The sequence below is a fragment of the Xenopus laevis genome, chromosome 5L (genome assembly GCF_017654675.1).
Source record: "Xenopus laevis strain J_2021 chromosome 5L, Xenopus_laevis_v10.1, whole genome shotgun sequence".
NCBI lineage: Eukaryota > Metazoa > Chordata > Amphibia > Anura > Pipidae > Xenopus > Xenopus laevis.
The window spans coordinates 67,814,941-67,887,029 of NC_054379.1; the positions used below are offsets into that span (position 1 = coordinate 67,814,941).

The following is a 72,089-nucleotide window of genomic DNA, read 5'->3' on the forward strand; positions in this document are numbered from 1 at the left end:
ATGTGTCATTTTCCTCAGCCAGGATTGAACAAGGTAAAGCATAGTTCACCTTCACATAGCTAATAACTAACAGACACTTGCTATATATTACTTTATTGATCTCTGTCCATTCTATTAATGTATTTTTCTTCTATACAATGACGCACGCACACGTTGCCCTTAATTAATAAAAATATGCATACTCAGAGAGTATTGTTTTATTTCTTTATCTCTTTTAGAATCATATGCATCTCACATATACAATATCATGTAGATATAAACACCTAAGAATTGAATGAACGGATCAGTATCATTAGTGCTGCTCACTTCCATAAAATACTCATGAACATGAACAATGTAAACTGCAAGGCAGAGAAGAGATTGCATAGGATGCTACTCCCTCTGGTGGCACAGCTTTCATAGTAAACTAAATATAAAAAATGTTTCCAGTGATTTTTAATAGCTTTTAGTCAGCTGAAAACTGCACTGACCTTGGGTAATTCTGTGTGGTCACCACAGAGTAATCCTCTTCTTCTCTTCTTTCTTCTGTTGCTGGGGCAGACACATGGATGATCAGGGTCACTGCGCCAATTAGGCAAGTTGTGAAACTCGCCTCTGGCGGATGTGCCCCACTGGTTACCAGGGGCTGCAAAAATACCGCTCCTGGTAACTTTAAGAGACGAATTTCCAGTTTTCAAATAGGAACTTCAGCTCTTCTAGGGCAAAGAGCGCTGTTATAAAATCAGGGTCGGACTGGCCCAGATCCGCATCCTGCTATTCTACCTGCAGCGACCGACTGCTCTTCTACCTCCCGCAACCGGCAAAAACACAGTGCTCGCATGCACATCGGTAGGAGGGGGGCCCAGAGACGACGGCCCTAGTGGGCCCCGGGCCTCCCAGTCCGACACTGTATATAATGGCTAATTCTTAGCAACTTTTTTTTATTTGTCTTCTTCTTCTGACTCTTTCTAGCTGACCCCATCTAAAAACAAATGCTCTGTAAGGCTACAAATGTATTGATATTGCTACTTTTTATTACTCATCATTTTATTCAGGGCCTCTCCTATTCATATTCCAGTCCTATGCATGGTTGGTAGGGTATTTTGGACCCTAGCAACCGGATTGCTGAAATTGCAAACCTGAGAGCTGCTGAATAAAAAGCTAAATAATTCAAAAACCATAAATAATAGAAATGAAAACCATTTACAAAATGTTGCGGAATATCACTCCCTACATCATACTACAAGTTGCTTTGAAGGTCATCAACCCCTTTAAAGTTCGGCACTTCACCCTACCGAGCATGAATAAAGAAGATGCAGAAGAAGATTGTGCTCGCCAGCTCCTAAGTGAATATAATCACTGGGAGTGCCTAACATTTGTTACCCCACCTCTTCATGATTAGAACTATCCTTGTCCTTTTAAACTGGCTGCATCCTGAAAACATACTGTATGTTTGATTAGTAATATAGACAGTTGCATATAAATCAATTCAACCTTCATCTGCACTGATAACTAATGAGCCAGACAGCATATCTATCAAATTCAGCTCAGTCAGTGGGTCATAGCAGATTCATGGCTCACCATCTGTTAGAAATGCTACGAATAGTGAGGCATAATATTTTTCACCAGGCATATATTTGCAAAACAATTCAGCAAAAAAAAAAAATGCAATTTGTACTGAAAGAAGAAACACCCATTGACTCCAAGGCATTTCAATGGAAAAACAAACACCCACTCACTCGAGAAATAACAAAAGGGGTGTTGGATCTGCCACAATTGCCCCCAGTGCAACTGCGCCCCCTAAAATTACAGCTGGTCAGGAGGTTCCTCTGGTGTCATTAAGCACAGCAAGGCCTGATTCGGAACTGATGACAGCAAGGAATCAGCTGCAACGACTGCAGCTATGTGAAGAGTGCATTTTGACACATATAACTTTAATAATAATGGTTACAGGTAGACGGGCTAGGAGTACACCAAAATCACAATACCTCTGCTGGTATACTTTAAGCCTGTAATGTAATAAGTACACTGCACATCTGGAATCTACTCACTCTGCAGTAGTGGTGTGGTCCCCCATTGACCCGGCAAGGTCCCTTAGCAACAGCAACTTTTTGTTCACAGATCCGCACACACACACACATTTCTGCAGTGGGGAAAGTGCCCCTTGTTTATTGATTTATATCATCACCAACATCAATGTTTCAGGGGGTTCCTGATGAAGGGAGGTTGTACCCCCTGAAACGCTGACAAATTGTAATAATACCTGGAAGGTTGCGGGTAGGCTCACTGCCTCACCTGTGGGTGATACCTTCTCTGCTGGCACGGGCCTCTGTTTTATTTTACACGCTGTGTCTGACATCGTCAAGCTTGGAGCGGAATTTAAAAATCTAAAGGCCCGCAGCCAATTATATCACCCTCTGTCTGACCTTTGACTAGAGTAGAGGCTTTGGGGTTTGTTCTGGGTTTTGGGACACCATATGCCTCCTCCAGCATCTTGGGGAACAAGAATCCAAAGATTCTCCAGAGATTGTCTTCAAGGTTAGCACATTATTCAGCAGGAACCGGTTGCTCCCACTCCAGCTCCAGTCTTGACAAGTAGGCCGCTACAAGCACCCCCATTTAGTACCGTGGTGGAAGCAAGGTCCCATTCCCTGAAAGGTGCTATGGGGACCGTAGCAAGTTTTTTGTTTTCTGGGATGCCTGCAAGTTACATTTTGGGTTCCTACTCCATTCATTCCTAACTGAGGAGTCCCAGATAAATGTTGTCACCCTGCTTCAGGGGGTTCCTCATAAGCCCAGGGGTCTGGTGGCCCCCTCTAAAGGGGGGGGGGGTAATGTAATAATACCTGGGAGGAGGAGGGGGTGCCAGCTGCCTCGCCTGCGTGGATGAGCGCCACCTCGCCCGTGCGGACACCTCCTCTTCTGCGCGCATTATCCGGAATTGACATTCTGCGTCTCATATCATTGCACTTGGCACGAAATTAAAGGGATACTGTCATGGGAAAAAATTTTTTTTTTTAAAAATGAATCAGTTAATAGTGCTGCTCCAGCAGAATTCTGAACTGAAATCAATTTCTCAAAAGAGCAAACAGATTTTTTTATATTCACATGACCAGGGGCAGCTGGGAAATTGACAAAATGTCTAGCCCCATGTCAGATTTCAAAATTGAATATAAAAAAATCTGTTTGCTCTTTTGAGAAATGGACTACAGTGCAGTGGAGTAGCACTATTAACTGATGCGTTTTGAAAAAAACATGTTTTCCGATGACAGGATCCCTTTAAAATATTTGTTCACGCGCCCAATTGTTCCTTGCCCAACATAGGTCTATTTCCTGATAGTTCTTGGGTGTGATTCATGTTTGATTATCTGTTCCTTGACCCTTGCCTGTCTCCACAGCTTTATTACACTGTTTTATGGCGAATTTCGTTTTACACAGCATAATGAATATGACCCCTAGAGTGACTATAACAAAACTGCCCTTGCACTTCTCTCATTATCACCTAGGAGAATCCTGACAGCATTCTAAGGGGCCTACTCTCCCCAACTGTTATTAGGATTCAAACCTAGTTCACTAATAACCTTGCTGGGGAAAATTAACAACTAGGAAACTAGACCTAAAGGTTTACAAAACCTTTACCCTTCCATAACTATTATAATATAATATAATGCAGTTTCTTAAATTCTATTTTGGTGTTTTCATTTTCACAGGAAATCTAATTAACGATTCATGAATACTGTTGTTGATTGGATTAGTAAAATATTAACTCAAAATGTTGGCTACTGTTTGTTCCTGCTATAGCTTAGTACACTGGCATAAGCAAAAGGTGGCAACCCTACTTAAATACACGCTTTATATTCATAGGGGGAAATTAACTAACATTAGCGTAAAAGTTTTTGTTGCAATTCACACAAAAAATTTGCCAAAATATGCAATCATGACTTTTTCTACAATCAAGATTTTTTTACCATGATTTGTTGAGGTTTTGAAAAAAATATGCAAAAAAATAATGAAAATTATGCCACCTACATTTGACCATAGAAATCAAAGACTTTGACTGACTTTGTTCCCTGTGATTTTCCTCCAGTTGGAATTTATCCTTTTGCTTGTAAATAATTGGGAAAATGTGCAATTTTTTGTCCTGACAATGCAATACAAGTGCACATTTGCAGAAAAATAACACCCTCACTGGCAAAGTCATGATCAAGCTTAGTTGAGATTATGCTCAATTTCTTTTCAGTGATTTTCTTAATTTTTGCTAAATATACCTCGTATTTATTCTTGTCCTGATGTGGAGTATTTTTACTAGGTAAGACAACTATAGCTGTATAAACAAGGGAAACCCTTCCATGGCATGAAAAGTTATTCAAACCTCCTGCCAGGTAGTATACAATACACTTCACAGATACAGTTGTGTAAGTCACAAGACAAAACACAGAAAGTGGCACATTTTTTATTTAATTAAAAAATAATTTAGCAAATAAACAGTATTAATAAGATTATCTAGATTCCACACATATGTAGACAGATGCTAAATATCTATCGCTGTTATTGAATTTGAATTTAAAATGTGATTCCATTATAAAGCACAACATGATCTGTTGTTACTAATGCTTATAAAATTAATATTACTGTATTTAATATGGGTGTTTATGTCCAGCAGATGGCACTAAAGGAACATTGTGGCCATTGCCAGTTTTTGTCATTATAATTAAGCCATTCAGGGTTGTGCTGTTGTGATCATTCATAACACAAGGGATAAAGTATTACAAAACTATTCCCTGCTGTGTGTAACACGAATATTAGTCAGTGAGGAGAGTTACATGTATAAAGCCATGGGAAATGTCTTTAATCAGAATCCAGACAAACTGTAATTCTTACTGTGCACAGTAGGGAATATTGTATCTGTTCCAGTAAATCAAATAATATTTTAACATTGATGTGTTATCTTCTCATCAGACGCATTTACATGAAGGATCCATAAATGCCTTTTGCTTTGCTCAGGTCTATGGGGTGGATTTCATGATTTTTTTTCTGATCAGTAACATTAACCATGGAAAATGTCAGTAAGTGCTAGAAAAGCCCAACATACAACACGGATACACACACTCACACAGACAGATACACACTTAACTTAACTTTTAGTACAGGCATGGGATCTGTTATCTGGAAACCCGTTATCCAGAAAGCTCCTAAATAAGGAACAGACTACATTTTATCCAATTTTTTTCTTTATAATAATAAAACAGTACCTTGTTTGATTCAAACTAAGATATAATCAATCCTTTTTGGAAGTAGAGTCTATTGGGTTTATTCAGTGTTTACATGATTTTCTAGTAGATCCTAATTATGGAATCCGTTATCTGGAAAGCTCCAGGTGCCAAGCATTCTGGATAACAGATCCCATGCCTGTATGTTATAGAATGGGCAATTGTAAGCAACTTTTTAAATGGTCTTCATTATTTTTTATTTTATAGTTTTTGAATTATTTGCCTTCTTCTGACACTTTCCAGCATTTAAATGGGGGTTACTGACCCATGTAAAAAAAAATGCTGTGTTGTTATTGCTATTTTTTATTACTCATCTTTCTAGTCAGGCCCTCTCCTATCCATATTTCAGTCTCTTATTTAAATCAATGCATGGTTGCTATGGTAATTTGGGCCCTAGCAACCAGATAGCTGAAATTGCATACTGAGAGATAAATAAAAAGCTAAATAACTCAAAACCACAAATAATAAAAAATGAAATCCAATCACAAATTGTCTCCGAATACCACTCTCTACTTCACACTAAGGAGGAGATTTATTAAGTGGTGTAAAAAATGGCGGAATAATTCGTCACCCATTGCCAAGCATCATCATGTAAAAAATGGTGCAAAAACAATGTAATTTTTTATACAATTTTTCTTTGAGCAACTCCTGCTGCAATTTACTTACAAAGGTCTGAAGCAGTGTAAAATAACGATGGAAAATCTAGGATTCACATGGCATAAAATATCATACACCTGCTTAGTTCACCATTTATTTTACACAGCTTTTTATACCATTTTCCTTGCAAATTTAATTTTACACAACATAATAAATAAGCAACAAAAAGTTAACTCAAAGGTGAACAACCCCTTTAAAGCAATTTTTTTCTGTTGATTTTGTCTACAGGAGCCATCTAATTGGCAAAGATCCAGAGCCCGGCCAGGTTGCCTAGGGCGTGGCACTGACTGGGAACGCGCATGCACACAAGCGCGAATCACTGAGGAGAGAGGGGACTAGAGGTAGAGGGCAGATAAGGTGCCTGGCGCCCCACAGCTTTGCGCCCTATGTACGTGCCTACTCTGCCTACCCCTAGTTCCGGCACCTAGCAGCACTTACTTGCCAAACATGCCAATCCCTGCTGTGTCACGGGGGAGGGCAGTTTGAAGATGCAGTAAGGTGGGGAAGCTGCACATTTTGGTGGCCGTTACCTACAGGGAAGAAAGTTAGTCCAGCACCCACTGTTTCATGAATAAAACGGCCTTTATTGGACCAAGGGCATTACAGCAACGTTTCAGACCAACTGGTCTTTTATCAAGCTTGATAAAAGACCAGTTGGTCTGAAACGTTGCTGTAATGCCCTTGGTCCAATAAAGGCCGTTTTATTCATGAAACAGTGGGTGCTGGACTAACTTTCTTCGCTAATATTGCCAGTGGAAAGTGGCCACTGGAGGACGTGCACCCAGCCAAAGAAGTGAGTTGCAGTTGTGCTGACTACTAATCTGCTATTGGCCGTTACCTACAGGGACAGAGACTGACAGTAGTATTTTAAATTAAGAAAAAAAAGATGGATACCTTGAGTTAAACACTTAAGGAGGTTATAAGGATAAAAACATTTTTTTGTATACTATTATGCTGAGGTCACTGAGAGTGCACCCATATGATACATGCTCTTAACCTAATCCTATCTATATACATCACCAGTTAGGGCTTCCCTGGATGACCTGCTTGCCTAGGCCTGTAGCAAACTTTGTCCCTTTCATAACATATTTTGGGGGTTATTAATTAAACCTCAAATTTATTAGGCTTTTTGGTGTAAAAACCAACATTTTTCAAGATTTATTAGATGCTGCAAAAAGCCCAAATCCAACAGTTCGCATCTCAGACATGTCAAGGTCATGTGTAAGTCAATGGAAGAGGCACCTATGTTAAGTTTAAGTTTTTGTGGTCTGCGTTGGGTTTAGCCTGAAAATCCGATTTTTTCTGGGGTTTTGGGCAAAAACTTGAAAACATTGAGCATTTTGAGAAAAAAGCCCGAAAAATTCTAGCAATTCGGGGTTTCCCTCGATTTTATCGAGTTTTTCCACAATCCGATTAATTCAGGGTTTTTTAATAAATAAGGTCATATCGAGCATGGGAGTTTGGTGTTTTTTTTTAAAATAAAATATGAGATAAATTTAGACTTTAGTAAATAACCCCCTTTATTGTTAAAACTATATGTACATTAGCCAGGTCTGGACTGAGATTCAAAATAGGCCCTGGCAGTTCAGGTACACAGAGGCCCAAACATCTCATACAGAGCCCCCCCCCCACCAGCTCACTAATTAATGACTGTCTATGGCACCTTACAGCAGCCACTCTGGCATTTGCCAGAACCCACAGATTGCCAGTCCGGGCCTACATAACTTTAAAATACTGCATTGCTATAGAACTGATACTAATCTAATACCAGGTCTATGTTCCCTAACCTGCCAAAAAATATCATTACGCTTTTTATACATTTTGGGTTTTAGGAAATACCACACTAGCCATACAGTTTCATACAATAGTTGATAGTAATGAGCGTTTCCTGCAACCCCAGTGTAACTTTGTTCCATTATAACATTATTTATTTTAGAGAATGATCAATTTAATTTTTGTAATATAAAGCTTAGAAGCTTTAGCTAGGGTTTCCCAAGGCAGTACAGCTCCAACATATGCAAAAGCAGTGCTCATGACACATAGGAAATTATGCTACATTACATGACGGTTTGATACTTGCTGTTCATGTCAGTGTGTAACCTGAGAATTTCCCAAGCCTAGACGTTGTGTAAACACGGAAGTGTTCTCCGTGAGTCTGAAGCAAAGCAGACTTATAGGACAGGGACACAACACAGCTTTTACTGAAGCACTGCTGGTTACTTACAGCAAGAACATGGGAGCTCTTTGTGTCTGGTTGCTTCTTGTCACCCCACTGATTATTTCAGCCATGCCCCTGAATCTAGAAGGCAATCCCAAACAGGAAGGAGCCACAGGTAGGGAGGCTACGAGAGCCAAGTCTGTATACTTCACAGCCTAACAAATGTAAGGGCAAAACATTACATTAAATCAAAGAGGATGAAAGAAACTGGAATTTTAAGGAACATTTTGGTATAAATGAATTAGAAATTCTCAGTGGGTTTGAAGTTATTTGTATTGAAAGCTCACTGTTTATTGTCTGCATGCCTAGCTTAGTAGTTGAAACCAGCTGATTCACAGAACAGAAAGGGATAAAGAAATACTGCTTTCAAATGTAATAACATTAACAAATACTGTAACTTAAATGTTTAACTAATGGATATTGGAAACATTGCATTGTTCTTAGAAGTTAACAGGAAAATATGTTTATGTATGAAACGTTTACAGACATTTTTATATATCTATATATATGCCCAGTAATTGCTTTCAAATTAAAAACAAACACAAAAGGAGTTATTAGCTCAACATTTAGGCCCCCCTACTGGAACATTCATCAGGAGAATATCATTCCACATCCCCAATCAGTGTTCTTTTTCAGCTAAGAATGGTGCCAATACTGGTAACAGTAAGGTGTCTCTGTGTAACACTGTGGAATATGTTGGCATTTTATAAATACATGTTAATAATAATATCACTATGATGAAAAATGATTGCTCCATAAGGCTACTATTTTATTGTTTTTGCTACTTTTCATTAGTTATGTTTGTTTTTGGCCCCACTCCAACTCACATTCCAGCCTCTCATTCAAAACACTGCTTGGTTGCTACATTAATTTTGAACCTAGCAACCAGATACCTGCTGGGGAGCTGTTAAACAAAAAGTTTAATAATTAAAAAACTACTGAACATAAAAATTGAAGACTAATTGCAGTACAGTATATCAATCAGTACATCATGCTAAAGTTAATTTGAAGGTAAACAACCCCATTTATAAAAAAATTATTGCAACAAGTAATTTTCAACCTGGTTTCTTTTAGTTGTTTATACAACTAATACTATACTGTATTATACTGTACTATATGCTGTTCTGTGTGGCATATTGCTGATTAACACTCTGAACATGCACCAACGTTCATATTGAGTACTGAAAGTAGGATTAGTGTGACAGATCTTCACTGTGAATGAACTACTTATAAGATTTGTCTTGCAAGCCATTTACCAATTTGTTCAATCAAATTGGGTTGAGTGTATAACTTTAAATGGTTAGCTGGATAAAATAGTTGATATATATAAAATATGTAGATTTCTACTGGAAATCATAGTGTTTGGATGCAAACAAAGGGCTATTTTGCTTCCATCTTTTTCAGTGTATACCTTTCAGATAAAGGGTAACAAAGTGCAATTGCTATTAAGGACTTTACTTTTTTTTACTCACCTTTTTGCTCCATTCTTCTGTGCATTGCTTTGGAAAATGCAAAAACAAAACAAAACAAAAACAAATTGTGCCCTAAAGGACATTGTCTCTGAATTGTTTTGTATACAGGGCAGTTCTGGCACATTTCTGACCTACATTTGGACTTTTCTTATCACATCACTGAAGATCATAGGAACGTTTGCTTATCTTCAAAGGGTGCCAAAGCTTCAAGTCCTGGAATATTTGGAGATTTCTTGTGTGACTCCCCGTATCAACTAATTTTATCTGCAATTCAGTACATAAAAGATTCTCATCAAAAAGTGGATTTTATGATATGGACTGGGTAAGTCCTTCAGTGACATTGTTTAAACCAGCCTCACAAATACTGACTTCTACATTTTTATACAAGGTTTCCAGGTCTAAATTCATACATTACTTCAAACGGATCACTACACAAGGGTACACCGCTCAGGCAGCTATTGAATACCAATTCTTAACAAAATAGCAAACAAATGGCTATTGACCCAAATGGTTCCCTTTCTTTTAGTACTTAGTAACTTGAAAACATACTTAAACTGTCCCACATTGGGCATATTTACTACTAGCAAATACAGTATATAACATGGCACAACCATTCCCATTAAATGTGCAGGTTATGGCACCATTTTCTTGGCATGAATGGCATAATTTATAGTACACCAATACATATGGTACAAAAATGACTTCAGCATGGCCTTTATTAGATAATGAGTTAGGTTGTATGGGAACCCTGGAAGTATGACCTTCTAAAGACAATTCCAGGACTTCTTGTGTTCATGCAGAGCATGCTGAACTGGCATAGCAACGAGTGTGTACAGATGAACGTACATTTGTAAATAGTGTTTAAATCCCCAACATTTTGTGCTTTGGACTCTACCCCTACATTTTAAAACTGACCCTGTTTCCAATAACCTCCGCACAGTTAATAAATCTTGCACAAATAATTGGTCTGTGCTTCACAAAATAAATTTTTTGAGTGCTATGGATTCCTTTCTAAACATGACTAATGAAGATATTTTTAATGGTTTACTATTTGATTTTTTCTCTTGAGGACTAGAAATATTTGTATATTTTTTCCAGTGACAGCCCGCCTCATCTTCGAGTGAATGAACTGTCCACAAAAATTGTGATAGATGTAATTCGCAACATGACTTCCACCATTCGCAGCCTTTTACCTGATCTTCTTGTATTTCCTGCTCTTGGAAACCATGACTACTGGCCCCAGGTATTTTGTTAAAGCACCTTTTTACATTGTGATAAAACTTGATTGTTACAGAGTCATGTGGTAACCAGTTGTAGTCAGGATGAGGAAATCGCTTTTGGCACAGGCTTCCTCCTTTTTCTTGTGAGAAACCCAAACAAAGGGGGGAGGGGGCTGATGGTTTTGGAGGTGGGGCAGTGATCAGGGCAGAATATGTCAGGGTGGGCAATAAGGTTAGATGGAGTTATGATGCCAGGGTTATTGCATCACTTAGATGCAACTGGTTGGATTTTTGTCCAGTTTCTCAATCTTTTGAACCAGACAGTCCTTGGCTGGTTCAAAACTGGACAGGTAGCAACCATAGCTGTGTTTATTTTCTGCCTAATGAGTAAGCCCAATACTTTAATTAAAAGTATGGGATCTATTATATAGAAACAAGTTATCACAATTAATATTTTAAAACAATCAACTGTTGGGGCAATTTTGTCAGAAAATTTTATCGGATTGTGTTCATTCGGGCATTCGCACAATGAAATGTGCCCATGCATGACCACCTTTAAAGTAATTCAATTAGAGTAATAAATCTTATAAAGAAGGGAAGCAGAGGTACTGGGGCTTATTCACAAACCTGTACACAAGAGACCTCTGTGGGTTTAATTAGGTGCCAGGACTTGCAACCCATATTTTTACCCACTACCCTATCCAACATTTACTTACTGTATGTGTAACCTGCCCAATCCCAACATTATTTGCAGGTATACATCTTCTCTAGGATACATGCTATGCAAAAAACCTTACACATTACGCTAATTTACTGAGTGTGGCTACATAGTGAGGAACAGCCTGAAAATGCATGTTTTTCGGACGATCTCCACACCATGTAGCTGCAATCAGGACAGGCTGAAAATGTGCCTGTCAGTCCTGCTATACACAGAAGCATATAGAAGCAGATCCGGTTCTCTTCATCTGCCTACAAAACGCAGGAGGAGAGAAGCAGGCTGTAATCCCAGTGTGCCTTCACCCTAAAGCTACAGTAAGATATGACTTACACTTGTGTAAATAAAGACAAATTGCGGTGGCAGATTTATCAAGGGTCGAAGTGAATTCGAGGGAATTTTCGAAGTAAAAAAATTCGAAATTCAAAGTAATTTTTTGGATACTTCGACCATCGAATAGGATACTACTACTTCGAATTCAATTTGAAGTAAAATAGTTTGAATATTCGACCATTCGATAATCTAAGTACTGTCTCTTAAAATAAACTTCAATTTCAATACTTCACCAAATTAAACCTGCCGAAGTGCTATGTTAGCTTATGGGGACCTTCAAGAGCATTTTTCTAAATTTTTTGAAGTCGAAGAAAAATCATTCAATCGATGGATGAAATCCTTCGAATCGTTTGAATCAAACGATTTTACTTTGACCGCAAATGGCCAAATTCAATGTAAAAAAACTCGAAGTATTCCAATTTGATGATCGAATCTCTAAGCTTTTTCTACTTCAAAATTCGACCCTTGATAAATCTGCCCCTGCGTGTGTCGATGGCCCAGTCAGCTGTAGGCTGTTGCAGGCTTTCTATGATCCCAGTTTATATTTAGAGCTCTGGGAGGTATTTTGGCACTTTTTTGGTATTGGTCAGTGATAAGTGGATCACTTTATAAAAAAAATGTAAATAATTCTAAACCTAGTATGTAACAGGGTTGGATTGACAGGGAGGATGATGGAAAGGGTAGACCCCCCCCCCCAAAGTTGTTCATTGTGGTGATAAACAAGAGATTACACAGCATAAATTGGTGAGTACAGGTATGGGACCTGTTATCCAGAATGCTGAGGACCTGAGGTTTTCCAGATAAGGGATCTTTCCGTAATTTGGATCTTAAGTCTATTAGAAAATCATATAAACTTTAAATAAAGCCAATATGCTGGTTTGCTTCCAATAAAGATTAATTATATGTTAGTTGGGATCCAGTATAAGATACTGTTTTATTATTACAGAAAAAAAAGGAAATGATATTTTAAAATCTGAAATATTTAGATATAATGGAGTCTATGGGAGATAGTGTTTCCGTAATTCTGAGCTTTCTGGATAATGGGTTTCCGGATAACGGATCCCATACCTGTACTATGATTTTCTTCAAAGTTTTTCGCATCACTGTGACATGGCCAAACATCTAAGAAGTAAGCACAACCAAAGAGTATTTGCACATGGAAGATAGCTCATAGTACAAGTTGATCCAGGGACTAGTCCAATTGCCATTTTGAATTTTTCCCCAACATATATATTTTAAATTATACTGACTGTAAGAAAATAGCCTTAAATTGCTAATTTAACATAACACACATACTTTGACCAACACAAAGAAAATGGATTTTCCCATGTAATCGTATAGTTTGTGAAATACTGGTTTCCCCATACTTTGGCTTACTGTTCACACATGAAGGTAAATTATGCTTATTCTTAGAAAGGAATTTACAGCCAGTGGTGAAAATATGTAAATTCCTGTATCTGACAGATGCTTTGTGGACAAGCTATTGCTTGAGAAAATTTGAGGAAGCAGTTTGACATTTTGTATAACAGAAAATAAACAGGATATAACTATGTATTAGAGCAATTGCTGTCTTTGTTGTTTTTAATGCTGTTTTCTCCAGTAAAATTACCACACCTGACATCTACTTTTTACAACCTCATAAAAATATTGGTTTGGGCAATTTTTAGGTGACAGCTGAAAAGTGAGATTTCAGGCAAAAATTGCATTGGCTCTGACAAATGAGTTGTCAGAGTAATGTCCATGTGTGCTCCCATTCAAATGAATAAATATTTAGTGACACTGACTATACTGTATGTTATGCTGAAAATGTATAGAAAATATAAGTAAAACCCTCTTATAGATGGTATATTTTCAGATATTTCTATTATCAGTGTAAAAGAGACTATCTCACTGATGCACCTACTGAAATGCAACAGAGATACAGTATATATACAGGTGTATAATAGCATAGCATGCTTAACATGACTGCTTCTGCTCTGATTGCAATTGTTGATATAGTCACTTCCATCAGATACCCCCTGATTTGGAAGCACCCAGACCATACCACTGTATACAGCGGATTCACACAGACTGGGTGCGATTGTATTATCCTACTTCATTAATCTAAGACAGCTATAAGACAGTGAACCTTGACCCGAATGGCTGGTTTTGCACCTGTTGTACACAGAGCAGCTGGTGTTTAGTCTGTTATAGACACACTGTATTAATCATGACCATATGTATGGGTCAACATGTAATTAATGTAGTAGGTCAACTCTACCAGAATAAATCCTCTATTCTTCTCATTTAATTATTGGAGAACTTTAATTATGGGTTACTATATGTGACTGAGAGGCTCTTGGTCAAATCCCATCTTAAATACTTGTAATCCTGTACAGTCACATAGTAAATGCTAATTAATAAATTAATATGAAAGTAGTGAGTGCTATTTATTAAAATTATAAAACAGAATGGCTCTGTTAATGGAGTGCAATTCACCATAGTTACACACAATGCAACAAGAGTTCCAGTGTTCCAGTATAATTGCAATTGCTACTGTCAGACATAAAATTTAAGCAGGAGATATTGCAGTTGCAAATATTTGCACTGGTTAGTAAACGGCACTCAGATGGGTGCATGCATCTTTGAGCAGAACGAGTGTACATATTAATATACAAATATATATACGAAACGTCGGGCATTGATACGATGTAACAATAAAACAATTGATTCTTAAAATAGGGAGTGCTGATCTGAGAATAATTGGAGTATACATAATTACCGTGCACCCCTCCATTTGCTGAAGTTATTTGCCTTGGAGTGCGGATACTCATTTGGAAGTGTATATATATATATATATATATATATATATATATATATATATATATATATATATATATATATATATATATATATATAAAATGCACTGTTGAAGTGGTGCAACTTCCTGAAAAAAAGTCAGTTACTAGATTTGTAGTTGGTACATGCCTAATTATTCCACAAACCAGTTGTGCATTAAAAAGGATTTTCCCAGGGAATATTTATTGCTACAGCTTTGTGTGAAAATAGAGAACTGAATTCCAGATCTACTATGCACGACATGTTTATTTCTTATATTTATTGCAGTGCAAATTGTATATTAAAGGGAAGCTAACCCCCCAAATGAATTGATGTAAATTTAGAGTGCTTCTCTAGATTCATTTTATATTTTTAGCAGGTTTTTGGGTAAAAACCTTTGTGTGTAACTCAGATCCTAGGGTTTTTACCCTTCAGCCTGGTTTTAGCAATCTAAAACTGTTTTGAACTGCTAGTATTGCAGAAACCACTACTAGGAAATTGCTGCGAGCACCACTCTGAGCTACTTGTTTAAGCATTGGAGCAGAAACTGGAAATTAATTTGGGCAAGAACATTTTAAGGATAAATGCTTGCTAGGACTTCCCTGGAAATTAGGGACAGTTGCCAACTTTGTACAGTATAATGCACATCGTGCACTCAAAAAAGGAAAAATTTATCTGACTTTACATTGAAAAAATATTTTCTTTAGCTGAAAGAATGCAGGAAATGTTGTTGTAGAATATAGCTGTGATTTTGTTCTTAGTTGCTTAGTAATAACTTTGCCAGCAGAATAACAAAAAGTTATCATGCTGGTTTAGTGGAAACATAATTACATATAAATCAGAGACTGAAATGTGGCAATTAAATAGGATGCATAAAAAACACATTTAATTTATATGTTGAAAACAGCAAAATGTTGCTTCTTGTATGTGTGCCATATACAGTAACTCCACATTTGCATTCTGGTCTAATAGCCCTAGGTCATCATTGTTGTTGTGGCCTGTAGGATGACATGTAACTCCTGCCTGGTCTTATCTCATAAAATGAATGAACTGAAATTATTTTAATCCCCCTCAACATATTCTGCATCCACTGAGTTTAATTCATATGAGATTTGTGTTACAGTAGTGCCAGGCTACTCTTATGCTTTTGTGGTCTTTTGACCTAAAGCTCGCCATACATAAAATACATACATACTGGATCCCACCAGACTGAGCTGGCAGCTTATCAGTACGTATATGCAGTGGTGTACCTACAAGCATCAGCCTATATTATTGGCAACTGTGCTTATCACATTGCATCTGTGGGCAGCAAATTTCCCTGCAGTCATTTGCACTAAAATACCGCTCACTGGTAAATTGTGTCAGCGTGCACTCATTGCTCTTCTGCATAGTTGTGCTAACTTTCTCCTGCTGCCTGTTCTGAATTGAGCGCACTTGTGCCTATTGATGCCGGCAGCTGTGGGAACCTATCACCATTCACCATCATTACCAGCAGCAAATTTGTGCTAAAAGGGTTGGGCACACACATCACTCACTAAAATGATGCAACCCAAACTTTGGGTTTTTTCAACACAAAGTGGGGCTCATTTAGAAAAAATGGGCACATTTGCACCTGAGCAGTAACCCATAGCAACCAATAAAAAGGTTTGCTTTCATTGTTCAACATGCAGGTGGCTGTAAAAGCCAGTCAGTAATTGGTACTATGTGTTACTACCCAGGTGCAAATTTACCCAGTGTTTATAAATGAACCCCAGTCTGCAATTGCCTCATGCACAGCTTCCTCTGGAGACCACCATTACACTGAAATAATAGGGAAAAATATCCCACTGTGGGTAAAAACATGTTGAACAAGTTGGAATTTTGCAGTTTGCATATTGCAGTGCAGGTATAAATAACCGTTTAAATGAGAACTAAATCCTAAAAATGAATATGGCTAAAAATCCCATATTTTATATACTGAAAGTATTGCACCAGTGTAAAATGTCTGTTTCTCAATAGCAGCAATAATCCAGAACTTCAAACTTGTCACAGGGGGTCACCATCTAAGAAAGTGTCTGTGACACTCGCAGTAAATTATCACGGGTGACAAATCTCCCCGCCGGACATTACCCATAGTGTTGCTTTTGTATTTCCAGTTACACACAGCCGTTCATTGTTTGTGCCTGTAAAACATTAATTGCACATTGCTTTAATGGTTTGATTGCTATTTTGGTGATTTTATTGCATTCTGCATTGTTCACTTTTGTTTGTTTATGTCTGAAAAACATGTATGCAATGTTTGGAGTCATTACATGATGCATAGTTATGTAAGCCTATATATATATAGGGTATCAAACCATTCAGACCCCTGGAACTCACATTTACCCATATACATTTTTTTGTTGTGTTGATGTTTTATTCTTGTCCCTATGTACAGGTGGGAAATAATAGGTTGTAAAGAGCAAACCTTTAGCAGATATTCACAAATGTTATAAAAAGCAATACTGCAGTTTAGCTTTGCAGTTTGTTAGTTTAAATACAAAGGCATGTTTACCAATTATTTACCTATTTTAAATATGTCAGAATGAGGTGTGCTTTCTAACAATATATGATTTACTGTAATAGCCCTACAATGTTCACACCTGGATTCCCATGTATTGTTCATTCCTTTAATACCCTGTATTGTTCACACATGAAAGAGCCTGCATCGTTCACACCTCAGACTGCCAGTGCCCACATTGTTCACCTGTTCACAGCTCAATCAGGCTGTAGGAGCAGCACTAGTACTGTTAATCTTAGAGTGGCCATGATAGGTTTCCCTGTCTCCTATCCTGCTCTGCCTGTGCCTGCTTTTCCCTACCTGTGTATGCCTTACTCTGCCTGTCCAACTCTGACTGTGTGTCATACTCTGCCTGCTCTGGTTTTTACCAGCTTAGTTGCCCTTCTCTGGAGCCTCTGTAATTTAATAATATCCTGTCTGAGAACTGAAGACCAAAACTGTACGGCATATTCTAGATGGGGCCTTACCAATGCTCTGTACAGTGGAAGAATAACCCATTCCTATGCCCCTTTTAATACAGCTCCAAGACCTTGTTTGCCCTTGAAGCTGCTGACTAGCAACAAGGTTCTTATCTACAAGGACTTCAGGTTCCTTTTCCATTATGGATTTGCCTACTGCGGTCCCATTAAGGGTAAAAGTGACTTATTTTTACATCCCAGGTGCATGACTTTACATTTATCAACATTGAATCGCATCTGCCAGTTAGCCGCTCAGATTGCCAGTTTGTCAAGATCCTGCTGCAAAAATGCCGCATCCTGGATGGAATTAATTGGGCTGCATAGTTTTGTGTCATCTACAAACACTGATACATCCAGGGCCAGAACTAGAGATAGGCAGAAGAGGCACTTGCCTAGGGCAAACTGAAAGGGGGGCACTGGGCAGGTACCTGTGTTCTGCCTACCCCTAGTCCATGTTCGCTGCTTTCCCTTCCCCTCCCTTCCGACGCTCTCTCCCCTCTCCTCCGACGCTTCCTCCCTTCCAGTGCTCTGCACATGTGCGTGCAGTCAGTCAAGGGGGAGCGTGGTGGCCGGCCGGGTCGCCTAGGGTACCACACTAAGAACCTTACTCCAAGTAGAGAATGTACCATTAATAACCACCCTCTGTACCCGATCCTGTAGACAGTTTCCTATCCATGTGCAAATGTGCAAACGACTTCATTAAGCCCAACAGACCTTAGTTTAGAAAGTGGTAATTTGTCGGACACTGTATCAAATGCTTTGGCAAAATCCAAATACTGTAGATCACATCCACTGCTCCCTCACTGTCCAGCATCTTTCTTCCTAATTCATCATAAAAAGCAATCACATTTGTCTGACATGACCTATTCTTCATAAAGCCATGCTGATTGCTGCTCATAATGCCAGGACAAATATTTGAATGTGATCCTTTAAAGGGGAAGGAAACCTAGTTTTCGCATGCCCTCCCCCCCTCCCGTGTGTTGCCCACCCTCCCTCCTCCCCCCAGCCTACCCGTCCCGCTGGGCAAATGCCCCTAACTTGTTACTTACCCTTCTGGGCAGGTCCAGTCCAGGGAGTTCACATCTTCTTCCACGCGATCATCTTCCTGCTTTGAACGGCGTTTTGGCGCATGCGCAGTAGGAGCATTTCGCCGGTACGGATCGAATGCGCATGCACCAAAAGTCACGAAGTACTTTTGGCGCATGCGCAGTAGATCGTACCGGCGAAATGCTCCTACTGCACATGCGCCGGTCATAGCAGGAAGAAGATCGCGAGGATGAACATGTCGTTTGTGAACTCCCTGGACTGGACCTGCGCAGAAGGGTAAGTAACAAGTTAGGGGCATTTGCCCAGCGGGACGGGTAGGCCAGGGGGGAGGGTGGGCAACACACGGAAGGGGGGGAGGGTTTTTGCGCCAACTAGGTTTCCTTCCCCTTTAACAAGCCTTCAAGTAATTCACCCACAACGGATAGCAAAATTACTGGCCTATAATTACCAGGTTGAAATTGTGATCTCTTTTTAAATATAGGAATGACATCATCTTTCCTGTAATCCATAGGTACTAGATGAAAGCAAGTCTGAGAAAATCAGAAATCGAGGCTGGTCTAAAACTGAACTAAGCTCTCTTAGAACCCGAGGGTGTATTTAATCTGGCTCTGGTGCCTTGTGCACATTAATTTTTAGTTAAGCTTTATAAACCATATATTAAGTAAACCACTGACTAGATTGAGCTAAGCCAACTGTCCTGCTATAAGGTGGGTCTGGGAACTCTGACTCCTCTATTGTATATACTATAGAAAAGAACTGATTTAACACATTTGCCTTTTCTGTATCTGTTACAAACGTACTGGTAGCAAAAATTAAAGGAGCTACACTCCCAACATGCAACTTTTTACTATAAATATACTTAAACAACTTTTGGGGGCTAGTCCTAGCCTCTGCCAACATGCAGTCCTCATTTCCAATCTTTGCCTTCCAGATTGCTGTTTTACAACATTTATTATAGTATACCTTAAATGCAGCTTCTGTCCCCACAGTTTTTAAATGCCTTTCTCTTCATTCCAATTAACTTCTTTACTTCTGAATTAAGTAACATAGGGTTTTTCTTGGTTCTTCTACATTTACTTCTTAAAGGATTAAATTGAGAACAGTAACAAACTAATATAATTTTAAATGGCAACCATTGCTGGTCTGCTTTCTTAGCAGAAATCATGATCTATGCTCTTAACGGCAGCCCTTAAAGGACCAGTAACATAAAAAAAATTAAAAAGAAATTGTTTCTTTTTAACAAAAAAAAAACACTTAACACAGTTTAAACGTTTACCGTATATACTCGCGTATAAGCCGAGTTTTTCAGCACCCAAAATGTGCTGAAAAACTCGACCTCGGCTTATACGCGGGTCATACGCCAATCCCTCACCGGATCCCTCACCTCCCTCTCCCATATATACTCCGTATATACGCCAATCCCTCACCGGATCCCTCACCTCCCTCTCCCATAGCGCATCAGGACTCTGTGACTGACTGTCACGATCGCCGCCCGGAGCAGGTCCAGGAGCTCCGGGCGGCGCGTCCTTCCCTGCCGGCGTCGCTCCCAAAATGGCGGCGCCCATGGCCGCCACGTGGGTAGCGGCGCCGGCGCCTCTACCCACGTGGCGGCCATGGGCGCCGCCATTTTGGAAGGACGCCGGCAGGGAAGGACGCGCCGCCCGGAGCTCCTGGACCTGCTCCGGGCGGCGATCGTGACAGTCAGTCACAGAGTCCTGATGCGCTATGGGAGAGGGAGGTGAGGGATCCGGTGAGGGATTGGCGTATATACGGAGTATATACGGTATTTGAAAGAAAATAACCCCTACTTTCAGCACCTGGGTGTGTCATTAGTAACTCCTCACTTCATTGATATTCATAGGCTCACAAAATGGGGTGTGGGGACCAGGGCCCTTTTGTATAAAGTGTTGTGTTATTTCCCAGCACCCACTGCTAGCCCTGTATTCTATATGGATTATATTCTCCCTACAGGAACCAGCATGGCAGCACCAACTGCTAAACAGGGGCTTATTTATAATAATGGGATTATTGGACCCCCTTCCCCCATCCAGGCCATATTCTCCTAGAAGAGTTTGTGACCAAAATAAGCAGAGGAATTTCAAAGCTCTTGCTGCGGACTGTAAACATTTACATGTGTCCTGCACACTGTTGGGGCCGCAGAAGGAGCCTCGTATGTAGTTGCTGCATCTTTCCATCTCTCTGCCCCTGGTTGAGTTATAAGTTATTTTACTGTGACTGGTGTGCTTACAATTTTTTTTTTTTTAAACTGTGGGCAGGCCTACCTTTCATTGTTATTCAGTGGGTGCAGGTACAGATTGATTTTCAATCAGCCCCTAGGCTTATACACGAGTCAATAAATTTTTCCAGTTTTCTTAGGTAAATTAGGTACCTCGGCTTATACACGAGTATATACGGTAATTCGCAAACCTTTTATTGAGAAATTACTTACAGATTCTTTGCATGCGCTCCTCTTCAGAAACGGCGACAGGGCAACGATCCATCGTGTGGTGCTCGATTTCTCCTCCCTGCCTTCTACAGGAGATAGCCAGGGAGGAAAAATCAAGCAGTGGGATGGCACATGTAGCGCTTCATTTTCTGAAGTTGCCCGAAGTTGCCTCATGAGGAAACTTTAGACGATATCGGAAACCGAATGGCTACGTTTGGCATCCCGCAGGTGATTCTCATTCTTGCCGGTGGAAAGGCATTGTGGGGAGATTAGTCCCCCGAAGAAGAGGAGATTTGTTGTTGGGTCGACTAATCTCCCCCCGAAACGTACCGTGGGCCACAAGCCTTAGAGCCTGCAGTTAATATTGCAAGATAAAAAACCCACGTGCACCTCTCACACATAAATAATGCATGGAACTGCTGCTCCAATACCCCATACATGTGACAATGCATTATCCAGTAACTACAGCACTCTGATAATTATTCCATGTTATAATTTTATTGGCTCATTAGCTCATGTAGACAAAAAATGGCAAAGTTTTGCGCCTCGCAGGGCCCTTTATCAAGCCTTGATAAAGGGCCCTGTGAGGCCCGAAACATTGACATTTTTTGTCTACATGAACTAATGAGCCAATAAAATTATAACATGGAATAATCATCATAATTATCAGAGTGCTGCAGTTACTGGATAATGCATAGTATTCCCTTGACCCGAGGCAGGTTGGGCTAATCACTGCTGAGCACCTGATCCAAAAGAATTGTGCACAAGGTTTGAGCACTCAATTTCTGTGTGGAATTACTGATCCATACATGTGGCAAGACACACACTGAGTGATACCAGCAAACCCACTAGCACTTATATTTACACTGGGTACTTACAGTCTCGCAAGTGCAATACCTCAAAAACGCCTTGTTAGTTTTCAATGCCTTTAGGTTTTTAAGGCTGCTAAATACTTAATTTACATGCAACAGTTTCTTAGCAGCTCCCACACTCGCTGTGCAGTCACAAATTTATTGAGGTAAATATGACAAACTTTTTAACTGATGAGTGATATCCCTACAGTGAGCACCAACCATTTGGTTTTTTTGGTGTGCTACCACCATATGGGTGTCATCTGAACAAGGGTGTGATTTAAAAAAGGGAGTGGTAAACACTGGATTCCATCATTGGCCCTCCACTATGTAGACCAGAAAAATCTGGCCCTCGGTTCCACAGAAGTTGAAAAGTACTGCTGTAAAGTCCGTGTTGTTTTTCTTGTCATTGGTTTCTTTCAGGACGTATGTCCTTTAAATTTATGTATTAGAGCCTGGAGTCCTTCCAGATTTAACAGAGGAGTCGATGGAGCACATTCAAAATAACTTGTTGGATTTAAAATGGCATAACCCTGTTGCTATAGCACGATATAAAGATCTCTTACTATCCTAACACCATTTTATAGGATCAGCTTCCTGTGAAGGAGAATGAGGTTTACACAGCAGTAGCAGAATTCTGGAAACCATGGTTAACAGAAGAAGCTCTTAGCACTTTCCGTAAAGGTACGTCAGAGATTTATGGGGCAGCTCTTAAACTTTTAACATTTCATATGCTAGTTTTCTATTACACCTGTGCTTCTCCCATGAATACAGCAATGCCTCCATTACGCGACCTATAGCTTGCATGCAATCTAGGGAGTGCCAAAGACTGCAAGATGTATCGGGGTCCTTTACTTACGACCTGCCTATGTCAGGCATTAAGTGATGCATATTGCAGGCACAGTTTTGTGCTCCTTAGTGCTGCGTCTGGGTCCTTGCTAGAAAACCAAATTACTAATAAAGACACTTTTACAGGAATTTGGACTTTGCACTTTGGACTTAGTTTTCGCTGCTCTGATCTATGAAAAATAAATGAACAAGAACATGTTCTATCACAACAATAACTCTATGAAAGCAAACTTGCACAGAAAACATGGCCTGTGCACACAGACCTGTCCTTAAAGAGTTGAATGAGAATCACTGTCTGATATTTTTATAAAACAAGCTTTAATAGAGCTTCTGTAACATAATAGATGTAGTTTTCATACAAATATATTTTACAGTATATATTAATCTTTTCAAACACTGATTAACTGAGATGTATTCTTTTAATTTCAATTGCAGGGTCACTTTATAAGATATTTAAAAAAAATGTATTCATATGGGTGGAAGAATATCAAATAATACACAAGAGCTTTAAATATGCTGTAAATTATATTCTTATAATTGTGCTTAGTGATGTCATCAGTTATAATTTGTACTTGTTTTGTGATTGTCAATTATAATTTGGGTCACAGGACACAGCACAAGATATTAGAGGTGACCTGAGACAGTGGCGGAACTACCAGGGCCCCCCGGGAAGCTCGCACACTGCCGATTTCCGGCCGCAGTGGCCGATTTCGGGAAAAATAATCTTGTACGGAGGGGGGCGGGAGGCCCGGCTGCACATCCCGCACCAGGACCCCCCCTCCAGTTACGTTACTGACCTGAGAACTTTATGACCTGCAGAAAAGGACTTGGCTTTCAGCCTTGTGCAACTCCTCTTTGCTTACTGTATACCCTTATATTTTACAATAGTTTGTACATTATTTGATACAAAAGGTCTCTGAACAAATTTTTGTTATATTCACAGGGGGTTATTATTCCCAGATTTTCAAATCAAACAGATCTACTTACACTCTACGGATTGTCAGTTTAAATACCAATCTTTATTATAGCCCTAACAAGGTGACAGTGAACATGACAGACCCAGCAAACCAATTTGAATGGCTGGAGGACACTTTAAAAATCTCTCGCCAAAACAATGAAAAGGTATGTATGTACAGAGTATTCAGATATATACAGTATATACACCAAAGTGATATATTTTCATTTTGAATAAAAAAAAACATCTGTTTGCAAGATCCTAAATATTTAGAATGAAAGAGCATGTATTCAGTAATAGATGGTGGGATAATTTCTTTATAAGGGCTTTTATACACAGGCGTTCTTATTTGTGTTCCCTGGGGTGGATTGCTTATGCATTCCACTGTAGGGGAGACTTGTATGGTGTTGCGCATCAAAAAAATGACGTGCGTCAGAAAAAAAAGTGGCGCTTGTAAAAAAAATTTTGATGTCCATAAACTTTAATGCCCGTCAGCGTCATTCTGCCGGCGCCAAAATTTTGCGGAACAAAACGGGTCAAATTCACCCAAGCCTATTTATAAATCGTGCAACATTACTGATTAGTTCCCTGATCCAGAGGGAGGGGCTGTTGCAAATTCATTTTAAGGTGGAAGCATGGACACATAGGAGCAACTGCTGATCACTTCTGTTCTTTTCAAATATTCAATGAGCCATCACGTTGGTATGTCCCTTCCTTTAAACAGTCTTTACTAAATGCATCAGTGACCTGTGCTTGCAATAAATCTTTCTCCATCTCCCAGTGTTGTGTTGTGTTGTCTACAATCTCAATAGCCTGTTCATAGACCACTATCTCTCAGATTCAGAGGGAACCTTGATGTGAAAGATTTATTGGGAACACAGGACTCCTGCACAGGGCACTGATCCTGCAGAAAATGATCAGCCTTGCCAGAGCTGTAATGAAACTGGAGCAGTTATCACAAGTTCACAAAGCAAAGTTATGCACAAGCCTGGGGGAGCGTGATTTTTGCATGTAACGTATTAGAAGCAGTGAATTACAAGCGTTTTTATATTTTGGCACCATACATGTTTTCTGGCAATATATATTGATTTTTAAACAGTATTTAACATTTATTCATTGGAATATTTTTTACCTTTACATAAAAATAAACAACATTGTGCTCATGGGGGACTGAACAAAAATGTATTTAAAAATTCTGCTTTATAAGGTGATGAAGTACAATTACGAAATTTCTTTGCCTTCTTTTAGCCTTAAGTTTGCCTTTACTAGGACTCTAGGCCTAGCCCAAACCATGGAAAACAGAACCAGACAATTAATTATTTTCTGCCAAATTTTACATCTAGCATTTCGCATTGTTAACTATGTATTGATATTTATGCCATATAGTGTATGTCCCAACACTAAGGGGCACATTTACTATTGGTCGAATATTGAGGGTTAATTAACCCTCGATATTCGACCCTCGAAGTTAAATCCTTCGACTTCAAATATCGAAGTTGAAGGATTTAGTGCAATTCGTTTGATTGAACGATCGAATGAAAAATCGTTATATCGAATTGCCTAGAAAGCCTTCCCCATAGGCTAACATTGGTGCTCGGTAGGTTTTAGGTGGCGAAGTAGGTGGTCAAAGTTTTTTTTAAAGAGACAGTACTTCTACTATCAAATGGTCGAATAGTCGAACGATTTTTAGTTCGAATCATTCGATTCGAAGGTCGAAGTAGCCAATTCGGTGGTCGAAGTAGCCAAAAAAACTTCGAAATTTGAAGTATTTTTTATTCTAATCCTTCACTCGAGCTAAGTAAATGTGCCCCTAATTGTTATTTAACTTTAGATATATCTTTGGTTTATTTTTATTGCTGAAGCACATGAAAGCAAATGTACTGTATATACACCAGAATACACATGTAAATGGCTAACTTATGTAGTAATTAACCATTTAGCCTGCATACCCATTAGTTGATAACTTTTCAGTTTGTCTGTATACAATTCACTTTAGCCTCCCCAAATAAAAAAAACACCATCCACCTATTAAGGCAAGGGCTCAGCTGCTCTCAGACTTCCACAAAGTACAAGGAGTGACGGTTTGCCCAAAAATGCAACCTAGAGAGCAGGTCCACAAGGAGAATAGCAGGGAGTAGCCTCCCAAAGGCTTTTAAGGTGCCTTTAGTGTAGGGAACTCAGTGATAGGGAATTCAGTTTAGCAGAGCACTGCCTGACCCCTACTTGATCGATCCTGTTTCACTTTGGTCGCTGGTCTTTGGGAGTGAGATATTCTTCCTACTGTTTGACTTGAGGAGTGACATCTGTACATGCTGCATCATCATCAATGCTATCCTTTCTCCTCTGTGATATGCTAACTCCTACTACAGCTCCTGCATGAGTAAACCTGTGGTCAATTGCCTTTGCATATTGTTGTGCTAATAAACCATCTCACTTGTTTTCACTATCTAAGAACCTCCTGGCGTCCATTATTCTATTTTAACACTAATTAGCCTGGTGGGGTGTAGTTTTACACCATCTTAAAGGGGAAGCTTCCATTTAGCGAAGGCTCTGCCCTGAGTGTAGTTTCACAGTGTAACCCATGCTCATACACTAGCTGGACATCCTTAACCCCTAATTGGCGGGATAGGCCAAGAAAGCGTTACACATTCAAAAAGAAGACACATTATTTCTGGTTTATTTTTTGAAAGCAATTGGCCAGAAAACAGTCAGCAATTTTATATAGTAAAACATTCAAAAAGAAAAAACATTATTTTTGGTTTATTTTTTGAAAGCAATTGGCCAGAAAAGAGCAAGCAATTTTATATAGTGTGATTACTATACTGATTCTGTTCTTAAAGGAATTTAACCGTTTAACAAAAAAAACCCTCCCCCACCCCACATAGACCCCCCCTCCCTCCTCCTCCCCCAGCCTAGCTGCCCCCTGGGGAAATGCCCCCAACTTTTTACTTACCCCTCGGTGCAGATTCAGGCATCGCAGTTCACCGCAGCCATCTTCCGGGTCTTCATTAAGCAGAGACGGAGACCGGCGAAGCACTGCATGCACATTTGGAGCAATTTACCGGTTTGCGACAACTGCGCATGCGCCGGAATGGACTGAAATTGCCAAGAAGACCCGGAAGATGGCTGCAGTGAACTGCGATGCCTGAATCTGTGCCGAGGGATAAGTAAAAAGATAGGGGCTTTTCCGGTAAAGGGTTGAAGTCTCCTTTAAGACTTCTCATTTGGATGGGAGATATTGTGCTTCCATGTATATATTAGTTTTTACTGTTTGTGTTCTGTCTTCCCTACGTATTACCCTGGGGCAGTGTGTAGTTCGACATGCAGCTCAACCTCCCCACAACCCAATATAGAGACTGTGTGGAGTCTGTACATTTTACTGGATAGGCAAGTGGAATATGCATATGCAGGTATATAGCAGGTATATAACTTCAACACAAAAACACTAGCTGGCACGAAATGAATATGCAGCAATGTCTCTGAGGGTGCTGGCAGCTGTAAAGGTGGCTTAATGTAGATTGAAGTCTATTTCCTTACCAGCGATGCTACCATAAAGGGAGAATGCAAAACTGTATGCTTCTTCTAGCATGGACTGTAAAATGGAGTCTTAGCTCCCAGAAGGCACTATGTTGGTCACATGATGGGAGTATGGTAGCCTGATTAGTTCAAATGCACTCCTGTTGTTAACCTTATGGAGGTGCTGGATAGAGCCCTGAAATGGCTCACCACAAGCGAGCAATGAAATCTGGCAGCATGATGACAGCTTGTGCTGGAGACATGACAATTTGAAAGCTAACTTTAGATTGTTTGCTTTCGTTTTACTAAGCCTGGAGCAACTTTAGCACCCAAAGACTCCTTAGGGGAAAAACATGGATGAATATACAAAGAGCATTGCCCCAGTTATATATCTTCAGTTTTTACATTAGGAATATCAAGACTGCAACCATTTTGCTGCTGTTGCACCTCGTCTACCAGCCTTCGGCTGTTGTGGGAAGGCGTTACAAAAAAGTAATTACACTTCCAAAACACGATGAACTATAGGATGAATACAATGTTAACAATGACAGTATTTCTGTAACAGCAGATTAATGATAAATGTTTTAGTATACTTAGAGATGGGGTTATTGTAATCTGGTGAGAAGGATGTTAGTTCATAAACTTGTGTTTTTGTGCTAATATTACTTTTTTTTTTTACTTTACTGTGTGTGCACAGAGAAAAATGAGCAACGACTTTGCACGATACCTTTGAATTAAATAGAAAAGATGACACTAATATGTATAATTAATAATGTAATACTAATTCTGAAGTGTGAGTGCTACCATTATTGTGTTCTACTCTATATAGTTGCATAATGTAGTGTCATAGCAAGAACCGAATGGATGCTGTGGTGAGGTCACTACTAGGATACCTGTTAAAGTCCAGGACGGAGCTTATTTATGCCCCAGGTTCCTAACAGAGTGGTTCCGGGACTGCTAATTCAGCCTGGTTGTTTTGAGTTGTATTGAGGTATTTCAGGTGGTTAATTAAAGAGGCAGCTCAAGCCAGAGTGGAGAGTTCCCAGCTGGGGAAAAGACACAGGAAAGCTGCCTGTGTGAGAGGGATTGAAATCACCAAAAGAGACAATAAACTGCCAAAAAGAGACTATACTCTCATGAGTTGTGCTTGTGCCGTGGGCTGTGTTACCCCAGGAAAACTGATCCCAGCTACCCAAACTCTTACAATGCTTAAAGAGAAAATGTAAAATCCCTTTTTAACATGTGCTTATTCTTAATTTTTTATGTTTTTCTTTTCATTATTTAGCTTTTTTTGTTCAGAAGCTCTCCAGCTACTGTATGTGGTTGCTGGGTCCAATTTACCCTAGCAACCAGGTTGTGGTTTGAATGAGAGACTGGAATATGAAAAAGAGAGATACTACCTAAAAAATAAGCAGTACCAAATAACAATAAAAATAATCTTGCAGCCTGACAGGCAAATAGTTTTTTTTTTTGCTGTTGGGGTCAGTGATCATCATTTGAAAAGTAAATAGTTAAAAAATATAAGATGTAAGAGATAAAAAGTGAAGATGCTAAGAATAGGCCATTCTATAAAATACTTAAAGGTGAACCACCCCTTTAAAAAACAGTTACAGCTACATTATGAACTTGTGATGATATATATGTATCTTGTCTCCTGTAGGTATACATAATTGCACATGTTCCAGTAGGATATCTGCCTTTTGCAAGACTCACCCCTGCTATGAGGGAAACATTTAATCTAAGGCTGGTAAAAATATTCCGTAATTATAGTGATGTGATAACTGCACAATTTTATGGCCACACACACCGTGACAGCATCATGGTACTTTTAGATGAAAAAGGTAAATTATTTTTCTTAATTATTCAACAGAAATAGAGATTTTCAGTACGTGATGTAATGAAATAAGTTAAAGGTTGAATACTACAGTATTCTGTATTGTTTACAACTGCTGAACAAATACTGTCATATTGTTTTTGTAACTGATAATGACTTCATTACCAATAATGGGCAATTGGCTCCTTCATATCATTTAGTTTAGTTTTATTTAGCTATACTCCTCTGAATACAGGACAATATCTTGCTGCCCTCTGCTGTTACTGCATTGTTATTGCATGCTGAACTAAGTATACAATACTATCTAAAAGTACTCATGTACTCATTTCCTTTTTCATGAATTTCCTATTTTATTCACAGTTCAAAATGTATACATTCCAAGTGCATAACCCAAGGAAACATTTTATATTATTTCAGTTGTTCAGTTATTTTTCATTGGCAAGCACGCATACACGATATAGTTGTTTCCATTTTAAGCTACAGTTAGCTTGCAACTTGACTGGATATTTCAAACAACTGATATTAGAGACTTAAGAGGATCCATGACACTAAACAAGATTTTGTGTTGTGGTACAGCTTTACTCTCTAGCAGTCTGAGCTGTCTTCTCTGTCTAAGGCTAGTGCCGCATAGGGACTGAATTGGCTAGCAGGCCGAAAATCAGCCTTTACTCCTGCCTGCAACTGGAACTGTTGTGTTGGCTCGGGTGCTGGCACACGTGGCTGATTATAGAGCACAAATGAAAATGGGAAATACCAAGAAAGCAAAGCTTTTGCCAAGATAAGTGTTAGTCTAGTCTGGTAGATTACTTTCCATTTGCTGGATGGTATGCACATAATGCTAGCTACATCACTGACCAGCTGCATTAGCAGGGAGTTTAGTGACCGAGTGCAATACAAATTAACAAGGTTCAGTTAGTTTCCCACCTGATGATCAGCAGTGGTCATTGGCCCATTTAAAATTTCTCAAGCTTTTAGGCACGACTAATCTGTAATGAAATCCTTCGTACGTTTCAAGTTCTAAAAGTCTGTTCAGGGAAAATTAAGAAGATTGCTGAGTTTTTTCGGCACAAAACCTCATGCAGGGTTTCATACAGCAGCATTACAGGGCACTACAGTAACTTTCACATGGCCCTTAAAGGAAACCTATACAGAATAAATTCCTAACAATCAGATAATTTATATTATATTATAAATTGTGACCTATTATAGAATCTTACATACTGCTGGTACATACTGCCTTTTACATGTTACCCTAGACAACCTGGCCGGCCACATCGATCATTAGGGATGTAGCGAACCGCCGAGTATGTGTTCGCGAACACCGGCAAAAAATGCGAACAGTTCGCGAACTGTTCGCGAACTTCGAACATCCGAAAATCGTTCGATTCGAACGATCGTAGGATTTTTAATCGTTCGATCGAACGATTTTCGTTCGAATCGAACGAAAATCGTTCGATTTTAGCGATCGAATGGTCGAATGGTCGAACGATTTTGACGCGAACGCCTATTGGCGAACGTCGCGCGACGTTCGCGAACTTGCGGCGGACGCGAACAGCCGATGTTCGCGCGAACAAGTTCGCCGCAGAACAGTTCGCTACATCCCTATCGATCATCTCCATGAAGGAGCGTGAACATGTGCGCTCATGCACATGTGGAGGGGGGACTCACAGAAAAAAACATGATTGCTGAAAAGAATTGTGATTGCAGTAAAAAAAAAAACTATATTATTATTTTGTTTAAAAGCTAAAGTTACACTACTTGTTGACTTCTATGGCATCTTGTCAGGGTTTAGGCAGTGAGATTTTTATTGGTTGCAAATTTATACCCCATACATAATAAAAAGGCACTAAGTTTGTCCAGATGCAGAAATCCATGGCAACCAGTAAGCTATCTTTTTTACACAGCTGACCGCTTCACTGCATGCAGGCAAGCTATGTGCCTTTTATTACATAACCCCACTGATTTGATCAAGGTAAAAATTGCAATCACAGGATTAAAATCACGATTACAAAAATTGCAAATATTACTAAATCTGCCCTTACATGTTAGCTTTGCTGGTGTCCATGAGAGCCAATGTACAAATCTGTGTTTAGCAACACACGTTTTCACATCTCAAATTATTCATTTATTGTTCTTTTTGTTTACCAAAATCCAAATTGTCTTACAGAAAACCCAGTTGGATCTGTGTTTGTTACACCAGCCGTTACACCAATTAGGTCTGTATTGGAGACAGATTCCAATAATCCAGGATTTCGGTTATATCAGTATGATACCATGAACCACCACTTACTTGTAAGTAGTTATCAACATTCTTTTGCGGATGTATGCCTATGAAATATGAAAACAGAAATATACATTGCTTGCTAGATAACCTCCTATGAATGTCAGCCAAAGCTGTGTAAATTGCAACATGTAGTCATTTTAAAGCTGTGACATGAATTTCAGAATATGTTTTTTTGCATAAAGGAGGTATGAGGAAAAAAGATGTGTAGAAACAGCATTACTCATCACTGCTTTTTACACAACTTTTTGCAACACTTTTAATGCCATCATTTTTTTTTGTCCTGAACTTATCTCACGGGTTACACTTGGTCAGAAGTGGTTTAAAGTTTGGGGTTCTTTAGCAGAAAATAAAATACAAATTATGATTCATATTTTTTTTATTATACAGGTATTTTAGTATACAGGCCTGTTATCCAGAATGCTTGGGACCTGGGGGTTTGCAGATAAATGGTCTTTCCGTAATTTGGATCTCGATACTTTAAGTAAACTACAAAAATTTATAAAACCCTATATTTTTTATATATATATTTTTTGTCACAAATAAGGATTAATTATAACTTAGCTTGAATCAATCACATTGTATTATCTTCCTATTACAGGAAAAAAATGGAATATATTTTAAAAAATTTAATTATTTGATTAAAATGGAATCTATGGGAGATGGTCTTCCGGTAATTTGGAGCTTTCTGGATAAAGGATCCCCTACCTTATGCTGCTTTGTGATTTGTACTATCTGTATTTTTTTAGGATCTCTGGCATTATTACTTAAATCTAACTGAAGCAAACTTAAAGAATGAGTCTTCATGGGATCTGGAATATATTATGACTAAAACATACCAAATAAAGGATCTGCAACCAGAAAGTTTGGGAGACCTTGTAAAAAGATTCCAGCAGCCAGGAAGCATCGAATTTCTAAATTATTACAAGAACTACTTGGTGAGCTTTGACTCTAGAGTTGGCTGTGATCCCCTGTGCAAGATACAGCAAATATGTGCCATTCAGTATTTGGATAAGGACTCCTATACAAAATGCATCACTGGGAGTAAGGGAGTCAAATAGATATAGTAATAGAAAAGTACATGTTGCTCTTGTAAGTATCTCATTATTTTTCTGTCTGCCCCAAATCGATGATTAAATAATGCATTAATTAAGGAATCATAAACAGGGTCACCCTAGTCCTAACTTCTTTACTATGACTACTCCCAAAAACCCCTGGAATGAAAACCCTCTTAAAGGGATACTGTCATGGGAAAAAAATTTTTTTCCAAAATGCATCAGTTAATAGTGCTGCTCCAGCAGAATTCTGCACTGAAATCCATTTCTCAAAAGAGCAAACAGATTTTTTTATATTCAATTTCGAAATCTGACATGGGGCTAGACATATTGTCAATTTCCCAGCTGCCCCAAGTCATGTGACTTGTGCTCTGATAAACTTCAATCACTCTTTACTGCTGTACTGCAAGTTAGAGTGATATCACCCCCCTCCCTTTTTCCCCCCAGCAGCCAAACAAAAGAACAATGGGAAGGTAACCAGATAGCAGTTCCCTAACACAAGATAACAGCTGCCTGGTAGATCTAAGAACAGCACTCAAAGTAAAAACCCATGTCCCACTGAGACACATTCAATTACATTGAGAAGGAAAAACAGCAGCCTGCCAGAAAGCATTTCTCTCCTGAAGTGCAGGCACACGTCACATGACTTGGGGCAGCTGGGAAATTGACAAAATGTCTAGCCCCATGTCAGATTTTAAAATTAAATATAAAAAAATCTGTTTGCTCTTTTGAGAAATGGATTTCAGCACAGAATTCTGCTGGAACAGCACTATTAACTGATTCATTTTGAAAAAATTTTTTCTTCCCATGACAGTATCCCTTTAATTTCACCAATTCTTATCCTTTCAAAATGAATGTGTATGCACAGATATTAATTAGGAATGAGTTACCTTTCCATTAAGTAGTTCCCTGCTCCACAATCAAACAATTTAGTGTGGTGACATTGTACTTAAATTGGCTTCACTGGCAGATATAGAACTGAGGCTGAGATAAAGGCAGGTAGCCAGTGACAGAAATCCCATGTGGCACAATCTGCCAACACTAGCAAATGGCTGTCCTAGGTCCAGGCCATTCTGTTCTTTCTACCAATCTGGGTCTGATTACAAGAATTGGGAATTTGCAGATTAATACTGTATAGTGTATTGTTACAATGTTTTGATGACAATTTTTTTAAACATTTTACCTTAGATAATGTTAATTCCAGTCTATTTTATGGAGTGTATAAAGTATAAATCCTGCTGTGCACTGCTTATAAATATAATATGTTTTATAATTAAAACTCATGCATATCACTTCAAAGCTGGTCTTTGTGTAAACTATCTGATTATTCTTATTAAATAAATAATTACTAAGTTTTCTTGTGTTGGTGAAGGGTGTAAATTTATATGGGTGTACGTAATTATAAACAATACAAAAGTTGCTGTGTCTGCAGTATTCATTGACTCGAATTAAGGTTATAGGTTTGGAGGCCAGTGGAAAGGAAATACATATTGATGGTGACAAATTGGGGATGTTCATGCTGGAGAAGAGGTGCTTAAGGGGTGATATGATGACTATGTATAAATATATAAGGGGATCATATAATAATCTCTCTAATGCTTTATTTACCAGTAGGTCTTTCCATCTGACACGAGGTCACCCATTCTGATTAGAAGAAAAGAGGTTCCACCAAAATATTCGGAAGGGGTTTTTTACAGTAAGATCTGTAAAGATGTGGAATTCTCTCCCTGAATCAGTTGTACAGGCTGATACTGTATATTAGATAGCTTTAAGAAGGGGTTGGATAGCTTTTTAGCAAGTAAGGGAATACAGGGTTATGGGAAATAGCTCATAGTCCAAGTTGATTTGCCATTTTGGAGTCAGGAAGGAATTTTTCCCCCTCTAAGGCAAATTGGAGAGGCTTCAGATGGTTTTTTTGAGTTCCTCTGGATCAACTGGCAGATAGGTAGTTAATAAAAAAAAAAAAAAAGATTGAACTCGATGGACATGTCTTTTTTCAACCTTACTTACTATGTTACTATGTTACTATGTAATACTTCTATTTTTTAATCTCTCTTGCATGCTGGGGAGGGAAGTATGCCAAATATATTGTATTTCATTCACGGTAAGTATTCAGGGTAAGTACAAGGAATAGAAAACCATGATTACTGTACTGGTATATATGTAAATATATATATATATCCATAAAAAGAAGCCAGCAACTACAGGGTATTGTTCAAAAAATCAAAAAAGTGTATTAAAGAAAAGCATGTACAGCTGGAATCAGTTGGCTATTGAGAATTTTGAACAAAAATAGAATAAATAATAGAAAAAAATAAATACAATGTCTAGTGTGCTTAGTGTAGTTTTTCCTAACTTTTTATAGAAAGAGCCCAACATTAAAGGCAGATTTTTTTTTTTTTTTAAAAAAAAGATCAAACTGGAGAATCCAGCAGTTCAATCTTAGTTCCTATTTAACTACACAGACATTTATGAAATTTGTCCTAGCATTCAAAACTTTTTACAATTTGTTAAAGCAGATAATGTAGATGTGTATCTATTAAAAACAATTGGGGTCTCCATACTTGAAACAATGTAGCAGAAGTCAAATTTCCAGGTGTAGGATGCGAGTGATGCTGACCTGCATTCAACCACTGTCACCTAATCCGTATCTGACCTGCCCCTGACTTGTGCCTGCTCAATCCCCTCCAGTGAACTTAGAGGTAGAGTGGGGATATAAATCAGTGATGGCAAATGGGTGTAAGTGTACTTGTGTGTGCTGACTTTGTGGCCAGATAAAAAACCCTACTCTCTACTCTAATATCCAAAGACATTATGTCATGTACGGCTCCCTAAATTCAGAAATAAGTACTAATCTCCCTGGTCACGACTTAATCTTCTGCCTGTAGCAGCCGCCTTGGGAGGAGCCGGGGGTCTAGTGGGTCCCCACTGGCCCACTAGACCTCCAGGTTGAGCATTCGTTACACATACTTACAAATTTAAGCAAAGCTGAGTACACTTAAAATTCTTTCATACTCTTATTGATATGTGTGTATGTTGGGTGGACCATCCCGGTCAATATCTTTGTACCATGGATATCTGTCACAACTGTGTGCTGATTGGGTAGATTTTGAAATTTCTATAAGGATGGCATACAGGAGCTGCAATATCCCACAGAAATTTCTCCTGAGAAAGCATAAAATTTTTGTGTCCCCCTGGCAGGATAAGTTTTTATTATGTACTATATCATTGATATGTTATATTGATATATTTATGTGTTATTGTACTGGATATTCCCCCCAGGTTCAGGTTGTATAGTTTAAAAGTTGTTTATTTTTTATTTTCTTTTATTACCGTTTTTGTTTTAATTCTTAGTTTAATGTTAGACATCTACATTGTTACAGCTCTGTTTAAACAAAAGTGACTTGTACGTAAGCCCTCTGTGACACATTGGGGGTTATTTATCAAAGGTCAAATTTTGTAATCTCACAACTCGAATGGTTTCTTATTTTAAAAAAAAACTTGAATCAGCGAGTTCAGGGTTAACAACTGAAAACTTTAATCAACTGATTTTTGATGAAAAAACCTTCAAATCGATCGAGTTTTTGAGTGAAACCCACCAAAAAAAAACTTGAACATCATGAAGGCTATTAACATCTTCATATGGTTCACTGGATCTCTGCTATTGACTGCTACATGACCTCAACAGGTTTTAGATGGTGTATTTTTGGATTTGCGTTATTACCAGGGTCGGGGTATAATAAATCTGAAATTCATAGTATTTTTCCTTCTAATCCTTCACTTGAGCTAAGTAAATGTGCCCCTAAATGTTGATTAAATATTAATTTTGGTGGTAAAGTTTTCCTTTAATGTCTGTGATCTTTATTAATAAAGAGCCATTACTATCTACTTTCTATCTTTAGGTGTAAGATACATTTGAATGATAAATTTGCTAACCAAGTATTGTGTGAACATTATTTCACATTATTAAAAAAAAGGTGTTAAATTCGGAGTAAATGAGTGGATATATATTGCATCTATAAATAGAATATGTACAGCTGATGCCTGCTGGGAATGTAATATAAAATTGAACCTTTTGTGTTTGATCCACAGATCAGTTAATTTTCAGAGAAGTAATAGCATAATAAAAAAAAAAGAGAGAAGTGGTGTTTGCATGAAAATGTGTTGCTTAGCAACTACTGCATAATAATGCCCACTCTGAAAGCAGCAACTGTCACTATGAACATTATATTTCTATACTCACAACATGTTTTTTATAGATTGGTGTTCAGTGTCCTGAACACAGGAACATACATTTATTTATTCAATGAGTGAAACAAGCAATACTTTATATGTTGAAAGACAGTTTTACTGATAACATAAATGTCATAGTACTGCTTAAAGCGATACTGACACGTTCCTATAAAAATCATAGGATTGTGTCAGTATCAAGTAGTTGCTGCACCTGTTATGTTTTGGTAGCCGAGGATGAGTTGAGTATAACAGGCACAGCGCTTTATTGGCAGGCTCATGCAGCCATTACACAACAGTAAGCAACTCTAACAGCACAAGCTGTATATAAAGTATGTACAGTATAAGTCTTGAGCACAGTGACATCTACAGGCCATTTGTATAAACACCACAGCACCCGGAATATTTTTCGTGTAGTCTCACCATAAGCTATAAAGAGCTCCCAGCCACTATTTTGTTACAAATAAGAGAGAGCATTCAGAACAAAGTGCCACTGCTATTTGCAGCCAATAAGAAAGATTTAGAGCTCCTACACCATGCAGAGAGACCAACCTACTGCCTTTCAAGCCTACATAAATGTGTATTTGTTAAAGGGGTTGTTCACCTATGATCTACAGAGTGATCTTCTGAGACAATTTGCAATTGTTTTTTTGTTATTTATTGTTTATTAGTTATTAAGCTTTTTAGCTTTTTATTCAGCAGCTCTCCGGTTTGCAATTTCAGCAATCTGGTTGCTATAGTCCAGATTACCCTAGCAACCATGCATTGATTTGAATTGAGACTGGAATATGAATAGGAGAGGCCTCAATATAAAGTTGCAGAATAATAAGTAGCAATAACAATACATTTGTACCCTTACAGATAATTTGTTTGTTAGATTGGTCAGTGACCCCCTTTTGAAAGCTGGAACGAGTCAGAAGATGAAAGCAAATAATTCAAAAACTATAAGAAATACAAAACAAAGACCAGTTGAAAATTTGCTTAAAATTGACCATTTCATAACACACTAAAAGTTAACTTATAGGCGACCCACCCCTTTAAAGAGCTGAGCAGATCACCATAAAATGGAGGCAGGGGACTGAAAAGCTCTGAGCAAAGGGAAAGAATTACGAGTATAAAGACAAGTTGGTATGAGCCCAGGGTTAGGTAAAACTTCCCCTGCTGCAGCCAGGAAAAAGATTGAGGGGATGTGGGAAATGGATTTGAAGTGACTGCACATCCATGTATAGGGTGTAACTAGAGGAAAATGGTGTTGCAAAAAGTAGTATGGTGTAGGTTATGCTAGAAAGGATGAAGAGAATAAAGACAAATAGGAGGATTTCAGGAAGACATTAACTTAGGCTTAAGGCACAGGAGTTGTATACAGAGGTATACTGTATACAGCAGCAGAGAAACAGCCATCTGCCCCTTGTATGTGTATGTCCACTGACAGGCACACAATGAGCCTATGAGCACACACAGAGAAGATTTCTGTGCATATTTTAGTGTTTCCACACCAAAAGTCCTGTGTGTGTGGACAGGTTAATCCCCTGTTCCTTGGCTTGGTATTTGGTCCTTGGTAGATATTTGCATGTACAGTGATGTACAATGGCCTGCGTGCATGCTCAATGAAAATTCAGTAAAGAGGATGGGCCTCTGTGCAATTAATATTTAAACTCCCAGCGTGAAGTACTTTGTGGGATTTTATTTCCCTCAGCTCTTTACTGCATTCTTCAGAATAGTTCCGGACATACCACCATTCTCTCTCAATGGAATGCAGATACTGCCAATCCTGCTGCCACTTCACCTCATCCAGATTGGTGAGGCAACTGTGGTGCATTTTTTCTTTGCTTTTCTCACATGGGAAACAGACTTAAAGACATTGGGATCGCCTGTCCAGGAAGAACCCATAAATCTTTCTCCTCATTAGGCCTTATTTTTGGAGGAGCAGTGAAGCTAGTTGCCACAGGGGTGACAGACTCATTCACAGGCTCTGGAGTCTCTTCTTCATATTCTTCCCATCCTGGTACAGTTTTCATGGAATAATCCTCCTTAGGTTTAGGAAGGAACAGCAATCATTTTTTTTTTCCTCTCAAGGGATATCTTACCCGCCATATCTTGCTCCGCCACATCAGTACTTTCCCCGGGCTCCCTGTAGGTTTGACACACCACCACTGTGTACTGACAATACTTGTTTGGCATTTACATTGAGTCTGTTCGACGGCCTCTTACCCGGATTCCCCCTCACTATCCACAGGGGAAGAGGTCCACTCCTTAATAATATCATCATTTTCCTCAGGCAGTGGAGGATCTCTGAAGGTTGGAGCCACTGATACAATGGGTCCTAACCTGCCAAAAGAGACTCTAGCCCAATCTATGTCAGGGCCTATGACCAGAGTAGGGGTAGGTACTGCAAAGGCAGTAAAAATACTGACTGTCAGGACCCCACATTGTCCCAAGTCACTCACAGACACTCTGGGTTGGGAAGGGCTCTCCATAGGGCACAACAAGGAGGTAGTCAGTCTCGGGTCTTTCCTTCTCTAAGACCTTGAGCAGCTCTGCCTGAGAACTTACCTCCAGTGAGGTATCTAGCTCAACGGAGCCTCACATCCATTCAACTTCCGTGCACAGTGCCATCTACTGTACACTGTGAGAACACCAAGGGGCATAGTTTAAGGCAGAATTGTAGCAATATGATATGTTTTAACTTATGCAAGAACTAGCAGGATATACTTGTTGGCAGTTACAGACCATGTGGTCAGCAGCTAATGGTCTCTCTTGGGATCAGTTAATAAAGTCTGTGCTACGTGATCCTGAGTGTGTACCTCCTTGATGTAAGTCTCCCTTCATAACATGGTGGCAGCAGAGAACTAACCATCTCAAGGACTATGTATGACTGGCCACAATATAACATTTTAAGTTATGCACTGTTATAAACAATGTTTGCTGTTCTAATTTTTTTGTGTTCTTTAAAGAGAAAGGATGTGGCAATATGATATTTTACAACTGGCCACTAGAGGTCTCACTGTTTTAACTTATGCAAGAACTAGTAGGATATACTTGTTGGCAGTTACAGACCGTGTGGTCAGCAGCTAATGGTCTCTCTTGGGATCAGTTAATAAAGTCTGTGCTACGTGATCCTGAGTGTGTACCTCCTTGATGTAAGTCTCCCTTCATAACAAGAATAATGTAATAGGTCCCCCATTAGGACCCATTTAGGTGTCTATAACACTGGGGATTTTCCTGCCAATATTAATTAGGGTGGCTAATTTACCAGACCCCTACACCAGGAAAATGTTATACTAGCAGGACTCGCTTCAGTAACACTGAATACAAAACAGAAATAAAATTCACAACTATATTCCAATACTAAAATCATTTCAGGTATCATACCCAGTGATACACAAAGTTTACCATGGGGACTACCTGAAAGGAAAACAAAATAGAGCCAATTTACACCTTTATAGTAAAAAAAAAGGAAATACATGAGCTATTAATAAAACTATTCCAAAGAAGATAGGAAAAATAGAGCGATATACAGAGGGACATATTGCTAGAGCAGAATAATAAAAAGTAAATAAAATAGTTGCTGTATTCTTAAAGGATAACAATTACACATTAAAATGATACATTTCCTAATTGGCATTTATAGAAGGAACTTGAGTATCTAATAAGATATTTTTAAAGCCTAATAAGCTTCTACACCTCCAGCTCCTGGTGAAAAAAATTCCTATAAAAGCGTGTGTTTTACTGATGGTAAGAAGAAGAATAAAGCTGCTCTTTGTGAACCAGCAGTACAACAATGGGATTAAATCCAGGAGCCTGCTATAACCCTTCTATTTAATCTCTATTCGCTCTCCTTGGCAGGGCCTCCAAAGATGGCAATGAACGCTAGTAACCCCTCCACTGAATATTTAGTCATTAGCAGCAAAACCTTATAAGTAAAATGCATACAAAATATTATTAGCTTTTATTTATAAAGTGAAAATATTTTTACATAGCACTTTACAGATTGTTCATTACAACAGTCCGTGTGCAAGCAAAGCTTAAATTTTTATTTTACCATTTTATTATTATTTTTAATATCACATTCACATGACACAAACATATTACTGTTTCATCAGGAGCCAATTACAGGACAAGGAAATTGTCAATTGTTAAAGGAAAAGTAAAGGTGAGGTCACTGAGTGGTGCTAAAAGTTAGGCACCCCCCCGAGATTGCATTTACTGATACTTTGGGCCGGTGCTCCTGTTTAAAGAAAACTGCACTGGGCCAGGATTCTTCTCAGTGAGCACCAAGGAGCCTCTTCTTTCTTCACGCAGGTGCGCAGCCAAACTTAAATTCAGAAAACAGCCTTTTCAATTTACTTGGAACATTAGTCTATTTAGCAGGGTCAGATTTGGCTGGTTGGACACTGGGTAAAAACTCAGTGGACCCCTTGTGAGCCGACACAGGCCTGCCCCCCCCCCAACCAGGAACTGTTGGTGCTGTGCTACCCCTTCGTGACCAAAAACAAAAGGAAAAAGTCATGGGGTGCAGGCACCCACATTGGAGGGGGGGAGGGTGCTGCTCTGCAGCACGACAGCAAAAAAACATTCCATTTAATTCATACAGAAATCAACATATAAAACTAGTGTATAGTAAAGGAATAATGTAAGCCCTACTTCCTACTTTAAAACATAAAGCTAATAGAAGTCATTAAAATCTACTTTTCTCATTTACAGCAGGGGATAAATTATCTTTGAAATGTCTCATAAAATTTTTCTTAATTTCAGTAAAGTCTACCAGCCTTATCAGCAAAAATGCAAAATACATATTTCTCTATGGAGCTTTGAATGGGTTTCTTTTGTTATTTCCTAGAACACTGCTTGACAAGCACTGAATGCCCAAGAAACATTGTCTGCATTCATTTCTCAATTTTCTGTCTTTGCAATCGATTTGCAAGTATTAGAATACTGGATTGATATGAGATATGAAAAAAACAGTTTTACAGTAAGCAAAACAAATCCACCAAACCTTAAAAACGGGCACAAATTCTTACTATAGAACAGGTCTGCTTCATATATCCTAATGCACCTCATTTTTGGATATGCGTTATCTTTTTTGATTATTTTAACCTCTTAATGCTAAGGGTGATGTATAAGAGCAATAAAAAAAATCCACAAACTACAGCATTTCATCTCTGTTGATCAATAGAATGCTATAACGTAATATAGAATTGAACTCTAGTATTTCCCTCATCTGACCCCTTCCCAATTAGTTGAGAAGCACCGAGCCATGCATTTATTTCCTTGACCCTTTGTCTGAGCCTCAAGTATTATCCAGGACCCGCCTCTAGCAAGCCTATTGGTGTATTAAAGTGGTTAGTGTCGGATGCTTTTCTCTTGCACTTGCTCAGCCCCCATCACCAGTCACCAGCTCCCAGATAAGTAGAGCTCCCAGCTGCATCCTCCTGGCAGATCATCACAGGATAAAGCCTCAGATCTGTTCCACTGTCTCGTGCTTTACATCCGCTGTCAAAATGGTAGATGCCTTTTGTGCCACATGGAAGCTGGTAGACAGCCAAAACTTTGATGAGTACATGAAATCTCTAGGTATGTTTTTTTTACTTAAGCTACATACATACTGAGTCACAGAAGGTTCCTCATTTTCGGTTTTATATACATCATTCTGATTACAGTATCATAAGAGTAATAGAATGCATTCTGCAGCACTGAATAGAGAGAGAAATACAGCAATCTTCTTCACTTCACTAGCATTTAGTTTCTTGATACTGGAAATGTGATAGTTGTGTCTTTTGTTATGACATCTTGGTTAAAAAGTAGCAGTTGGTGAGTATTCCAGCTTTGTAACTGATCTGTATGAAAAGTGACAGATCTTTTCTCTTTGCTGTTTTCTTTCTTCTCTAGGAGTAGGTTTTGCCACCAGGCAGGTTGGAAATGTGACCAAACCCACAGTCATTATTAACCAAGAAGGGGACAAAGTGGTGATCAGAACCCAGAGCACATTTAAGAATACAGAGATCAGCTTTAAGCTAGGGGAAGAATTTGATGAAGCCACTGCAGATGACAGGAATTGCAAGGTGAGTGACAAAACTTTGAAAAATCAAGAATAGTAAAGAACTGTATATATTTCAAAATATACCAACTTGATGTATTTACTATTCCTTTTATATGTTGTTGTTTTGTTAAAATGTAAATGGTTGCTGTAACTTTTTAGGCACCGACCTCTCCAGGCATCAGGGCAACAATGTAAATGAGCTCTTCAGTTACTGATCTGTGCCTTAAGAGGCACTTTATCTGACCAAGAGAGTATATGCACTAGCAACTAAGCAAGTTTTTTGCAGAAAGTTAACACTCACTGTCACTGCATATGACACTACTATCCTCATCATTAATACATATATTATCACGCACTGGTAAGCACTCTTTATACCTAATGACATATATGACTCATGTGCCATTCCAATTGTCACTATTTCTTGAGGTGATCTGAGTGCACAGCTTAGCATACAGCTAAAAATGCGCATGAGGGTGATAGTGATCCAAATGCTAAATGTGCTAAATGTGACTGAGCCACTGCATTTAAAGTGCTCCATTTATTTTGACAAATAAAAATCCTATACCATCGCATATTTTTTCTTGCTATGAATGGGCTAGCAGTTGGCATAAACCAATTCCAAACTCTAGTTACAGCCACCATAGGAATGCGCAGTGTTGTAGAGCTCAACCCCTGATTTCAATCACATTCCCTGCTAGGATTATTTTTGAGAATATTCTGATAATGGGACATATTATTATTACTAATTTATATTGGATATATTTGGGTGCATATTTATCAAATGGTGAAAGTGAGAGTTCAACTCTCGATCACCATGCCTTTAAAAAAATCAATATAAATGATTAAAGAGCAGTGAAATTTCTCTCTTGTGGACTGCAGCAAACTCTAGCTTTACTTTTGGATAAATATGTATGGGCTTGTGGTGGCTGGATAGGTAACTGTCAGCTTACCGGGCTCTTTAATTGCCAAATACTCCATGAATTTACTGCCCCCCTTTTTTGTGGACATTTTTGTCTTGAGAAAAGTACAATGCTCTGATTATTATTCTAAGACCATGACTTTGGCAAGACATTAGACTCAAGCATATTCCCCAGTTTCCAAGTTTCTAAAGGTCAGCTTAAGTTTTAGTTATGTTAAAATTCAAAGTATGTTTAGCACTGAAAGGGTCAGTAAGTGGCATTTCAACACAGTGCATCAACTAAGTACTTAGTTTCGGATGTTGGAGGAGTAATTTTTTGCATTCTGACTTTTTTAAATATTTGATTAAAAATGCCTTTTTAGAGTGTTTTATTTGTGTGCATAACCTTTAAACCACTGAAAATATTTAATTAATGTATATAAGTTTCTTACCTCCTGTCTTTATGTTATTCCTCTCTGCAGTCCACTGTAGCCCTAGAAGGGGATAAAATGGTGCATGTACAAAAATGGGATGGAAAAGAGACCAAGTTTGTAAGGGAAATCAAAGATGGAAAAATGATTATGGTAAGTTCTTGGAACTCGAGCAGGTAACATATGAGAAATGGTGCTATTGGAACTACTAAAAGTTTTGTAGCCTTTTTACACAAATATGTACTTAAAAGTAATCTACATTGATATATAACTTAAAGTTAACTTAAAAGTGAATCACCTATTTAATGGTAAACTATACCTGTGAACATTGCAGGTCTCTATAGAAATATATTGCATAAAACAGCCCAATAAAGCAATACTGCTTTATCTCAATAAACCATTTTCATAAAAAAAAGTATATGGCTCTGGACAATCTTCCCTTTGAGGCAATAATCTCAATATTTAAGTAGGATTATTACTGGGGTTGTATATTTTCCAAAGCAAATTTGGTTCTAAACAATGTTTCATTACATAATAATGTCCTTTGCTGTTTACTACCTTGCTGGGTCTGTTTTAGACTTGTATGAAAAGTTGGTGAACTACAGTTCACTATACATGCACTTGCAGTGTCCATTTAGAATAACAAATATATCTGTGTTCTTCAAACATGGTTTTGTAGTAATAAGCTAATGAGTACAGCTGTAATGCTGTGGCACATGGGTTGTTTAAAATTATCAAAATGCCTACAACTAAATCAATTGATTACATAAATGGAAATTGTGATGGCTTGCCACAACATTGTTATTGTCATAACCAAAACATGGCAGCACACCCATACAAGGAAAACATAGCACTAACATTAATGGGAAGTGATGTATAGTGGGTAGCACGCAATCAAAATGATCTCTCGATGTAGTAAGACTTGCATAGGTTCTCTCACATCAATATATATTTTCTTTTCTGACAGCTACAGAAAAAAAAATCAACACTATGGGGCCCATTCACTAACAATCAAATTTAGGTCAATGGGAGCTGTGCTGATCCTTTTGGACCTCTTTAAATCAAGTCAGACTTTTAGAGGTTTTCGTATTTTTTTTCGTATTTCATGGTTTCAAAAACCTCTAAAACTAAAATCTAAACTTTGATGAATAGGCCTGCATATATAAATTAAATTGTATTTCATCATGTTAACCAATTTTAAAATTGATTTTAAGATATTATGGCTCATTTATTGTAGTCTCAGACACAAGTGGAAAAGCACTAAGGGGTGCAAAATTGCATCTAGGATAATCAGTTCTGCAGACTGTACTCTGCACCTTGCCCTCATTGGAAGTTCAGTGCAAGGTGCAGAGTCCAGTACTATTGGACAATAATTACCACTCTACATAGTTTACATAGTTTTAAACTACCCCCTTATAGTTGCTATACTGCATTTAAAAACAATTATTGAGGTACATGCTACATGTATATTACTTGTAAGCACAATTCATCCAGAGAAACAAGGATATCAACAGAATATCCTGTAGAAATGCACAAAGTATTGGAAAGAAGCATGAATCTGTTTTTTTCTTATCTAAAAATATAATGCTCTCTCCACAGACCCTTACTTTTGGTGATATTGTTTCTGTTCGTCAGTATGAGAAGGCATAACATGATACTATCTGATATGTGACCACTCACTGCTTGCCCAAGTATAATTTCTCTGGAAGAATGGGAGGAAGTTCAACCTCAGTGACATCATGAACTCTGCAATAGAAATCATATGCCACATCCAGTTCTGTGTACACTTCCAACTTGTAACACTGAATTATTGTTGCTGGATACTATGTAACAACATTTTATTAAAGTTTTGAAATGTTTGTATTTTTACTGAAGGTGGTGGCAAATTTATTTATATTTACAGACTGCATAGTTACATTTCTAATAATGTTCATCTGAATTAACTTTTAGTATGATGTAGACAGTAACATTCTGAAACCATTTGAGTTATCTGAACCATTTTGAGTTATTTAGCTATTTATTCAACAGCTCTCTAGTTTGCATTTACAGCAATCTGGTTGCTAGGGTCCAAATTACCAAAGCAAGCATGCATTGTTTTGAATAAGAAACTGGAATATGAATAGGAGAGGATCTGAATAGAAATATGAGTAATAAAATGCAGCAATAACAATACATTTGTATCCTTGCAGATCAATTGCTGTTTAGGGCATTTGAAAGCTGGAAAGAGTAAGAAGAATGTAAATAATTTAAAAAAAACAATACAAAAAAAGTGAAAGCCAGCTAAAAAGTTGTTTGGAATTACTTTTAGAACACACTAAAAGTAAACTTAAATGTGAACCACCCCTTTAACTTTCACTTTGCTGTATACCCTGAATGATGACAAATGTATAATTTCAGCTGAATACAATATATCCCAAAAGTATTTAGGATTAGCATGGACACCAGATAAATTGATTGAAACAAATGGGCATTAACAGAGTAAAAGACACCATTTATCAATAACTGGGTATTTTGAGAATGTGTTTTATTGATTTAGAACTATAGGGATTTATCAGCCCAATTGCGCAAAGTGTAAAGGTTACATGGGGAGGCACATTTATTAAAGTTTGGTTTTTTTAAACTCCAAAAAAATTTAATTTTACTCGAAATTAGAATGGGGGGTTATTTATAAAAATAATCGAATATCTAAAACCTGGACGAAAATTCAGATTCGAGTTTTTTCTTCTACTTATATGTGAACTCGGCAGGTTTTAGGTGGTGAACAGTCAAATTTGCGTTCTTAAAGGGCCAGAGTATGATAAATCTCATAATTCTAATCCAAATTAAATCTCGAATCGAGTTTGGATAATTCACAATTCGAATTAGAGAGTTTTGACCATAAAAAAAAATTCCAATTTGAGTTCTTAATAAAACAGCCCCTTGACATATGCAATGTACAGTATATAGAGTTTGATATAGAATGTTCTTTTCTTAGCAATTTTCATTTGTCACTGTAATTAATCCTTATTAGAGGCAACACAATCCTATTTGATTAATATTAAAATTTATTTTAAGTAGCATTAAAACCTCAAGTCCCGAGCATTCTGGATATATATAGTGTCAGAGTTTCTGCTTGGTTGAGTGGAATGGCATGGTGTCAGACAACTCCTGCCTTGCTCTCATTTTGGGCTTGAAAGATCCTTCCGGGGAAATAGGTTGTATAGTCTCCTTATGACTAAAGGACACTACAGGGGAGTATACATATGTGCATGGATGAGCAAGCTTTTATGTTATAAGTTTATGTACTTAGGTATTGCCTATAGTTAGTGTAGAATTGCAAAACATATGCATTGCTGAAAAGTTCTTCAATGCTATTCTTCAATGCTGCAAAGTCATTGATTTTATAAGGTAGGATTACAGGCAAATTGACTGCATAACCAACCCTGGCAGCCTTGAAAACATTTAGGTACTGTATATATAATGCCATCCACTTAAAAGTATCTGCCACCTCTTATCTTGCATGGTACCACTTGTTGATAGGGAGGGGCAGATAAATAATTTGTATGGGTTTTGCCAAATCATTTTACTAAAAAGCAGGGGTGTAACTATAGAGGAAATAGGCCCTGCAACTGCTGGGGCACCCAGGAACTATAGCAGGCCCCATGGGACTGATAAGCAGTAGCAATATATGTTTATGGAAAATATCTTGTTCACAAAGTTTAGGGGCAAAATGATTCTGATTCTGTCATTTCACAGCTGAAAAGTCCATGTAAGTGATACCTCATATAATTCAGTAAACATATTCCAATGAAAACAGTTGATGTTGTGCTATAATATAAATTCCATGTCAATAGTTCCATTAACTAACGTGCTAAGTCAGTCAGTTCATTGGTGGTCAGTGGTGTTTGCCCTAATTTTAAACCCTACCCACTTTCCTGCCTGTCATGTTGCTCTGCCTTGTTGTTGCTTGATACCAGAGGGTTAACGTTTTTGCATAATCTATGTAAACCATGAACATTTAGGAGGCCTGATGATCTTTTTGCAGGGCCCAGTAACTTGTAATGAATGTTCTTACAGAAGTTATATCAATTTAAGCTAAGTGTATATGTAATTTATGTAATTTATGAAAACAAAATGAGGGCACAGTCCCTGAAAAGTTTAGTTGCATTCTGTATCTAACTCACTACATGATATGGAATGCTTTGTACACTGGGGCCATATGCTTTTTGAGCCACAAGTACCTGGTAATCCTTGTGCATTGTGCGATCATTTGCCAGTACTAATGCGCAATCTAGTTGATAAAGCTGCCTATTGGGCATCATTTGCCAGTACTAATTCGCAATCTAGTTGATAAAGCTGCCTATTGGGCATTCAGCCAAAAGAAGACAAACATTTTTTTGCACAAATATTAAGTCCACAAATTTCATCAGTATTAGTTATGACACAAGTCTTACAAAAGTTACACAATGGCTATAGTTTTATGAATGAATCTCCATTAACTAGTGGGAGGGAACTGGGTTTAAATAAAAGGAGCAAAGGTAAAACCCTCATTAAGTTCATAGGGTGCTTTGCTATTCATGTTATAGATCCATTCTGCCTCTTTCTGTAGCAGTTTTTTATTTAGGTTTCATATTCGAGTAGTGTTGTCTTTTCTATCCCATATTATCATATCAATATTGCCTTTATGTAATGTATTGATGTGATTGGCTACAGATGTATTTTGTTTATTTTTCCCATCTCCGACGTGTTCCATAATCCTGCGTCTACATTCTCTGATCGTTTTCCCGACATATTCTACACCACAGTCACATTGCATCATATAAACTACGCCACATGTTTTACAATTGATAAAGGCCTCTATCGTGTATTGTACATTGTCAGTCCGCCTGGTGATTATCGACATTTTGCAGATGAATGGGCAAGCCACACAATTGCCACATTTATAGCATCCCTTGAGACTGTTGGTAAGCCATGTGTTACTGGCGGGGTTAACGTAGTGGCTTTGTGTGAGTTGGTCTCGGAGATTTCAACTACGTCTGAATCTATTGAAAGTAGGTTAAGTCAATGGGAAGCTGTGGGGTAGATGGGCTCATTAATGACTGCTAGGTGCAGCAAATGTGGACAAAGTTCAGCACCCAGAAAAAAATATGCACTGGTTTTTGTATCTGTATGTGCTTTGATGAATATGGTGATCTGCACAAACTTGAAAAAGCTCTGATATTACAACCTGCCTTAGGATAGTGGTATTTCCAGGGCTCCTTTTGTGTATTTTCATCTACACACACTTTCCACTATAGCCAGCTGAATTGTGCACAAGCAATTTTTACAAAAGCAGTCACATGATTATGTGATTACGTGATTATGACTGATGTGCAATTTCAATATATGTATACAAATTAGATTTTTCTGACTTGAAAGAGGGCCATTTTTCACCTGGGCCCAATACAATTTACACAATTGTTATAAGTATAATTATTTATTAACCAATACTGTGGATTGAAATCCTTTTTCATTAAGCCCCAAGCAGAGTATAAACAGAGTGCTGGTTTTAGTCACTAAGTTTTTTAAGGCGACATATAACTGGCTATAAATGTGTTTGGATTAAAGGCATCACGCCAGCTCCCTTTCAATGGCTCCATTGGTTTTATACGAAGAGCAGCATTGTCATTTTCATTTTTCTATTTTTTTAAATACTGAGGATGGACTGAATGAAAACTTATTTTTTATGTAACAGGCCACTTTTTGCAGAAATAACAAACCAACATAAAATGTTTAATGAAACAAGGCTGGAAGTAGTACTAAACATACTTTTGACTGGCCATTACTTCTACAAATGAAGCCAGTAGATTTTAAACATCATTCATTCAAGCAAATTTCAAAATTATATTGTTCATTGTATATTTCACTAGTATAAATGTTTGGATCTTTTGGTAGATTCTCTGGTTACCTGTAATTAAAGAGGAAAAACGGCCCAAAGACTGTTTTGGCTGTTTTGTGATCAGGTATTCTTCTGTTTAAAGGAAAACTAGGACATACATGTATATTATGTTTTTAAAGGGGTTGTTCACCATTGAAGTATGATGTAGAGAGATATTCTGAGACAATTTGCAATTGTTTTTTCATTTTTTATTGTTTGTGGTTTTTGAGTTATTTGGATTTTTATTCAGCAGGTCTCCAGTTTGCAGTTTCAGCAATCTGGTTGCTAGGTTCCAAATTACCCTACTATCCACGCAGTGATTTGAATAAGAGACTGGAATATGGGGAGTTGCTTATAATTGGCCACTATGTCACATACTAAAAGTTAACTCAAAGATGAACCACCCCTTTAAGCTTCTATACCAGCCCAAGGTAACCTTAGCAGTAAAGATATGTGCCTCCAAAGATGCCCCTGTTGCTCTCCTCTTCTTTCCTGCTTATTCACTGCACATGCTCTGTGCTGCTGTCACTTACTGAGCCTTCACAATATAAGGCTAACTAGTAAAAAAAATCTGATTATTGGTACATTGCAGCTCAGAAACCAGCACAATTAGCATAATAATTTAATAATAAACCCTGTAGCATCAGCTTATATGATAGGAAAATCTAATTTTCTGCTTGATGATTTGTGACAACCCCTAAGCTTGGCTTCTCAACAGCTGCTCAAACCACAAAAAAGCATGTGCGTGCCGCAGACACTCTAACAAAGTTCAAGATGAAGGCCTGAATCACTACTGCTATAGAGATGCTGAACTTTTAGGCTGGTTCAACTTCAGTATATAAAATACGGCATTTCCAGCCATATTAACTTTCAGGGTTTAGTGAATTTTTTTTGTAGGGAGAAGTCTTGGGGGCAAATTCACTAACCTCCGAAAATTCGCCAGCGGCGGCTTCACTCACAGCGCAACACTTAACCAGGCATAGATTCGCCAGGACAACGCTAATTCACTAAAATCCGAAGTTGCGTCCAGGGTGCTAAACACTGGCAGAGTTACGCTAGCGTTACTGTGCCAAGTGAAGCAAAGTTGCACTAGCGGTGCCTAATTTGCATACGGCAGGAAGTTAAAGTTCATGTTACAGCAAATACATTTCACTAAAAAAGCCTAGGGAAACCTTAATAAAATAAAATATAGTTGTAATAATGCCCTACACATATGGTCTAAGGTGGCGAAGGCAAGTCTGGCGCAAGAGTAAAATCCGCATCTTAGTGAATTTCCGTAGTTATGTCCATTCGCCAGAGCACAAATTCGCCAGGTGTTAGGGAGCGAAGTACTGCTAGAGTCTATCTCCTTCGCTAGCGAAGTTATGCCAGCGACCATTAGTAAGCGATTTTTCGCCAGCGTTAGCCACTTCGCCCTTTAGTAAATTTGCCCCTTGGTATTTTTGGTGAAATCGTTCTTGGGGTTATTTAGTAGTTATACTGGTAGTGTAGTGATCATTTTTTGTGGTGAATCAGTATTTGGATATATTTTCTCCCTGTGAAAATGCCCCTAGTGCCTGTGGTTGGGTGCCCCTGGAAGTAAAATTAGACTGTAAACTCCACTGGGACTATAAATGATTACTTTTTTCTGTAGAGCTCTTTGTGATATATTGCATTATAATCTACAGTCTGGTCATTTCCCAATGGGACCAGACTGTAAATGATATCCTTATAAACGGCGCGTTCTGACGCCAGAACGCGCCGTTTATAAACTTAAAGGGACAGCAATCGCAGCTGCTGCCATCGCCTCTACCCGACCTTCCCACCACTATAGCTTTCGGCTCTGCATTTGCTTACCTCCCACAACGCGCTCCACCCCCTCCCTTCGGCTTCTCTTTCCTTCATAGCAGATCTCACTCCAGTAAAAAATCTGCAGCTGCCTCACTAACGTTTCTCTTCTCCATTTTCACTCCCCCTCGCATCAACTATCTGAAGTCTCGCTCCCCCTCCCTCACCCTTCCAAAGTCTCGCTCCACCTCCCGTCCACTCTCTGAAGACTCGCTCCGCCTCCTTCCCTTGCTTTCACCCGTCTGTGATGCAGTGAAAGAAAATGTCACACAGTGCGGGAGCCAGCCTTCAGAGTGGATGGTAGGCGGAGTGAGACTTAGATAATGTAAAGGGAGGGTGAGAGAGACTCCAGGTAGTGTATACGAAGGGGAGGAGACTTTGGTAATGCAGAGGGGGGGGGGTGCAAAAATGGAGAGGAGTCCTGTGAAGAAAAAAAGGAAAGAACTACATCCCAGCTGTGACATGACCATAGCAAGAAGAAATAAAGGTACCCAGCTAAATATACTAAAGTATGGCATAATTTAAAAAGCAAAGAACTCATCAGAAAGTACAAACTGAACCCAGAAATTGTAGATTATAATGAATAATGTACCCCCCACTGAAAATTTATAAAGATATTAATAGTCACCTCGGAGTTATGTGACCTGTATAAAAGCACTCGGCCTGCGGCCTCGTGCTTTTATATGGTCACATAACTCCTCGGTAACATAATATCTTTATAAATTACAGTAGGGGGTACATTATCCACTATATAATACACAAAAGCCATGAATATCTTGTAAATTATATCCTTATAAACAGTGAGTTCTGATGTCATCAGTTATAAACGGTGAGTTCTGATGTCATTTCTGTCACGACTCACTAAAACTTGTGTATTATAATAAATAAAGTACCCCCAGCTGCAAAATATCAGGATATTAGAAGTTACCTCGGAGTTCCAAGACCTGTATAAAAAACACTCGGCCTTCGGTCTCGTGTTTTTATATGGTCATGAAACTCCTTGGTAACTTATAATATCCTTATTTTTTACAAGAGGGGGTACTTTATTCACTATATATAAAATACGAATAAAAATAGCAATCAAAGGGTAGCTGAAACAAGAGAAAGAGCTAAAAATGGAAAAACTGCAATTCGAAATGTAATATAAAAAAGGTGCCTTATAATAATAATTGCCATACTTTGATACAAAAAAAAATGCTTCTTGTCTAGATGACCAAGAATCAAGGTTTCATTCATAAAATATTTCAACTTACTTGCTTACTTGCATAATGAATCTACATCCTTAAAAACAAATACAGGTCTGGGACCTGTTATCCAGAATGCTCGGGACCTGGGGCTTTCCGGATAATGGATCTTTCCATAATTTGGATCTTCATATATTGTCTACTAGAAAATCATTAAACATTAAATAAACCCAAATAAACTGGTTATGCTTCTACTAAGGATTCATTTATTTGGATAAAATGGAGTCAATGGGAGACGACCATTCCTAATTTGAAGCTTTCAGGATAACAGATCCCATACCTGTATATACAAAATGTTAATTACAGTATTCAGCAGAACTGAAAAATAAGATTTAGCACTGACAAAATTCTTACATTTTGTTTTAGAATTGAAAAATTATACAGTGACGTGGAAATTTTTCATATTTCCCCATATGGCCGCCACCGATGCGGGATAAGCGTCTTTACGACCGACCTTTGCACAGTCGCCCGATCATTCCGATTCCCATCCGATTTGTGTTCATCAGGCATGACTGCAGCATGTGGGTGTGGTGCCGGTTGGGATTGAGGAATACGGACCACTGAACAAAGGTTTACTTTTACAAGATCAGTACAAGCCATGCTAAAATCACTGTGTCTGTGTATATGTATATTACCGGGGGGAAGTGCCTTTTGTCCTGGTGTCTTTTGTTTGCCTAGGGAAGTCTACCTTTCCCCCCCACCCTCTTCTATGGACATGTGTCTGTGTGCTGGTTCCACCAATTGATTCATAGCATAACATGCTCATTGATTGGATATATTATAAGACCATCTTTTGTCTTGGTGTATAATAAACCACTGGCCATTGTAGAGGGAGGCAGAATACTGGACCCCAGCTAAGAACGACTGCTGTGACGTTATTTCCGGGGGATTGCGCAACATCACCACACGATACATCAAGGTTTCCGGTTTGATTGTCCGGTTCCGGTTCGATTGTCCATTAAGACAAAAGATCATTTAATTCTACTACAACAACAGCCATAAGGAAAAATCAGATAGGGACATATTTACATCCCTTAAAGAAAATATATTTGCTTATCCAAGCCTTTAATGCTTCTGCTTTATTTAATCTCTAGATGCTCAGCAGAAGCTCTGCATAATTAAATAACCTACAGTAACCCTGTGTAGCTTTGTTTATTTTCCACGATGGTAATTTGGTCTTTGTAGCAACAAGTTATGAGGTAATTTGCTTTCCATTTTATGTGTGTTAGAATTCAGCCAAGGGATGGTGCAGCGTGGCAGACTGTTTTATCTGTTGCCTAGTTAGAGGATGCTATTTGTGTCTCAGAAATTTGAATGCAGTATTACATTCCCACAGCCCAAGAATGAACACGTTGCAAATTTTGCTGCCTGACCTCTTGGCATGTATGACTTCCCCCATCAATCTTAAAAGAGGGTCATTGTACTATTTGGAATATCAAGTAGGCAGCTCTTCTCATGCATTTATCAGAAGCCCAATGGTATGCATCCACAATGAAACAAATCAAACCCTTTCAACCCTCTTTGGTACACAGAGAATTTATTCTTAATAGTGGAAATTTCCAGAATCAGAATGTAATCTATCATTTTTGAAGGTCTTAAATGTGACACTCAGAATTGTGGGTAGTCAGTTTAGCACTGTGCCAACTTTCAACAAATACTGCTAAAATTTAGGACGACAAGCTTCTACTTTATCAATGATTTAACCTTATTTAAAATGTCATAATATTAAACACCCTATTTATGTTAATTCCAATGCAAGTAAGAATGAATAATATACTTCTTTTTCTTTTGTTTTTTGGAAAACCTACTTAAATTTTACATAGAAATAGTGAGAAAGAAAAAATGTTATTAGATCTTTGAAAGTGGACAATGGATGGCAGCTATGTCAGGTCTGTAAGGGTCGGGGCACATGGGCAGATTCAGGGAGAAATGAAAATCGCCTGGGGGCAGGCACTCGCCCATAATTGCCTCACGAGGAAACTTCAGACGACTTCGGAAAATGAAGCGCTCCAAGTCCCTGCCCCCAGGCGATTTCCATTTTTGCCAGAAGAAGGCAGGTAAAGGCCTGGCGACTAATCTCCCCGAATCTGCCCATGTGCCCTCACCCTAAATGTATTTTCCAATAATCCTGTTTGATAAATAAAGGAAGAGGGTTGCAAATCTCTAACTCCTATTCAGTCAGGGTTTTGTCTGTGCAGATAAATGTTACCATTCCACTCAAGTGCAAACTGATAAGATAACACTAAATCAAAGGAATGGTTCACACTTCAAGTTATTTACCTTCCTCTTCTGATTCTTTCTAACTTTCAAATGGGGGTCACTGACACCAGCAGCCAAAAAGCATTTCTCTGTGAGACTACAATGTTATTGCTACTGTTACTTTTTATTATTTATCTTTCTATGCAAGCCCTCTCCTGTCTCTTGTTCAAACCACTGCCTAGTTGCTATGGTAAATAAGACCTTAGCAACCAGTTAACTGCTAAAATACCAAGTTGGAGAGCTGATAGACAAAACGCTACATAACTGATCAACCATAAAAAATTTAAAATAAAGTTGAATTGCAGATTTTCTTAGTATAGCCATGTCTACATCAGACTAAAAAATAACTTAAAGGTGAACAACCCCTTTAAGCCCTAAATTACAATTAAGCTTCCACAAGTGTTGATATAGTACCAAACATTATTCTCAGGAATTATGCACATGGAAATCAACATTCCAGTCTTGAAGACAAATGCTCATAGCATGATTCATGAAATGCCAAATCCAATGATAAAGTCCATGAATTCATGAAAATATGAGGCAAAAAAATTGAAAACATCTGGAGAACTTTTACACTGCCCATCAAGGAAATCACAAGGACTTTGTGGGCAGGAAACCATCACTTCATCAAAGAAGAAGTGATAAATAAGATGATTTTTTTTCCAGTTCGCTAAGCATGCATGCATTAGTAATAATACATTCATCAAACAGTTTTTAGGCTATGATATTAAAATTAACTATTTGAAATTGACCAACTTCACTTCATCTAAAGGTGGTCATAGACGTTACATTTTCCAGGAAAGATCAATACACACACGTAGAGCTGAATCGACAGATATACAGGTAGAAACAATATAATTCTACCTGTCTGACAATTCAGCACTAACAATGGCCAATGTTTAAAATTTTCTGGCCAGCCTGATTCACAAGCCGACCAATATCCAAGTCTCCTGCTAATATCGATTGGCTCATCTCCCATCATACACACACTGAATATCGTAAGAACATTTGTTTCGTACGATATTATCGGTGCGTCTGTGACCATATTTTACTTTGGTTTGTAAATTTTCATAATGCATTTATAGTACCCCTTAGTCTATTTCAGAATATGCTATATTATAGCTTGCTTACAATATCAGATGCTATATTATTCAAACATATTTGCATGACTTTGGGAAATGTAATAGAAAAATGTTTGCAAAATAAAGACAGAAAAAGAAAACATTTGACAGTAATATTGTTCATATTATTAAATCTACTTGATATGGCGCTTTTTAAAAAGACCAAATTCAAAGTAACATTTCATTGGTGGTCATAATTTTTGGCAGATACACTAGGCATTAATATAAATTAGAAAAATGTACAATTTATTTCATGGGATTTAAGATTTCACAAAAATGTAAAGAAATGCAGTGTTCTTATTGCATGCATTTTTTAATTTCACAATTCTGGTGTTGGCACATAAGTCTCTCAATCTCTAGTCATACTGAAGTCATATTGTAACCACAGGAGTGCACAGAAGTCTCACCTCCTAAAGTGATCTTTAGCAAGAAAAGTAAAGATTTTCTGTCTGCAATGACTTTAAAATGTTGTGATTTGACAAAAAAATTCCATACTCGGGATTATCAAGTCGTCTGGATATATTATCCTATGATATTGTTAATAACCTGAAAGTAAAGTAAATGTGCAAACAAAATCTTATATTGTGGAAGATATTCAAAGATACTATATTGTGGAAGATATTCAAATATACTGTAGCAAACTTCCTTCATTTTACATTGATGAAATTGACACAGATATGTAGTTACAGAAAAACCAAAATAAACACTTTTCTATGCAATGGCTCAATGGAAACCTTAATCATACTGTAGCTATTATCTCTTCTATAAGCTTTTCCATGTAATCCCATTAAAACCCTAAAAGCTGTCCATTTGCAATAAACCACTTACAGTATGCTTGGACACATCCAACCTAATTATGCTTAAAAAAAGGAATTTATTTAAAGGCTTAGCTTTCAAAGTAATATCCCATCCTTGAAAAATGTTACCTTCAATAAAATGTTCAATGGTGTCATCTATCTATCTATCTATCTATCTATCTATCTATCTTTCTATCTATCTATCTATCTATCTATCTATCTATCTATCTATCTATCTATCTATCTGTCAATCATTTGTCTATCTCTATAAAACATTTTCATTGGATATCAAATAATTTGGTGTTTGATCAGCACTCATATTTAAATTCTGCCAACTTAAAGGCACAAGAATATGCTTTGGCATAGTGCAATGCTAACAGGATGGTTTCTAATGCAGTTGTTTTCAAATTCTTAGTTTATCCCCAAAACAAGGTCACAAGGGGATTAAAATATTTAGCATTTATTTTATTTGGCTTAATCCAAAAAAAAAGAAAGAAAGGAAGTTACCTTTCAGCTGTTCTATGTCTAGATTTAAGATCTGGGAATATGAGAATCAGAGAAGATGTAGAAAAGTATGTTCACAAATGAAAATATTATATTTTAGAAAAGAAATAATGTGATCTCATTTAGAGGCCCATTTATCAAAGGTCGAATTTCGAATTCATGGGAATTTTTTTCAATCCTAATAAATTCAATTATACTCGAAATTGGATAGGGAGGTTATTTAGGATTAAAATTGATTATCTAAAACTCGAACAAATTTTTACCAACTTAAAAACTCGACTCGAATTAGATTCGAATTCGACTAAACTCGAATCAAGTTTATTCTAAAAAAAAATTAGAATGTCAGGAAGGCTATTAACATCTTCAAATGGGTCACTGGACCTCTCCCATTGACTTACAGTATACATGAACTCGGCAGGTTTTAGGTGGCGAATAGTCGAATTCAAATTATTCCCAGGGTAAATGTTTGATAAATCTCGAAATCTGAATTAAAATTGAGTATTGCCAATTCGAATTAGTGAGTTTTGACAAAAAAAACATTCAAAAATTAGAATTTAGAATTTCCAATTCGACTCTTAATAAATCTGGTGCAAAAAACAAATATACACTGGAACAACAAAAACCCTGAATTTCAAAGAAACTAATTTTAGCTCCTTAAGGGCTGCCCTGCAGAGCATAGATATGTAATATACAGAAATAAACAGAGAATTTAAAATGATATTAAATTACTGTTCTCAATTTATTTCCTCAAAGAGTAAATGTAGAAGCACAATGAAACATCCTACGCGGCTTAATATAGAGGTAAAGGAGTTAACAGGAATAAAGAGAAAGGCATTTTAAAGTCTGTGGGGATAGAAGCTGCATTTAACTTATATAAACACCATAATAAATTATGTAAAACAGCAAACAGGAAGTTTTAATAAGTTTTTTAATTGTATTAATAGTTAAAAGATGCAGGTTCATAGTGTTGCCCCTTTAAATAATGGTGATACACCCATAGGTTTTAAGAGAGCTAATTTCAGTTTTAGACCAGCCTCTATTTCTGATTTTCTCTTGCTTTCATCTAATATGGTACCTATGGATCACAGGAAAGATGATGTCATTCCTATATTTGAAAAGGGATAACGATTTCAACCTGGTAATTATAGGCCAGTAAGTTTGGCATCTTTTGTGGGCAAATTCTTTGAAGGCTTGTTAAGGGATCACATTCAAAAATTTGTGATAGTGAATGGCATTATGAGCAGCAATCAGCATGGCTTTATGAAGGATAGGTCAAGTCAAACAAATTTGATTGCTTTTTATGATTAGGTAAATAAGAAGCTGGACAGTGAAGAATCGTGGATGTGATATATTTGGATTTTGTCAAAGCGTTTAATACAGTGCCCCACAAACAACTGCTTTCTAAACTAAGGGCTGTTGGGCTTAATAAGGTTGTTTGTGAATGGATAGGAAACTGGCTACAGGATCGGGTAGAGAAGGTGGTTGTTAAAGGAAAGTTCTCTACTTGGTGTAAGGTTCTCAGTGGGGTCCCTCAGGGCTCTGTATTGAGTCAATTTTTATTTAACTTGTTCATTAATGATTTAAGGGAGGGTATTGTAAGTAATGTATCAGTGCAGATGACACAAAACTATCCAGCCCAATCCTTGCAGCAGGCAAACTAACAATCTGGGCAGCTAAGTGGCAGATGAAATTCAGTGTTGATAAATGTATATGCAAAAGTCATATGCAAGCCACATATACCCTAAATGGAACTGCACTAGGCAGATTCATAATGGAAAAGGACCTTGGAGTCTATGTAGATAATAAACTTGGCTGTAGCAAGCAATGCCAGTCAGCAGCTTCAAGGGCAAACAAGGTCTTGTCTTTCAAAAGGGGCATAGATTCGAGGGAGGAGGGTGCACAGAGCTCTGATAAGGCCCGTCTAGAATATGCCATACGGTTTTGGTCTCCAGTGCGTAAATGGGGCATTATTGAATTAAAGAGGGTCCAGAGTAGGGCAAGTAAACTAGTAAAAGCTATGAGGAAAGACTGACCAATTTGCAGTTGTTCACCAGTAGGTCCTTCCGGCTGACAAGAGGGCACCCATTCCGATTAGAAGAAAGGTTTCGTCTAAATATCTGGAAGGGTTTTTTTTACAGTGAGAGCTGTAAAGATGTGGCTTCCCTACCTGAATCTGTCGTACTAGCTGATTCATTAGATGGCTTTAAGAAGAGGCTGGATGGCTTTTTAGCAAGTGAGGGAGTCAGGAAGGAATTTTTCCCCCTCTGAGGCAAATTGAAGAGGCTTCAAATGGGGTTTTTGCCCTCCTCTGGATAAACTAGCAGTTGGACTTTTTTCAACCAAAGCTACAGGCGCTTTGCTAGGGATGGGCTCTACCTCAATGATGATGGTGCAGCTGTTTTGGGGGAGAAGATGGCTAGACGGTTGGAGGAGATTTTAAACCAGATGTGGGGGGGAGGGTTCAGTAAAAGATTCAGTGGAAGATGAGATAGTGGGCAAAGGAAGGGAAAATGGGGGAGGAGATTTGGTTGGGGGCACTGTTAAGGATAGGGAGGACCACATGTCATTTGTTTAATATGGTACCATAACATTGTTATGTTTTGGGTAGCCGAGGATGAGTAGAGTATAACAGTGCTTTATTAGCAGAGTCATGCAGGCATTACCCAACAGTAAGCTTTCACTTTCACTTTTAAGCTACCAGGAAGTATGCACAGTATAAGTATGAGCACAGTGACATCTACAGGCCATTTGCATAAACACCACAAGTATTAAATGTATGTTGCAAATGCAAGGGGTCTGATTGGTAAAATGGGATAGCTGGAGGTGCAGGAGGGAAAATATGATGTGTTGGTGTGGCTGAAACATGGCTGAATGAGTTGCATGACTGGGCAGTTAATATCAGCGGCTATACTTTGTTTCGGAGGGACAGAAGCAATACAAAAGGAGGAGGGATATGTCTGTTTGTTAGGCAGGATTTAAAATCTTATATAAAATAGGAGGTTATGTTAGAAATTGAGGGTGCAGAATTCATATGGATAGAGTTATTCACCAATTGTAAAGATTCCAGCAAATTAATTGTAGCAGTATGCTATAGATCCCCTAATGTAAGTGAGGAGGAAGAGGCTAAGTTCCTGATGCAAATAGAAAAGGCTGCTAGTTTGTGTAAAGTAATGATAATGGGGGATTTTAATTACCCAGATATTGACTGGAGCAACAGTACTGCCAGATCAGTTAATGGGAACAAGTTTACAAACTTGTTGCATGACAATTTTATGGCACAGGTTGTTGAGGAGAGGACAACAAGGTGCTCCAGAATTTATTGTAAGGTTACTCACCAAACAGTGAAAGTGGTCCGGGTGCACCAGCCCCAGACCCCCAGCTTCGGGGAGCGGTACAGCAGAAGATAAAGAAGCAGGGCTGACCGGCACTCAAACGGATCCACAAGACCAAAGATGCTCAGTTAAAAGATACATTTATTGGTAGAAAAATTAAAAATAAAGCTTCATCTCCATCCACCCCACGCGTTCCACACCCCGTTTGAGTGCCGGTCAGCCCTGCTTCTTTATCTTCTACAGGTTGTTGAGGAGCCTACCAGAAAAAACTTATTCTGGATCTAGTGATCTCAAATGACCCAGAACTTACAGCAAATGTGCAAGTCATTGAACCCCTTTGATAATAGTAACCATAATGTTATATCATTTAATGTCTGGTGCAAAAAACAAATATACACTGGGGCAACAAAAAACATGAATTTCAGAAAAGCTAATTTTATTGCCTTGAGGGCTGCCCTTCAGAGCATTGATTGAGGCATTACGTTTTCAGCTAAAAACACAGAACAGAAATGGTTGTCATTTAAAATAATATTAAATTCTGAACAATCTATGACACACCTAAAACAGGCCTATCCATTTGAATGGAAACAAAATGAGATTACATATTTGGGTATGCGTCTTACAAGTACTATGAATAGCTTACTACAAAGCAATTTCTTTCCAATGTTATATGCAATAAGGAAAGAGGTTGCTTCGTGGAGAACAATGTTTACATCTTGGGTTGTTAGGATACATGCCCTGAAAATGATATGTTTACCTAAGGTTTTATACTTAATGCGAGTTGTACCGATTGCTCTACCACAATCTTATCTACAAAAGTTACAACAACTTTTTACAACTTTTATATGGCCATTGCGCTGTACCACAAAGCAATTAGCAGAATTAAATCTGCCGAAAGGAACCAAGCCATGGGTGGATATAGAAAACTCATACCTATACCCTTGGTCCTCAAACCAAATCTTCACCTCCAATAATCCAGTAACATTTTGTAACCCATGATCCACTCCGCCCCACCTTTGGTGGATAATCATGAATTGGTGTTTGATACGCAAATCCAAGTATATCTCACCCTTCCAATCTCCATTTCTGTCACTAGATACAATCTCTATGGACATACCTTCTCTTCAACTTAATACATGGCTTATGAAGGGTGTACATTTTATTTCACAACTAATGGAAGGTCATGTACTAAAAACGTTTACTTCTATCCAGAAAGAATTCGGCCTTCCGAGTACTGAATTTTATAAATATTTGCAGATACGCCATTACTCATGTAAGTGGATTCAACATGTTAACAGATTACCTACAATCTGGGAAACGCTCTTTCGTACTCCAAACATAAAGAAACGAGGTACCTCAGTATTATATAAGCTATTATTACTACCAAATGACCTAAATATGGATTTATGCAAAAATGGGAAAAGGATCTACAACAAATATTCACAACTCAACAGAGGAATCAAGCCCTCCAGTCACCTCTTCAATACACCAAGGGGCAGATTTATCAAGGGTCGAATTTCAAAGTGTAAAAGACAATCGAATTAAAATACTTTGAATTTGAATATCGAACTCTAAGTATTTTTCACCAGCCATCAAGCGATTTGAACGATTTTACCGTACGATCGAACTATTTTACTTTGATTTGTAAACACTTATAGGCTATAAGCCATAGGCTAACATAGCACTTTGGCAGGTTTATTTTGGCAAAGTATTTTTAAAGAGACAGTATTTCGATTATCGAATGGTCGAATATTCAAACTATTTTTACTTCTAATCGAATTTGAATTAAATTCAAAGTCGATGGTCAAAGTATCCAAAAAATTACTTTAAATTTCGAATTTTTTTACTTAAAAAATTCCCTCGAATTCACTTCGACCCTTGATAAATTTGCCAACCACCTTGAGAATGCTAGGAAACTAACTTATCAATGGTATTTAACACCAATTAAATTACACAGGATGTATGGTACATCAAATAGATGTTGGAGGAATTGTGGTGCCTCAGGTAGTTTTTTGAATATTTGGTGGTCATGCCCGATTATGCAGACACTATGGAAATTGGTAGAAAAGATGATCCAAAAGATTACTAAAATAAATATTTCACTGACTCCAGCTTTAGCATTATTAGGAATAATAAATTCAACGCCAATAATACAATACAATAAAGCTCAATTGTACTTATTATACCACATATTGTTTGTAACTAGAATAGCAATAGCAAGGAAATAGAATTCTCAAGATATTCCATCAAAACAAATAATTAAGCATGAACTTAACCAAACTGCAAACTACGAATGCACCATAGCACGATCGCTGGGGACGATCTCCAAAATTGCAAGTTACTGGCAACATATGTATTCATACAATGATTTACAATTTTAAGGGCTGATTACTTACTAAGAACTTCTTCTCAAGGCTTAACAATATGTATGCAAATATTTCCCAGAGTCAGGTTCCCTCTTCCTTTTTTTTTCTTCTTTATGTTTTCTTTTTCCCTGTACAATTGGTATATGTTGAAAAAAATAAATAAAATAATTTTAAATCGTTACTGTTCTCAATTTATTTAGGAGTAAATGCAGAAGCTCTAAGACTCACCCTATGTGGCTTAATATAGGAGTAAAGAAGTTAATAGGAAAGAAGAGAAAGGCATTTAAAAACTACAAGTCTACTGGGACAGAAGCTGCATTTAATGAATATTAACACTATAATAAATGTTATAAATCAGCAATCCGGAAGGCAAAGAAAGGAAATGAAGAGTGCATTGTGGCAGAGAGAAGACTAACCCCAAAAAGTTTTTTAAATATATTAATAAAATATGCATTTTGCTCCATTAAATAATACCGCCTAAATATTCGGAAGGTGTTTTTTACAGTGAGAGATGCTGATCCAGGGACTAGTCTGATTGCCATTTTGGAGCCAGGAAAGAATTTTTCTACCTCTGAGGCAAATTGGAGAGGCTTCAGATTGGGTTTTTGCCTTCCTCTGGATCAACTGGCAGTTAGGCAGGTTAAAAAAAGTTAAAGAGTTGAACTTGATGGACGTGTGTCTTTTCTCAACCTAACTTACTATGTTACTATTTTACTTAATATGTTACTATGAATTTCAAACTTTAAGGGGCAGATTTATCAAGGGTAGAAGTAAAAATTTAATTTTTTGAGTTTGAATTGCGAATTCGAACTTTCAAGTTCTTTTAAGTGTAATTCGACTAGGGAATAGTTAAAATTCGATTTGAGTTTTTCATCATGTACTGGCCCATTGGTCACATGACTGGGGGCAGCTGGGAAATTGACAAAATGTCTAGCCCCATGTCAAATTTCAAAATTGAATATAAAAAAATCTGTTTGCTCTTTTGAGAAATGGATTTCTGTGCAGAATTCTGCTGGAGTAGCACTATTAACTGATGTGTTTTTGAAAAAAAACATGTTTTCCGATGACAGGATTAGGGATGTAGCGAACGTCGGAAAAAAAGTTCGCGAACATATTCGCGAACTTGCGCAAAAATGCGAGCGGTTCGCGAACGGTTCGCGAACCCCATAGACTTCAATGGGAAGGCGAACTTTAACATCTAGAAAAGACATTTCTGGCCAGAAAAATGATTTTAAAGTTGTTTAAAGGGTGCAACGACCTGGACAGTGGCATGCCAGAGGGGGATCAAGGGCAAAAATGTATCTGAAAAATCTGCCTGTGTGTGCTTGGAAGAGATAGTGTAGGGGGAGAGCTGTTAGTGATTTCAGGGACACCAGTCCCACTCCCCAACACTGCTAGACTAATAGCACTGGGCTCTTATAGTAGTAGTAGTAGTAGTAGTAGTAGTAGTAGTAGTAGTAGTAAAACAACAAAAAAATAAATAAAAGCAGTCCTTACAAGGACTACTGTTATTGCAGCAGTCAGCAGATGAGATCTGAAGCAGGACAGCTGCCCACTGCAGCTACATACAGAGCACTGCAGTAGAAGGTAGATTACTAGCCAGCAAAGCTACCTAAGCTTAAATGTCCCTCAAACCCCTGCAGACTTCTGTCCCTACAATAACAGAGCAGTATCAAAACGATTACTAGCCAGCAAACTTTCAACTGTCCCTGAAATCACTAACAGGCAGCAGCTCTCTCCCTACACTATCTCTTCAGCACACACAGGCAGAGTGAAAAAACGCTGCAGGGCTTCGGTTTTTATAGGGAAGGGGAGTGGTCCAGGGGAGAGCTTCCTGATTGGCTGCCATGTACCTGCTGGTCTGGGGTGAGAGGGCAAAAAAAGCGCCAACAATGGCGAACCCAAAATGGCGAACGTCGCGCGACGTTCGCGAACTTCCGGCGAGCGCGAACACCCGATGTTCGCGCGAACAAGTTCGCCGGCGAACAGTTCGCGACATCTCTAGACAGGATCCCTTTAAGGTTTGGGAGCCATGGTCTATCCATCAGATCTCCATGTCCACCCACACACCCTAGGATACGTAGTAACAAGGTTCATAGTTGGTGGTTGATTAAAAGGTATTTTTTTTAACTACATTTGTGGAAACTAATGAAAGGCTGAAAATAGGTTTGGGAACTAGCAAAAATTGTGATTTGTGATATATAATATGTAACCTGTAAAATTTGTACCGTGTACACACTCTTTTGTATATTTTTCTCAATAAAAGCAGACTTGAATAAAAAAAAAAAAGAATTCAAGTTTGACTATTCACCACGGTAAACCTGCTGTTTTAGCCTATGGGGGACATCCTGGGATAAGGAGTTGTTTGCAGCTTTCCTGAAAATCAAGTTTTTTTCAGAGCGAAATCTGGAATCGAATTAGAGTTTGCAAGTCAAACCCATTCACTTCAGTTTGAAAAATTAGAATTTTTTGATAAATTTCGATTAGTCGTTTTTTTACCGAATTTCAAAAAACTCCCATAAAGTCGATCCTTCATGAATCGGCCCCTAAATGTTATGTCTGATGCTAGTTATTATACATTTATGAGTTTACTAATCATGATTCTATAAATAATGTAATACGTGACACAGGAAATGCAAGAAAAAACATATTAACAACAACAAGGGTGTAATTAAGGTGTGCAATGCTCATCAAGTGATCTATCGACCGACCTTGGCTGCCATGTGTTTTTTCAACTGAAACATCCCAAAGATCCTTTACTTTCACATATCAGTATCACTATATTGTACAATACTGATGCATGCACTAATTAAACAAAATATTAATTGTACGTTTACAAATGCCTTAACTTTAAGCAGGATTTAAAACAATAAAGGATTCATGGTGAAAAATGAGAGGGCTGAAGTATATTGGGACTTTTGGGTCTTTTTGTTTACAGGTTGTAAGATTGTAAGGTGAATTAATTGTAGGCGTATGCTACAGACCCCCTACATCCAAGTGAAGTACATTAAGTACATATGGCTTCTTTACTGCCAAATGAAATCACTGCCCTTTAGCAGTTAAGAATGTGCCTCTAAAGATGCTCCTACAGCTCCCTGTCTCCTTTTCTGCTGATTCACTGTGCATGCTCTGTGCTGCTGTTCTTTACTGAGTTTAGGGAACCAACGCACAATATACTGAATTTAATATAATCACAATTTAATCTGATTAGTAAATAATTATTGGTATGTGGCAACGCAACTATTAACATTTGCTACATTATGAATTGTAACAACTTGTAGGATGTACCTCCAGCTGTTAACCCCTTACAGGAACGATGGCGTCAGGATCATTTTAAATAAAAATATTTCTTGTTTATTTAAAGTCAAATCAGTAAAGGTGCCACACTTACACTGAATTGCCTTTTGAAGCGTCGGGTGCACAGCTGTGTTCCTCTCTGCCAAGGAATATATCCACAATAAAGCAATAAATCCAGCAGCACTCCGATATGTGATTCAATTATTTATTCATGCCATGATTATTTATTCATGCCATGAGCAAAGCGACGTTTCGGGCTATTCCAGCCCTTTATCAAGCTTGATAAAGGGCTGGAATAGCTGGAAACGTCGCTTTGCTCATGGCATGAATAAATAATTGAATCACATATCGGAGTGCTGCTGGATTTATTGCTTTATCTTGTTTATTTAAAATCCCAAAATTTCAATCGGTCACACTTGCAATTTCACATCATACATGCAACATCGACTTGCTACATTGGACCTTAGTTTCCTTAATCAAACTCCTTAGGGCCTTTCCCAGATGCTAGGGTGGGTTAACACTTACAGCTCCAGTGTTTTCTTCTTCTTGGTTCAGTAATCCGGATGCTCCTTAGCACCCCTTTACTATTCCGCCAAGCCCTCCTGTCTCAGTAATCCGGTTCTCCACCAGCACCCCTTTACTATTCCGACCGGGACCCACCCACTTTTCCTTGCTTTAAGCCCTATTAACCCTATCCTGTGGCTTCCCTTTACTCTGGGTCCCTAACTTGTGGGGTATCCACTGGAAACTATTTCCACTACACTCAGACACCAAGGGGCAAATTCACTAAGGCGCGAAGCACCAAACGCTAGCGTTAATTCGCTAGCGTTTGGCATTTTCGCTACTGCGCAAATTCACTAACGAACGCTGGCGTAGTTTCGCTAGTGTTACTTCGCAACCTTATGCCAGGCGAATCTTCGCTAGCGACGAAACTACGCAAATTCAGTAACTTGCGCAGTGTAGCGAACGCTACCTTTTACGCTAGAATTCCTTCGCCACCTCAGACCTGGCGAAGCGCAATAGAGTAGATAGGGATTGTTTCAAAAAAAGTCAAAATTTTTTCTAAGTCCCAAAAAACGCTGGCGTTTTCTACATGATGGCTGATAGGCTGAAAAAGATCGAAAATTTTTTGGGGCTCCCCTTCCTCCCCCCTACTTTTCCTGACTCATGGCAACTTATTTAGACAGTGGGCACATGTGTAGGGCAAAATAAAATTTTTATTTGCAGATTTGAAGGTTTTCTAGGCATTTGTAGTGCAGATACATGTTCCTCCATTGAAATTTGAATTTCGCGCCATATGCAAATTAGCCTTCGCTAGCGCAACTTCGCTTTATATAGCGAAACAACGCTAGCGCAACTCCGCAACCTTTCGCTACCCCTGTGCGCAACTTCGCATTTTAGTGAATTTGCGGAGCGCTGGCGAAAATTCGCCTAGCGAAGTGCGGCGAAGTTGCGCCTGGCGCAACTTCGATTCTTAGTGAATCTGCCCCCTAGTGCCTGCTATACTGAAAACTCCTATACTAATCTCTACCCTTTTCTTCTTTTTTAGGTCTCCTTTAGAACTTCCTTCTCCGGCAGCATTCTCCCATAATCAGACATCTAGGGTGTGGCTCCCTTTTATACCCTCTAGAACTCTGGGCTCCCTCTACTGGTGGGGGAATAAATTACACCTTTTTACCCTTGAGCACGACCTGGTGGCCAGCTAACCATATAACCCGCTCAACAATTTTAACACATAGATTCACATATTATTCAACCAACTTTCAAACACAAATCAATTACAACAATTGGTTCACCCTCTTACAAACTGTCTTTCATGAAATGCGGGGATTCTGCACAGTAAGGTCAAAGATAAGAAATGTATCAACTGAAGTATAGTTTAGAACAGTATATGGCAATGACAAATGGAGCCAGCTGCTTGTGGCTACAAAATGGCAGTAAATACCCTGCAAAAAACAATACTGAGAATTTTTTCTGCTGAAAAAAACTGGGAAACTCTGAGATGAAAAAGCATGAAACGGAAATAGTTGGGAAAAATTTGGGAAAACGACTTGTCGCATGATAACTACACCTTTTTCATATTGTCACACATAAACCAGTGTCAAAAACACCCGAAAACCTCAAAAACCACAAAGCAAGAAGAAAAATATTTCAGTTGTAAATGGACATCTACTTTTGACTTCTACATGATTTTTGTAGTTTTTAGCTGGAGTATTTTCAGATTCAGTAGTTTTGTCTCATAATAAATCCCAGAAAATGTGCACTTTTTCTGTTACTCTTTTGGGTTTTTGGCAACAAAAAGCCCAACCTGAAAAAGGTGCGGTTTAGTTGAATGTCCCCTTTTTCACTATTGTCTATTTTGTAAGTGCAAAAAGTAGCTGGCTAATGTATCATTGCCCATACAATCAGTGACACCCCCTTCCAGAGCTGCGTTAGAAAGAGGAAGATGAATTATAACTTTAAGCTTCAAGGTTAGAAAACTGGTTACAAATAGAAAATAGAAATTAATTGAATAAAGTATTTGTTTCAGTTGAACTATCTAAAAACAGCTGACCTGAAAAAAGTGGTTGAAGATAAACAACCTCTGTTCAGAGCACACTGAGTGTATCACATCGGAAACTCCTGCAAAATTTTGATGGCCTGGATCATTACCTTTAGGCTGGTTCAATAAGTTCAATATCAATATATTTATATAATACACAAAAGCCATGAATATCTTGTAAATCAGGGGTCAGCAACCTTTACTATCAAAAGAGCCATTTTGCCACCTCATCCACTAAAGAAAAATAGTCTGGAGCTGCAAAACATAACACAAAGTTTTAACCTTTTTGAAATTTTAACTGTTACAACGCCAGAATACAACAAACAGAAGTGTAGTGTGTATGTGTAGGCCTACTTTGAAATAAATTAAACACTGAATAGCCCTATTAAATGTCTTCTCATCTGTTTAATGTGACTTCTGTTTCAGAAGCTCCATGCTGATCTTCCCTCTCTTGTCTTGAGTGTGTGACTGCTGTAAGGACCATGATGAATCAACTTGCTATGGCTCGGTCTTGCCCGTCACTCCTGGGACATCTATAAAGCCCTCACACCTGCTGGCGGCTTCCCGGTCTCACACTCAAGAAGCCGCCAGCAGGTGCAGGGGCACCTACCCAGACTGGCAATCTGTGGCTTCTGGCAAATGCCAGAGAGGCTGCTATAAGGTGCCATAGAAAGTCAGTATTTTGTGGGCTGGTGTGGGCTGATTGGGCCTCTGTGTACCTGAAATGCCAGGGCCTATTTAAATTCTCAGTCCGGTCATGACATGACAGGCAAAGCCGCAAGACAGAGGCTCCGGAGCCGCAGGTTGCCTGCTCCTGTTGTAAATGATATCCTTATAAACGGTGAGTACTGATGTCATCAGTTATAAACAGTGAGTAGTGGTGTCATTTCTGTCACATTACTCATTAAAACTTGTGTATTATAATAAAACCCCCTGTTGCAAAATATGAGGATATTAGAAGTAACCTTGGAGTTCCATGACCTGTATAAAATAAATAAACTCCTCGGTAACTTATAATATCCTTATAATTTACAAGAGGGGGTATTTTAATATGAAGTTTCTAGCCATATTCATTTTTAGGGTTTAGTTCTCGTTTAAGTAAGGAAAGTGTAAGGAAATGTATGGGTATGTGTCTTAACTCTGAAGTAAGGAAGCTAATAAGATTGAAGTGGAACAAAATGAAAAACTACAAGTCAGAGGTGACCAAAGCTTATTTTAAATTTATACTACAACAAGTTCTGTAAATCTGCAAGCAGGATGTAAAGATAGAAAATGAAGAATGAATAAGATAAGACTAAAGCATTTTAAAGTATATCATTTGAAAAAAGATGCAGGCTTCTGTATTGAGTCTACTTATTTTCTTTGTTTATTAATGACTTGTATTGCAGATGACAGAAACTGTGCCGGCTAATTACAATTTACATTGAAACTGTGCAGACCAACTTGGAGGTTGCATCCAGATACACTTTTAAAAAATAAATCAGTTCTGTTTTGTTTGTACTTCTAATTAGTAGAAGAGATGTAAGATATGTAAGAGATGCACTGGTTAAGGCAATTTTTAAGGTGTATTTCATCAGTGTTAAACTCAATTTAGTGTTTGCAGCTGCCCAGCCATAGGTAGCTACCTGACTAGGCTGCACGTGAGCAGCAAATAAGATGTGTGGGATTACACCTCAGTGCCCTTTGGACTTCTTGTATTCAAGGGGGTTGTGGTGAGCCAGAATCTTCAGAGCGTGAAAGCCTCACTGAATGGTGAGAGCCCCAGACAGGGAAACGTCTTGAATGCATGTTGTTGTTGAATGTTGTTGAACTGTGTTCCTGTTACCTTTCTGTTGGAAAAAGTTTGCCCAAAGTAAACCTGTGTTTTGCCGGTAGACCTGGTGTTCCAGAGCCTACGCTTACCTGACTACCATTGCTAATTTCACCAAAAACTTAGTGTACAGGTAGACAGCAATTGCTTTTATTATGTGCATCTGTACATCCAACTTTTCAGCCCACTTTAGGTCCTTTCTCAAGTTGAGAAATGCCCTAAAGTGGGCCGATACATTCCAAAGAGTTTGTTTACCACCCACTACGTAAAGCAGAAGGACTTGCTGAAGTCCCTAAATTTATCACTTCACAATGAAACGATGTAAGGGATTAGCTGCATTACGCTGTGAGAGTAAGAGAGTAAGGGGGAGGATTGGAAAATCAACGTGGATTTCTTTCAGTATGTGGTATCATGAATCAAGTATGTCTATTTAAAAAATGAATATATAGAAAGTTCACAGTCATCTCCCATAGACTCCATTTTATGTAAATTATCCAAACTTTTAAACATTATTTCCTTTTTCTCTGTAATAATAAAACAGTACCTGAGGCAAACTAAGATATATTGAATCCTTATTTGAAGCAAACCCAGCCCATTGGGTTTATTTCATGTTAACGTGATTTTCTAGTAGACTAGAAAGATTTTCAAGAAAGATCCATTATCTGGAAAACCCAGATCCCAAACATTCTGGATAACAGGTCCCATACCTGTATTTTTTTTTACAATTTCTTCATGCTGTGTTGATGCACCTTTTCTACAAAAGCCCAGCTGATTTAGCTCATATCAAAAAGTGAGGTATAGTTTCCCTTTATTAACAAATTAGTCTACGGAAGCTTGTTTAGCAAGTGAAATGGGTGCCACTTTATCGATAGACTTGGTAGGTCTGTACCTTCCTTGATACCTATTCATATATTAGCCTCTTAGAGCCATAACTTTTGAAGAAAGGTTTAACACCACACCACTTGGTGCATATTGGAATCCAA

At 38.2% G+C, this 72,089-nt stretch overlaps 2 protein-coding genes across 2 annotated transcripts; both read left to right on the forward strand.

The window, feature by feature from the left end:
• Positions 1-8,028: 8,028 nt before the first annotated feature.
• On the forward strand, positions 8,029-32,734 carry smpdl3a.L (sphingomyelin phosphodiesterase acid-like 3A L homeolog). Its single transcript, XM_018263211.2, has 8 exons — positions 8,029-8,239; positions 9,705-9,918; positions 10,695-10,839; positions 22,610-22,706; positions 23,815-23,993; positions 29,003-29,183; positions 31,344-31,468; positions 32,207-32,734. Exons 1-8 carry the CDS (start codon positions 8,140-8,142, stop codon positions 32,516-32,518), a joined length of 1,353 nt encoding a protein of 450 aa, XP_018118700.1. The 5' UTR covers positions 8,029-8,139; the 3' UTR covers positions 32,519-32,734.
• Positions 32,735-42,188: 9,454 nt separating this feature from the next.
• Positions 42,189-45,980, forward strand: fabp7.L (fatty acid binding protein 7, brain L homeolog). The gene is made up of 4 exons (NM_001095326.1): positions 42,189-42,316; positions 42,632-42,804; positions 44,163-44,264; positions 45,711-45,980. Exons 1-4 carry the CDS (start codon positions 42,244-42,246, stop codon positions 45,759-45,761), a joined length of 399 nt encoding a protein of 132 aa, NP_001088795.1. The 5' UTR covers positions 42,189-42,243; the 3' UTR covers positions 45,762-45,980.
• The last annotated feature ends 26,109 nt before the right edge of the window (positions 45,981-72,089 follow it).

Excerpts from the sequence above, each read along its gene's own strand:
- smpdl3a.L (XM_018263211.2), top strand. The coding sequence starts at position 8,140 with ATGGGAGCTCTTTGTGTCTGGTTGCTTCTTGTCACCCCACTGATTATT. Across the intron at positions 9,919-10,694 it reads GATTTTATGATATGGACTGG|TGACAGCCCGCCTCATCTTC; the intron begins GTAAGTCCTTCA and ends TATTTTTTCCAG. Across the intron at positions 23,994-29,002 it reads CTCGCCAAAACAATGAAAAG|GTATACATAATTGCACATGT; the intron begins GTATGTATGTAC and ends TGTCTCCTGTAG.
- fabp7.L (NM_001095326.1), top strand. The coding sequence starts at position 42,244 with ATGGTAGATGCCTTTTGTGCCACATGGAAGCTGGTAGACAGCCAAAAC. Across the intron at positions 42,317-42,631 it reads TGAGTACATGAAATCTCTAG|GAGTAGGTTTTGCCACCAGG; the intron begins GTATGTTTTTTT and ends TTTCTTCTCTAG. Across the intron at positions 42,805-44,162 it reads CAGATGACAGGAATTGCAAG|TCCACTGTAGCCCTAGAAGG; the intron begins GTGAGTGACAAA and ends TCCTCTCTGCAG.